We start from the raw sequence: 69,987 nt of genomic DNA on the forward strand, positions 1-69,987 counted from the left end.
TTGAAGTGTAGTGACTGGTGTTATGTTGGAGATGGAGAGAGGCAGAAACAAAAAGACACAACAGTAAAGCCTGTAGCCATCATGTTCTATTCCAGTTGTTCAGTGGTGCATGACATGCTTGCAATTAAAATTATGATAAGATTCCCCAACCCTGAAACCCTGGGGAAATGCCGCAGAGATGACTTTGTAAAATAAAGGCACATAAAGAATGATGTACCTTTTTGTTAATCTGTCAGGTAGTGAGGTTTAAATGTTGTACCGCTGGATTGAGTCTCCGCTGATTAGCACACAACCGTAGCCAGTGTGACTAACAAGGTCAGAATTTACAGGACAGAAAATCAATGGAGCAAGCTGCAAATCTCCAGAGTTGCTGGAGAAGATCTTTAGCCGTTGTGACTCCAGCATCCTGACTGATACTTCACTCTGTCCTAGTTCACAGAATCATAGAACCTACGGCACGGAGGCAGGCCCTTCAGCCCAAACTGGTCCATGCCGACCAAAATGCCCATTTAAACTAACCCCATTTGCCTACATTTTGCCCATATCCCACTAAACCTTTCCTATCCATGTATCTGTCCAAATGCCTTTTAAATGTTATCAATGTCTCTGCCTCAACCACTCCCTCCGGCAGCTCATTCCACACACGTACCACCCGCTGTGTAAAAAAGTTGCTCCTCAGGTTCCCATTAATTCTTTCTCCTCTTAACTTAAACCTATGCCCTCTAGTTCTCGATTCCCCAACCCTGGGAAAAAGACTGAGTGCATTCACCCTATCCATGCCTCTCATGATCTTATGCACCTCTATCAGATCACCCTCAGTCTCCTACGCTCCAAAGAAAAAAGTCCTAGCCTGTCCAATCTCTCTCTATAACTCAGTCCCTTGAGTTCTGGCAACAAGATTGTAAATCTCTTTTGCACTCTCTCCAGTTTAATAATATCTTTCCTATAGCAAGGCAACCAAAACTGAATACAATACTCCAGGTGCAGCCTCACCAACGTCCTGTATAACTGCAACATAACTTCCCAAATTCTATACTTGTGATTATGTTCCCCCAAAGTTCCTATCTTCTTCTCCGCTACCAATGTACAACTCCACAAAATCACACTCCTGGTTGATTTTTCTCCATGTAGGAGCCAGTGAATGCATGGGTATAAAGTTCAAACCTGGTAGGCATCCTAACGGGCGGCACGGTAGCACAGTGGTTAGCACTGCTGCTTCACAGCTCCAGGGACCTGGGTTCAATTCCCGGCTTGGGTCACTGTCTGTGTGGAGTTTGCACATTCTCCTCGTGTCTGCGTGGGTTTCCTCCGGGTGCTCCGGTTTCCTCCCACAGTCCAAAGATGTGCGGGTCAGGTTGATTGGCCATGCTAAAATTGCCCTTAGTGTCCTGGGATGTGTAGATTAGAGGGATTAGTGGGTAAAATATGTAGGGATATGGGGGTAGGGTCTGGGTGGGATTGTGGTCGGTGCAGACTCGATGGGCTGAATGGCCTCTTTCTGTACTGTAGGGTTTCTATGATTTCTATGATAACTGAACTGGATCCTGCCATCAACCCAAGCTTCCATACATCTCCTCATTTGACAGTGACCAGGATCATAACTCTTCACTGGTTTCTTCCTTCCTCACCCTGGAGCTTAATTGTGTAGCCACATCATGCTTAATTGTGACCAGCCAGGCTGAATTTTGTAACAATTCTACAAGAAATATGTGATCTGTTGTATTTTCATTGTTTATAACCAATAATAGGCAGAGGTCTTGTGGTACAGTGGTGGCATCCTTATCTCTGGGCCAGAAAGTCTGGGTTTAAGACACAATTATGGAATTGATGGCCATGGAAGGTGTGCCCATAATGTGACCAAACTGGTTGAACATCAGCCCTCAAATCCTTCCTGTTGGCCTGATGGCAGGTGGTAAGAGCGGGAGAGTTTCCGGGTCGGTCATACTGCAGAATGCAATGGCAACACCACGGCAGTAATCATGGACCAATCCAATGGAAGTCCATGGTCACCAAGGCACTCTTAGGGCATGGTATCTGAAGGAGGATGATATTCAATATCAGGTATAGAATCATAGAATGATGCAGCACAGAGGAAGGCCATTCAGCCCATTGTACCTGGACCAGCCTTTTTAAGGAGCAAACCAATAGCCCCACTCCTCTGCTCATTCCCTGTTGCTCAATAATGTTTTTCACTTTCGGTATTTAGCAAATTCCCTTTGGAAAGTTACTATTGAATCTGTCTCCCGTTCCACCGGGTAGCGCATTCCAAATCATAACACTCACTCTGCAATGACAATAATCTCTCAATGTCAACAAAACGAAGGAGATTGTCATCGACTACAGGAAGCCTAATGGAGAACATGCCTCTGTCTATATCAACAGAGATGAAATGGAAAGGGTCGAGAGCTTCAAGTTTTTAGGTGTCCAGACCTCCAACAACCTGTCCTGGTCCCCCCATGCTGACACTATAGTTAAGAAAACCCACCAATGCCTCTACTTTCTCAGAAGACTTTTACAGATGCACCGTAGAAAGCATTCTTTCTGGTTGTATCACAGCTTGGTATGGCTCCTGCTCTGCCCAAGACCACAATAAACTACAAAAAGTCATGTAGACTAGGGGAGGGGCCATACTGGACCTGGTATTGGGGAATGAGCCCGGCCAGGTGGTTGATGTTTCAGTAGGGGAGCAGTTCGGGAACAGTGACCACAATTCAGTAAGCTTTAAGGTACTGATGGATAAAGATAAGTGTAGTCCTCAAGTTAAGGTGCTAAACTGGGGGAAGGCTAATTACAACAATATTAGGCAGGAACTGAAGAATGTAGATTGGGGGCAGATGTTTGAGGGCAAATCAACATCTGGCATGTGGGAGGCTTTCAAGTGTAAGTTGATAGGGATTCAGGACCGGCACATTCCTGTAAGGATGAAGGATAAGTATGGCAAGTTTTGGGAACCTTGGATAACAAGAGATATTGTGAGCCTAGTCAAAGAGAAAAAGGAAGCATTTATCAAAGCTAGGAGGCTGGGAACACACGAAGCAAGTGTGGAGTACAAGGAAGTAGAAAGGAACTTAAGCAAGGAGTAAGAAGGGCTAAAAGGGGTCATGAGAAAGCATTGGCCAGCAGGATTAAGGAAAATCCCAAGGCTTTTTATACATATATAAAAAGCAAGAGGGTAGCCAGGGAAAGGGTTGGCCCACTCAAGGACAAGGGAGGGAATCTATGCGTGGAGCCAGAGGAAATGGGCGAGGTATTAAATGAGTATTTTGCGTCAGTATTCACCAAAGAGAAGGACTTGGTGGATGATGAGTCTAGGAAAGGATGTGTAAATAGTTTGAGTCATGTTGAGATCAAAAAGGAGGAGGTATTGAGGTTCTTGAGAAACATTAAGGTAGACAAGTCCCCAGGGCCTGATGGGATATACCCCAGAATACTGAGAGAGGCAAGGGAGGAAATTGCTGGGGCCTTGAGAGAAATCTTTGTATCCTCACTGGCTACAGGGGAGGTCACAGTCAGAGTTTTAACAACACCAGGTTAAAGTCCAACAGGTTTATTTGGTAGCAAAAGCCATTAGCCTTCGGAGCGCCGTTCCTTTGTCACATGGAGTGGATATCTGCTCTCAAACCGTTTGCAGATTAAGGACCCCACGCACCCCTGACATACGCTCTTCCACTTTCTTCCATCGGGAAAAAGATACAAAAGTCTGAGGTCACATACCAACCGACTCAAGAACAGCTTCTTCCCTGCTGCCATCAGACTTTTGAATGGACCTACCTTGCACTAAGTTAATCTTTCTCTATACCCTAGCTATGACTGTAACACTACATTCTGCACTCTCATTTCCTTCTCTAAGAACGGTAAGCTTTGTATAAAGTACAAGAAACAATGGCCATGATTCTCCCAAAAGTGCTGAATTGGCGGGAAAACTGTCCTAAATCCCGACTATTTTGTCAGTTCAGCTTTTCACCTGAATCTCCGCACTCTGTGCACTGCAGAGGTCATGATGTGGAGATGCCGGCGTTGGACTGGGGTAAACACAGTAAGAAGTTTAACAACACCAGGTTAAAGTCCAACAGGTTTATTTGGTAGCAAAAGCCACACAAGCTTTCAGAGCTCTAAGCCCGTTCTTCAGGTGAGAAGGGGCTTAGAGCTCCGAAAGCTTGTGTGGCTTTTGCTACCAAATAAACCTGTTGGACTTTAACCTGCTGTTGTTAAACTTCTTACTGCAGAGGTCCCAGTCATGAATATCATGAAAAGCCCGGGCGGTGGGGCCTATTCGTGGCAGAGTCTGACAGTTCTGAATCTATGTGCATGCACAGTGGTCCCGATCTGTCAGACTCCCGTTTGCTAGCCGGCCCAATCGCTGGCCAGCCTGAGACCCCCGCAAAGCTGCCCCTCCAGCCCCCCTCACGGCCCAATCACAGCCCCCACAACAATTCCCAGGCCAGCCCTGACCTCACCCGTCCCGGAGCACCCCAATGTACAGCCCAACCCCCCAGCAGTGGTGAGTGTCCCCCCCCACCGACCCCCCCGCCCCCCCCACCCGGGGAGGCAGCCCCCTACCCCCGGCAGATCCCCCCCCCACCCCCCCCCCCCGCCCCCCCCCCAAGCCCGCCCCAATCGCTGCCCTCCCTCCCTCCATCCCGGACCGATCCTGTCTGCAGAGTGGCAGCGGGACCCCCCACCCCTGGGCCCCACCCACAGTAGGCCCCACCCCTTGACACTGCCCGATACCTGATGAGCAGTGCGAAGGTGCCCCCTGGGCATGGGCACTTTGCCCCTTGGGCAGTGCCAGGGGACACAGGCTGGCACTGCCAGGGTGCCCATGCCCAGGGGGCACCAACCCCCCGCCACCCAACCCCCTGGGGGCGCCACGATTGCCCCCCCCCCTTCATTCCGGCGGGGTCTCCCGCTAGTTCTCCGAACGTGGGGAGCTAGTTTGAACCCTGCCGGAATGAAGTACTCCTGGCGGGGTGGGAGATTCAACCGGGACCTGAAAGTTCCCAATAATGACCTGCTAAACATATTTAAAATATATTTAAAACAGATTCAAATTACTTACCTGCCTTCCCGTCGGTTTCCAGCGTGATCTGGCCTGCGACTGTTCTCTGGCTCTGGGAGATATGCATGCGTTCCCGGCGCATGAGCAAATCCCTGTACAAGGCCGGCGACGCTCATCTCCCACCTCGACCCGCCAAAAAAGGTGCGGATCGCGATGGGAGGATCGCGGCCAATGCTTTTCACTGTATACTAATACAATGTGACAATAATAAATCAAATCAAATCAAATCAGAATGAGTTAAGGATGATTTAGAAAATAGGAACAACAGTAGACCATTCAGCCCTTCAAGATTAATATATATGGGCTTTATATATGGAATAATGGATACTTGAAAAGGATTTCATGGTTGGAATCTAAGTGAGGAATTTGGGTGAAACATAATGGATACCTGGAAGAGGGTTGAAGGCTGAGATCAAACTGAAGGATTCAGGTGGTTTATTTATAGAATAATGGATAACTGGGCCTGCATTACAGGCTATGATTCAATAGACAAGTTCAGATGGTTTAAATATAGAATAATTAATACATAGTAATGAGTTACAGACTGGAATCTAATCAAAGGGTTCAAATGGTTTATATATAGAATAATGTATAATTCACAGCTGTTTTATCCTGGTGGGAGTTCCTTGTTGCAAGCAGGATAGATAGGATAAACATTAGAACAAACCATCACAAAGGAGGTTAAACGCTGTCCCCAAATATAAAATTAAAAATAGTCTTTAATTTTGTCTGAATGTTTCCTCTGAATCAAGCATTTTGTTTCTGTGGAGACCGGTGATGTGCCTGAAAGATACAGTAGTCACTGTCTGCCGCCTGCTGGACATGAAGATTATCACAAGAGCCTAAACATCACATTGAAATACACAATGCTAAGTCTCCAGTGAGGACATTAGATGTAGATGGCATAGTTTGGCTTTTTTAGGGGCTGTTTCTTTATTACTCCCATCATTGTGTCCTCAAATGCACATAAGCATTTTCTGGGACCACTCTGCATAATATAGGCTTTCTGTGGAATCTCTTCAAATTGCACCCCATTCCAATGGTGAACCAATGCCAATTGATCTGATTATGTGGTCCTGTCTGGAAAATAATGGAGAGCATGATCCTGGTTGGAAGAGTGTTGTCAGCAGAACCTGGAATTAGAAGTCTAATAATAACCATGAAACCATTGTTGATTGTCGTAAAACCCATCTGGTTCACTAATGTCCTTTCGGGAAGGAAATCTGGCGTCCTTACCCGGTCTGGCCTACATGTGACTCCAGAGCCAAAGCAATGTGGTTGACTCTTAAATGGCCTCAGGGATGGGCAGATGGGCAATAAGTGCTGGCCCAGCCAGAGACACCCACATCCCGTGAACGAATAAAATATGACAACCGTTTGCATAAACTTGGTCTGTATTCCCTTGTGCATTGAGGTTGATAGTCATCTAATTACAGTACATAACAGGGTTTCTAACTGGGTCAGAGAGCTACACTGGAACATTATATGACCCATGAAAATCTTGATAGGAAGGTGGCCAGAACCCTGGCACAATCAAAGTCCAAAGATGTGTGGGTTAGGTTGATTGGCCATGCTAAATTAACCCTAGCATCAGGGGGATTAGCAGGGTAAATATGAGGGTTTACGGGAATAGGGCCTGGGTGGGATTGTGGTCGATGCAGACTCGATGGGCCGAATGGCCTCCTCCTGCACTGTAGGGATTCCATGATTCTATGAATCAAGTCCCATCTAAAACTTCACTCCCATCTCCCAGCACTGCCATCCCAATGTTGCACTGGAAGAATTTCCACATACTGGGCACAGGAGTTACTGAGTAAATGTGAGGGGTTGGATTAACACCAGCAAAAACAGTCAGCAGCGCATAGTTCAGGGAAGCGGGCTTAGTGAGTGACAGTGTGAAGGAACTGGGTTAACAACAGAGCAGAGATTCAAAGGCCGGAATTGTCTGGCCATTCGTGCCCCGCCGTTGCAAGCGAGGACGGAGAATTTAGCGCTCAACCAAATCTCCGTTCACTGCAGCGATACGAGAGAATCCCACAGCGCGAATGGCCGGAGAATTGCCCCCCAAAGTATCAGTGTGAGGGAGCTGGATTAACCTCAGTGGGGATACTGTAGCACTGGGCATGAGGGAAGGGGTTGATGAGTGGCAGAGTGAGGGCTGGAGATGTAATACAGTCGGTAATGCAGAAAGCTGGGGTTGGGGGGAGGAAGGAATCACTGAGTTATTTTTTAAATTCATTTTTACGGGATATGGCCATTGGTGGCTAGAACAGCACGATGGCACAATGATTAGCACTGCTATCTCACAGCGCCAGGGACCCTTGGGTCACTGCCTTGTGGAGTTTGCACGTTCTCCCCGTCTGCGTGGGTTTCCTCCGGGTGCTCTGGTTTCCTCCCACAGTCCAAAGATGTGCAAGATAGGTAGATTGGCTATGCAAAATTGCCCCTTAGTGTCAGGAGGACTAGCTAGAGTAAATGCATGGTGTTATGGGGATAGGGCCTGGGCGGGATTGTTGTCGGTGCAGACTCTATGGGTCGAATGGGCTCTTTCTGCACTGCAGGATCTATAATTCTATAACAGCATTTATTGCCCATCCCTTACTGCCCTTGAGAAGGTGGTGGTTGTTCTTAAACCGTTGCAGTCCCTATGGTGTAGGTACACCCACAGTGCTGTTAGGGAGGGAGTTCCAGGATTTTGACCCAGCGACGGTGAAGGAACAGCGATATATTTTCAAGTCAGGATGGTGAGTGAATTGGAGACGAACTTCCAGATGGTGGTGTTTCCAGGTATCTGCTGCTCTTGTCCGAGATGGTAGTGCTCTTTTGATTTGATTTGATTTAATTTATTGTTGTCACATGTATTAACATACAGTGAAAAGTATTGTTTCTTGTGTGCTATACACGCAAAATATACTGTTCATAGAGAAGGAAACAAGAGAGTGCAGAATGTAGTGTTACAGTCATAGCTAGGGTGTAGAGAAAGATCAACTTAATGCAAGGTAAGTCCATTCAAAAGTCTGACAGCAGCAGGGAAGAAGCTGTTCTTGAGGCGGTTGGTACGTGACCTCAGACTTTTGTATCTTTTTCCTGATGGAAGAAGGTGGAAGAGAGAATGTTCAGGTGCGTGGGGTCCTTAATTATGCTGGCTGCTTTGCCGAAGCAGTGGGAAGTGTAGACAGAGTCAATGGATGGGAGGCTGGTTTGCGTGATGGATTGGGCTACATTCATGACCTTTTGTAGTTCCTTGCAGTCTTGGGCAGAGCAGGAAACATACCAAGCTGTGATACAACCAGAAAGAATGCTTTCTATGGTGCATTAAAAAGTTGGTGAGAATTGTAGCTGACATGCCAAATTTCCTTCGTCTTCTGAGAAAGTAGAGGCGTTGGTGGCTTTCGTAACTATAGTGTCGGCATGGGGGGACAGGACAGGTTGTTGGTGATCTAGACACCTAAAAACTTGAAGCTCTCGACCCTTTCTACTTCGTCCCTATTGATGTAGACAGGGGCATGTTCTCCTGTACGCTTCCTGAAATCGATGACAATCTCCTTTGTTTTGTTGACATTGAGGGAGGTCATGGGTTTGAAAGGTGCTGCCTCAGGAGCTTTGGTGAGTTCTTGCATGAGGGAAATGGATTAACATCAATAGAGATACAGACAGTAGAATAGGGCAAGTTTAATGCACATCAGGGAGCTTACCTGTTGTAATTCAACCCTTGATTTGATTAATTTGATTTGTGATTTGATTTATTATTATCACATGTATTAGTATACAGTGAAAAGTATTGTTTCTTGCATGCTATACAGACAAAGTGTACTGTTCATAGAGAAGGAAATGAGAAAGTGCAGAATGTAGTGTTACAGTCATAGCTAGGGTGTAGAGAAATATCAACTTAATGCAAGGTAGGTCCATTCAAAAGTCTGATGGCAGCAGGGAAGATGCTGTTCTTGAATTGGTTAGTACGTGACCTCAGACTTTTGTATCTTTATCCTGACGGAATAAGATGGAAGAGAGAATGTCCGAGGCGCATGGGATCGGTACTGTCCATAATTCACATAAAACAGACATTTAATATTGATTATAATTTATTGTAACAGGATCAGATGATTCAGACAATAAGACTCACAGTTTAAATCGAATCCAGCTTAACAGTTACCTATGATACCACTTAGAGGAATAGCTATAATTGGTTGGGTTACTCATCTTTTCCTTACTATTGGTCTAGATGATTGGCTAGAAGTCTCAAGAAAATGGGACAGGACCCAATACAATGCAGATTGCAGATTTTGCTGTCAAATGTCTAATTTTAAACAGAAGTTTCTGGAGAGTCTAAAGCCAATTTTCATATATTGCTTTGCTGTAACAAATTTTACAAGGCATTCCCATTACCGGGGTATTTGTGTTAAGCAAGTAACTTCTGACAGAACTGCCTTGGCAGTTCATTCTGCTCTCTTTGCTGCCGGCCAGTATCGCTCTTCCAAAACTCCTCACTCAATCCTGCTGCAAGGGCAAAAGCAAAACACGGAAATTAAACACAGCAGTTGCAAATCCTGACCACCCCCTCCGCCCCTCCCCCACCGCGCCCCAAGGGAACAAGAACTCAATCCTGATCTAACTGCTGTTCTCTTTGACCTTGCTGATCTTAACGCTGCTGCCTCACAGAGCCAGGGATCCCTGTTCGATTCCAGCCTCAGGCAACTGTCTGTGTGGAGCTTTCATGTTCTCCTCGTGTCTGTGTGGGTTTCCTCCGGTTGCTCTGGTTTCCTCCCACACTCCAAAGATGTGCAGGTTTGGTGAATTGGCCATGCTGAATTGTCCCTTAATGCCAAGGGGATTAGCAGGGTAAATACGTTGGATTACAGGGGTAGGGCATGGGTGGCATTGTTGTCAGCGCAGGCACGATGGGCCAAATGGCCTCCTTCTGTACTGTAGGGATTCTATGATTCTATGATCTCTACATCAATTTTGTTTCTTCACATTTGTTTCACATTCCTTGATACTCTTACCCCAACAAAAATCTACCCCAGTTTTAAAAGCTTTAAGTTACCAAGCATTCTCAGCCTTTTGGGGGAGAGAGTTCCAGTCCCTTTGCTTCCCAATTTTATCCTGAGGTAATCTAGCTCTAATTTTAAGATTCGGCCTCTTTGGCCTGACTTAATTCTCCCACCATAGAAAGTTATTTCTGTTTATTCCCTACCATATTGAACCCTTTTAACATTTTAAACATCTTGAATAGATTACTCCTCAACCCTCTGTACTCAAGGGAATGTAAGTCGGATTCATACAATCTGTCCTCATAATTTGACCCTTGAAGCCCTGATAACATTTCCGGTATGATTTACCCCCTGAAGTTCAATATGTCTTTCCCGAAGTGGGGCATTGGAAAGAGAGTGTTCCAGGTAACCACTGCACTCCAGGTAGGGTCAGACTAAGGCTCCATACAACTGGGCATAACTTCTTTCCCTTTATACTCTAGTGTCCCTGGATGGCATGGTGGTACAGTGGTTAGCACTGCTGACTCACAACTCCAGGGACCCGGGTTCTATTCCAGCCTTGGGTGACTGTCTGTGTGGAGTTTGCACATTCTCCCCATGTCTGCGTGGGTTTCCTCCGGGTGCTCCGGTTTCCTCCCACAGTCCAAAAGACATGCATTGGCCATGCTAAATTGCCCCTTAGCGTCAGGGGGATTACCAGGGTAAAATACGTGGGGTAAATACAGGGAAAAGGCCTGGGTGGGATTGTTGTCGGTGCAGGCTCGATGGGCCAAATGGCCTCCTTCTGCACTGTAGGGATTCTGTGATTCTAAAGACCATTTGCCTTTCTGATTGCTCTTTGTATCTGTCTAACTGGCTCCGAGTTACTTGTGTAGCCTACCCTCCGTGCTTTCTTTGTTTCTGCATGAGTTCCTGATTTATTTACCAATTAAAATATTTGCACAAAGCGTGAGAATGCCCACTCACCTACCCACAGGCAAAATACACTCTGTACTCTCATTAATTGGCTCCTATAATTATAGAATCTCTTAAGCAGTATGGGGGTGCTGTCACAAATCTGTGACTTCCACCAAGTTCCTCTGAGTCGCAAATAAAGGTGGTTTCAGAATAAGTTGCTGTTTCTTCATTGTCACTCTGTCAAATTCTTGGGATTCTTCACGCAACGGCACCCTGGCAGCACCTTCTTCACTTCATGGACTCAGATACCCGGGCCAAAGACCCACCAACATCCTCTCAGGGACAATAAGGGGTGTTGAATAAGTGCTGCCCTGCCAGTGCCACCCACCTTCCAATTCACCAGCTATCCTCGATGATATGTGTTATGCAGGTTTAGGCGTTGCTGCCAAAAGCAAACCTTAAAGACTTTGGGAGATATTCACACTGCCACCATGGTGTAGGAGGCAGTCCACATTTGTTTTTTCTTTATTCTTTCATGGGATGTGGGTGTCACTGGCAAGGCCAGCATTTGTTGCCCATCTCTAATTGCCCTCAAACTGAGTGGCAGTTAAGAGTCAACCACATCGCTGTGGGTCTGGAGTCACATGTAGGCCAGACCAGGTAAGGATGGCAGATTTCCTTCCCTAAAGGGCATTAGTGAACCAGATGGGTTTTTACAACAATCAACAATGGTTTCACGGTCACCATTCGACTTTCAGTTCCAGATTTTTATTGAATTTAAGTTTCACCATCTGTCACGGTGGAATTCGAACCCAGGTTCCCAGAGCATCACCCTGGGTCTCTGGATTGCTAGTCCAGTAACAATACCACTACGCTACCACCGCCCCTTATCTCTCAGTTGGTGAATGAGGTGCAGGTCAAGCAGACTGATTTGTCCTGGATGCTATCAAACTGCAAATGTCACTGCAACTGCACTCATCCAGACAAGTAGAGAGATTCCATCACACTCTTGTCTTGTACATTATAGAAGATAAAACATGAGGCATCAAGAAATGGGTCACTCATGACAGGATACCCAGGCTCTGACCTGTTCTAATAGACATAGCTTCTATATGGCTGGTCCCATTGAGTTTCTCATCAATGGTGGAGAGTTTCTCTCATTGTAATGCCATTGACTATCAAAGGAGGTAGTTTGGCAATCTCTTGTTGGAGATGGTCATTACTTGATAATAATGATACCAATCTATTCACTATCCCTCTATTTGGAGTAATTACCAAAAAGGAAAGAAAGCTTACCAGTGAGCAGCTGACTGTGGTTTTTGTTGGTACAGGGACATTGTAGCTAATTGTAATGACTGAGTTACAAGTCAATATGGTCTGTTGGGAAAATGGAACAAATAGACATGTTTCACAGTTTTGGAAGATATTCACAGTTCAAAACAAGCATAATATAGGTTTGGATTCCAAAAGTTCTCCTACCCACTTGACTCCTTCGAAGAAATCCAACCCCATAGTCTCCCCAGAATGCACAAACATCAGAATTAGAAGTAGGGGTAAACAGTACAGTCCACCAACCTGCCCTGCCATTCCAAAAAATCACGGCCGATCTTGGGCTTCAATTCTACTTTTCTGCATGCTCCCCATATCCCTAATTGCCCAAGCGAACAAAACTCTGACTATCACAGCCCTAAATTTTTTAATGATATGGAGATGCCGGCATTGGACTGGGCTGGGCATAGTAAGAAGTCTCATAACACCAGGTTAAAGTCTAACTAGTCTCAGGTGACTCACCCGATGAAGGAGCAGCGCTCCGAAAGCTCGTGATACCAAATAAACCTGTTGGACTTGAACCTGATGTTGTGAGATTTCTTACTAAATTTTGTACACAGAGGGTGGTGTGAACCTGGAACTCACTGCCAGGAGAGGTAGTGGGAGCAGATACAACAGTGACTTTTAAGGGGCGTCTGGACAAATACATGAATAGAATGGGAATAGAGGGATATGGTCCCTGGAAAGGTAGGGGCTTTTAGTTCAGAGGGGCAGCATGGTCGGTGCAGGCTTGGGGGGCCGAAGGGCCTGTTTCTGTGCTGTAATTTTCTTTGAATACATTTAGAAAAAAGAACAATGATGGAGCATCCACAACACACCGGGGTAGAGAATTCTAAATATTCACAATCTTTGAGTGAAGTAATATTCCCTCATCTCAATCCTAAATAATTGATCTCTTATCCTGAGACTGTGCCCCCGTGTTTTAGATTCCCCCAACCAGCGGAAACAATCTCTCAGCATCCACTCTATCAAGCCCCTTCAAAATCTTGTATATTTCAATGAGATTGCCTCTGATTATTCTAATAGATCCAATTTGATCAGCCTTTCATCATAGAACAACCTTCTTCATCCCAATTTAATGAACTTCCCACTTATCACCTGCAATGCAAGTACATATTATTTGGTGGAGACCAAAATTGAATACAGTACTCCAGATGTGGTCTTACCAAAACTTTGTACAGTCCCTCTCCCCTCTCCCACCTGTGGTGCGACACGGTGGCACAGTGGTTAGCACTGCTGCCTCACAGCTCCAGGGACCCAGGTTCAATTATGGCCTAGAGTGACTGTCTGTGTGGAGTTTGCACGTTCTCCCGTGTCTGTGTGGGTTTCCTCCCACAGTCAAAGATGTGCAGGTTAGGTGGATTGGCCATGCTAAATTGCCCATTAGGGTCCAAAGATGTGTAGGTTAAGGGGATTAAGGGGGATAAATACATGGGGTTGTGGGGATAGGGCAGGGGTAAGATGCTCTGAAAAAAGTCGGTGCAGACTCAACGGGCCAAGTGGCCTCTTTCTGCACTGTTGTGATGCTATGATTACATCAGCTTAATTTTGTGTCCAGTGTCCTAGCACCAATCACACTTCCTAATAACTCATCCATTCTGGTGAATCTCAGCTCCTTCCTCCAAGGTCAGTTTATGCTGTCTGAGATCTGGTGCCCAGAACTGAGTGCAGTACTTCAGATGTGGTCTAACATCTGTGTATACAACTGTAGCATAATTTCCACCCTTGTGTAAGTTCCCCTGAGATGAAGACTAACATTCTAATCACCTGGAAAGTATTTTTTTCTACCTGTGCTCTGTCCTTCAGTGATATCAATATATTAACCCCTAAAACTCTCTCTGTTCCTGCACAGATTTCAGTTCCTGGCGAATGCAAGGAATAGGAGCAGACATTCAACAGAAAGAGTGCAGTTGAATAGAGAGAGTTGCAGGTTCTAGAACATCATTCCCTGGAGGTCTGAGTTAGATGAAACTATTAAAAAATCAAGAACATTCAGGGGTTTATAAATTGGGGGTGAACACAGGAATGAAGAAGCATTGATATATTTATACAAAGCATTTGTTTGATCACAATAAGATTTTAGTTACACAGTTATTGAAAGCACATTGAAGTAATAGATAATCTAAAGGATGATGCCAGCAATGGGAAACTATGTTTACAAGGACAGACATGAGACACTAGGACTATTTTAATTGGAGCAGATGATTAAGAAGAGATGAGTACAAGAGTTTTGATAAGGGAATATTTCCTTTGGTTTGACAGTCAGTGACAAGGGATCATTAATTTAGAATTACCACTAAAAAAGTTAAGAGGGGGTGTCAGGATTGAACAACATCTTCACAAAATGCCTGGAGTACGTCCAAGACTGAGACCTTCGCATCTTTTAGGGGAAAATTGGATAAATACTTGAAGTGAAGGAATATTCGGGGATATGGGGAGAGATTGGGGCAGCAGGATTAGTTTTGAATTGCTGGCACAGACCTTGGAAAAGAGCTGGCACAGACCAGATGGGCCGAATTGCCTCCTTCTGCACTGCAAACTTTAAAAAGATGTGGAGTAAGTTGTATTGGGAAGGACACTGACACAAAGATGGATCAATGTACTAGGACAGGGATCTTACGGTTTAGGGAGTCTCCATCTTTGTCCCACCCGCTCCCACCCATCATTTACCGTTAAGTGGAGGACAAACCATTGGTACAATGCAGACTTGGCACAACCCTGTCTCTGCCGAGTTCAGAAGTTACTTTCGCGTTCCCACTGGATTTATAGTTCAAGGTTGATGGGTCTGATGGCGACTCAAGGCCAATAACTGTAGCTCAGTGAAGGATGGCAGCTAAGCCCACGATCAGCTCTACTGACTATCTGGCATTCTTTGATGAAATGGGCACCTACCAATTTCCACACTGGGTCTCTTACTGGTCCCCAGCTCACTCAGAAAGAAGACGCGGTTGTACTCACTCCATTATCCATGTATTCACAATCTTGTATTACATCCTCCATTCCCTTAGTGCACACTGTCTGCTTGAGGGAAAACCCAATCTCATATTCTTTACCTTGTGGCATTTGCTGTAAAAAAGAGAGGTGATTAAGCCTTTGCACAATGTGAACAGCGCATTACAGGGAACCAGGTCCGATGACATTCACAGGCCTTTGCTTTCTTCTCACAAGTTGAGAGATTTCATCCCTGAGGCACCAAATACACTTCACATATTTAGATGCCAATGTTAGCAACAAGGACTCCTGCATCAGGTATAGTGTGTGCTTGATGAAGGGGAAAGCTCCATCCATGCTGTCTTATCAAACATCCCTGAACATGGAGATGGAATAAAGTTCTTCCTACACCGAACCATCAAATACACTGATGGCAGGTGCAGCAGCTGTAGCGACCTCTTATCAACCCCTTTAATCACATTTTGGTTTAATATTTTAAGTTTCATTTATGCTTTTAATTTTGTTTTGGCCGGTCCCCTCCTTTAAGGGACTGTCCTCCTTGCTTTGTCCCTCAGTTTGTTTAATTTAGTTTAATTAGTTTAGTCAAAAAGAATGGCACTCAATTTATTCACAGCAAGCTCACACAAACAACAGATGGAATGAAGGCCCAGTTAACCTGTTTTTCAGTGGTGTTGGCTGAGGGTGGAATGTTGATCAGGGTAACTGCAGAACTCGCCTACCCCTCTTTGAATGCAATGGGATCTTTTGCATTTACCTGAATAGGAAAACAAGGCTTTGATTTAACATCTCAACATAAAGACAGCACCTCCAACAGTGCAGTAGTCCATCAGTGCTGTTCCATTACTAAGTAATTTCAGATAAAAGGTGGGTAGAAGGGCTACCAGCACAAGGATCCGCAGAGTTTAGAGCACATACGACAGTGCGAGTGAATGCCTCCCCAACTCTGGCATCATCATCATCATCCAGTTCAATCCAGGAACTAATGCTGTCAGTAACAGGACCTAAGGGTTCCACATAATGCCACCAATGTCCAGGAAAGTCATTGGATGGGATTTTCCAACCGCACTCACCCCAGAACCAGAAAATCACGCCCGAGGTCAATGAATCTTGACGAGGTCCGCTCCCGCCCACTACGATCCCCGTGGCAGGTGGGACGGGAAAATTCCCCCCACTGACTTCCTTTCTCACACAGCAAAGAAAGGTGAATACCATCAAAACCAACCTCCCATCCATTGACTCTGTCTACACTTCCCGCTGCCTCGGCAAAGCAGCCAGCATCATTAAGGACCCCACGCACCCCAGACATTCTCTCTTCCACCTTCTTCCATCGGGAAAAAGATACAAAAGTCTAAGGTCACATACCAACTGATTCAAGAACAGCTTCAAGAAACAATACTTTTCACTGTATGCTAATACATGTGACAACAATAAATCAAATCAAAAACATCAAGGCAGCGGTTAACTGAGAACGGCACTAATGATCCCAACAAAGTTCAGGTCACCGCTAGTCAAGTCAACAGGGAACATGCTCCCGTGCCTGAAGACGTATAAAGGAAGATGCTTGTGATTGTCTAAGAGGTCAATCATCTCAGCTGCAGGATATTGCTGCAGGAATTTCTCAGGAAAGCATCTTTATTCTAACGATATTCAGATTCTTCATCAATGACTTTCCCTCCATTAGAAATGAAGCAGGATGCTCACAGGATTCCACAACGCTCACCTTCAACCGGTCTTCTCTGATAATGAAACGGCTTATGTCAGCCTACAGCAGGACTTGAACATCTTCCAGAGTAGGGCTGGCAAAGTGGCAGATAACATTCACACCAAGCAAGTACCATGGTGGGAGCCCCATTGCCACAAAGACTGCAGTGGCCAAAGGAGGAGGCCCAAGACCACATTCTCTGGGCAACAAATCAATAAATGCAGCTTTGCCAATGTGGCCCATATCCCAAGGATAAAGATGAAAAAGATGCAGTGAATGACAAACAGCTGCACAGAAATCTAATAGTTTGCAATGTACCTTTAATGAAAAAAAGCCCGACTAAAGATAAGGGATATCATGCATTTTCTATTTTCTGGGAATCTCTTTAACTTACATATAAATCAGACAGAGCCTTAAAAAAACTAGCTTCCTTCTCAGTTTTCCTGATAGCACCCTCCCCCTCCCTCACTGCCATTCCTCACTGACCGGAGGTCACTGTTAGTGTTGTACCAGTCCAATCTGCAGCAATGCTTCACAAAGTGAGTTAGCTCTCATCCTCTGTTGCAATGAGGCTCAAGGCCCAATAGGGATTGTATTATAGATCATAGAATCCCTACAGTGCAGAAAGACGCCATTTGGCCCATCAAGTTTGCACCAACCACAATCACACCCAGGCCCTATCCCCATAACCCCATGCGTTTACCCCAGGTAATCCCCCTGACACTAAGGGGCAATTTAGCATGGCCAATCCACCTAACCCACACATCTTTGGACTGTGGGAGGAAACGGGAGCACCCGGAGGAAACCCACGCAGACGCAGGGAGAGCGTGCAAACTCCACACAGACAGTGACCCAAGCCAGGAATCGAACCCGGGCCCCTGGCGCTGTGAGGCAGCAGTGCTATCCACTGTGCCACCGTGCCACCCACATTCATCATCATTATCCAGTTCAATCCAAGAGCTAATGCTGACAGTAACAGGATCTAAGGATTTCACATAATGCCACCAATGTCTCGGAAAGTCATTGGGTGAGATTTTCCAGCCACGCTCGTCCCAAAACTGGAAAATTCTGCCCGAGGTGAATGGACCTTGGATGATTTGGGTGTATTCTATACCCAAAAACGGACTTCCGAATTTCTAGGCCAGGTAATTACAAAGTTGTTGAATTTTCCAGGGTTAGTGATTGAAGGAAAAAAATCATGTCAACATTCATATTAGATTAAAATAGTGAATGGAGAAAAAAGGGCTGAAGGGATACAGAAAGAGGGCAGGTAAGTGTGATCAGAGCTGTCAGATCAGTGGAGGGTAAACATCCAAATGCTCAGGTTGTGCTGAATGGCCTGTTTTGGTGTATTAACTCCGATATATTTCCGTGAATGTATGGTCAGGTTGAGATTTGGACAGTCAGAGAGCCGCAGATGCACAGAAGTGAAGTTTGGCACCAGTGCTTTACAGATATGGTGGCACAGGCTGCACGATTCCAAGATCAGTAGGCGCTAAACCATATTTAATCCCTGCCAATGCTGAGGACAGCTGACTCATGGCCAACAGCAAATAAGTTGCAGATCTGGCCATTTTTAACAAGGATACTTGCATTTCCAGCCAACACTGCCAGTAATTGGCTGCAACCCAATGCTGACTTGCTCATCTTGAGGAACTGGAATTGAATACAAGTCAGACCAAATATGGGTGGCAGTCTGGTCAACCCAGTTGAGGTTTTACAACTGAGTTGACATCTCTTATCCAGCACTCCATACACTCACCATTGGTAGATCTTACCACTCTGAACTCTAACTTACAGATATTCCCCCTCACCCACCGTCCACTGATCCCAGCCTCACCCCAATGACATGACGTTAGTTGTGGCTCAGTTAGCAGCATGCTTACCACTGACTCAGAAGCTGGTGTATTCAAGTCCCATATTCCAGTGACATGGACACAAAAAATTGATATTCCAGTGCAGTACTGAGGGGGTACTGTTGTATGCCGGATGAGACATTGAAGTGAGATCCGCATGTGCTTTCCTGAGTGGACATAAAAGATCCCATTGCATTATTTTGGAGAGGAGCAGGGGATAGTTCCCCTGTGTTCTGGCAATGATTCATCCCTCAATCAAAATCAGAAAGGCAGATTATCTGATCATTACCACATTTCTGTTTGTGGGAGCTTGCTGTGCACAAACTGGATACCACGTTTCCCACATTACAATTGCGATTATATTTCAGAATAAATTCATTGCCCATAAAGCACTTTGGAATGTCTGGTTGTGAAAGGTGCTATATAAATGCAAGTCTTTCTTTCTTTACCTCTACCTGCCTCCACATACATTTAGCTATTCAACTATGGCAGGTGTATCACTCAAATACAGTGCATTCTTCCCTCTGTCTTGCAGGACAACATTGGCCATAATAGAAGGGGGCAGTAGAGAACCAGCGGTGTCTAAGCATACCTGGAACCATTGAGGCTGAGAACAGTCTAAGACACATACCCAGGCAGTGCAAATCAGCCCACTAGAAAGTTACACTATCCAGCCAATTAAAGTGTATGCAGGTATGTCAGTACTTCCACAGGGTTCCAATGTGCCAAATGCAGACTTCAGCAGAGATTTAGGGGCTCTGAACAATGGAAGATTTGGGCTTTTGTTTTATTCATTCATGGTGCAGGGGTGTCGCTGGCTGGCCAGCATTTATTGCCCATCCCCAGTTGTCTGAGGACAGTTGAGAGTCAACCACATTGCTGTGGCTCTGGAGTCAAATGTAGGCCAGACCAGGTAAGGACGGTAGATTTCCTTCCCTAGGGGATATTAGTGAACCAGATGGGTTTTTCCAACAATCAACAATGGTTTCATGGTCATCAGTAGATTCTTAATTCCAGATATTTTCAAATTCCACCATCTGCTGCGGCAGGATTTGAACCCAGGTCCCCAGAACACTAGCTGAGTTTCTGGATTAATAGTCCAGTGATAACACCACTAGGCCATCGCCTCCACATGTGCAGTCGATAGAGTGGTACACCATTGTTAATCCTGATACCTGAGCAAAGCCAATGCCTCCGGATTCTGCTTCTGCTAGCTCCCCTGGCGTAGATTACATCATCAGGATGAGTGCATCCATGTGCTTGGATATGTTAGAAATGTTGGAAAGATCCGGACCCATAAAAGTTAAATCCTGCTTTATGGCCACTGAGAGCAGGGCTGGCATAAGAGTATTTGCCGCCCTTGGCAAAACTCCAGCCTGCCCTTACTCCCCTTCCCCCCCCCTCAACTCCCCTCCCGTCACCCCCACTGACTTTTGGAAAATAATTACTCATGGGTAAATGTTATCGGCGGCTTGCCTCCCACTGTTGTGCAGTACCATGTTCCCATGGCACTGCTCACTGGATTCCCATGCTCCCAAACCTCTCACAACACCTGCATGTCCACAAGATCACCCAGGGGCTTTCTGCTTGGTTGAAAACATGGAACCAGCTTTTTTGATTAACCAGCGTCATCCATTTCCCATGCACACTGAACAGACAAACAACTTCTAAACAATAAAAAAAACCTTTTTTACATTAACTTGGTTTTCCATTCATATTACACAATGTTCTAAATACCAGGAATTTGGAATTTGGGAGATACACTAAGCAATGGTGAGATTCATAATTTATATAATGCATTTTGGAACTTCAAGTGACAAACACCGGTATTATCACTGAACAGATCAAATTATAGCTGAAATCATAAAAAAATGTCTGGTCGTTTACAACCGTTTTGTTTTGAGACATTACTTTAATTGCTCCAGCAACAATTTCTCGTGCATCATCATCTTCTCCTTTGCAGAGCTAAAGAACTCATGTTGCTAAAGTATCGATCCTCCAAGGTGTCCCAAACATTGCTGTTAAACAGACAGATAGCTATTACATCTATCATATCGGGAAGTACCCAGACGGTGATGGGAATCTGGAACTCACTGCCCGAAAGGGTGTTGGAGGCAGGAACACTCGCATCATTTAAGACTCACAACGTTTCAGAAGCATTTAGAAGAGCACTTGAGATGCCCTCGCATACAAAGTTACGGACCAAGTGCCGGGAAATGGGATTAGAATAGATAGGTCCTTGCTGGCCAGTGCAGACATGACGAACCTTTTCCCCTATGCTGCAATGACTATGTTCACTTTTGCTTTTTCTTTACTGCAGCCTCATTGTACAGAACATTATCTGAATGCGTACTGTCATTCCAAAATATTTGCACAACCCTAAAAATCGATTTTCTTTTTACTGTGATGAATTCTAAGTTATAATTCGAAGCTATTGATTTTTATGGCTTCAAACGCAAACAATTCTCTGTCTCCCTTATTCCTAGCAAAAAATTCCAGGCTGTTTCGCCTTTTTATTTTGATATCTTAACCTCAGAAAGAGGACATTGTCTCGGGATTCCCAAAGTCCCCTTTGTGATCATATGAAAAAAAAGATCCAAATGAGACATCGACAATTATGTTAGTACAAATAATAAGTTTTAAAAATAGTCCCAAAATATTCACAAATTTCCAAGTACTTCCCCCTGACTGGTATTCGTGCAAAAATTGTGATAATAGAGTCTTGAAACCGGAATGTCCATCAAGAAAAATGTTACACTGCATCAGCATCCAGCGAATTAATATATACTGACAGCTATGCAAATTTTAATATAGCGTCATGCCAATAAGACATGAAAAGAAATCAAAACTGTATTCCGTTTTTCACTATTTTAAAATGGGCTTTTGCTGAATGAAAAGATGGCTGCTACAGGTCACATGATTCACAAAATTGTGCATCTGTTGTGGAAGCTGCCAAAATAGAATCCAAGACTGAGAGAGTTCCACTCTCATCCTTGTGAAATCTCACACGTCATTGTAAAGCCACATTCTAATTGTAAAACTAGAAATATTGTGGTTCAGTTGTATCCTTACCAAAGACTTAACTTAAAATGTTGGCATTTCATTTCTGTTTGTGTTACTAAATCCAGTAGCTTTGCTTCTATTGTGCTAATTTGTCCCAACTCTCTTATATTAATTTTTCAAACACAAAGGGCAGAGTTTTCCTGTCCTGTCTGCCACAGGAATTGTAGTGAGTGGGACACGTACCATGCAAAGGTTCACTGACCTTGGGTGGGAAGTTCTGGCCTTGGACAAGCGCGGCCGGAAAATCCTGCCCAAACACTCAATTGAGTTTAACAACAGAGACACGTAAAAAGCCAATTCAGGATAGTTGAATTATCCTGTAAAGACGAATGCAAGCTAAGTGAGGGGCAGGTAAATTGTGGTGTTACATGGATTATACACCTGAGGACAGTGCTGTATTGAAGATGCCCGCGCTTCTACTCAACAAGGTGAAGCTGTGTCTCAACATATCGGACTCAGCCAGGGTCCAAGAGGTGGTCGGTGCACTCACACATTGTCACAATGACCATGCTTGGTGACCCACAACTTATTTTAAAAAGCAAATAAAACATGCATGCCATTCAGTACAAGAGTGAATAGGACATAGTACAAATAGCATTAAATAGAAATGAGGTATTTCATATAAAGTATATAGAGAAATTGTCCATCAATAAAGCGTAGCAGTGATATTAGTTTGATACAAATTTCTCGTGCTATTTTCTATTCAGTGATCAGGATAAAATGTTACCACTATTTCTAAAAAGGAAAACACAGCTGGAGTAGTAGACACAATCCCTTCCTTTCAGTGTGAATAATCTGCTATTTGCCCATCGAAATAAATCCAGTTGCTTTCAGTTCCCATTTAAAAAAAAGAAATGTCATTTTTTTTGCTTCCCCCACAATTTGCTTCCTTAGTGACCCCCTGGGTTTGGTAGTCGTTGCATCTGCCCAGACTGAGAGTGCTTCCTGTCCCTGATGTGAGATCCCCAGTCGGGCTGAAGGAGATGGCTCAGTTTGTCGAACATATCTTGTTTAAACCGCGTCACCTCAGGAATTGCCCCTGGATCAAGTGGAGGTAGAAGTACTCTCGAGAAAACATTCTGTGGAGAGCCCTCCTTCTCCTTGTTTGCAAAGCTTCCCCTCTCTGTAACCTTCACCCCATTTGCTAGTCATCCTGCAGACCAAGAGACAATGCAACCATAACCCTCATATCTCCTGCAAAATTGAGGCACCGAATCCTGTAACCTCCCTAAATGTATGCAGCAGCTCTCAAAACATCTTCAAACACAATTCCCAGTCCTGCCGCTAACCTTGCCTAAGCAGAAGTAAGTCAAGAACAACTCATCTGCAAGCTGGTGGCTCACCCTTTACTATGCAGGACACAAGCGAAGACTGAGTGGAATGACTTCAATCAGGCTATTGCGGTTGGTCTGTTGGAGTATGAGCTCCCTGATTAAGGATCCAATTGATGGGCCAGAGAGTCTTTGCCTTGTACTTAACCAGGAGTAGCAGTTCCTCTGACACCCTGGAGGTAGACTGCTGACTGACAGCACTCCGTGTACTGCCGTTAGAGTTTGTAAATAAAGGGATTTTGGTGAAGGGACTTCTGCTTCCGAAGACTTATTACACTGAGTTACACTGAGCCACTATCACAATGACAGGACCTCCCTTGCATACCCAGAAATCCAGTGCTAGCCCCCTTTCCAGCAAGGGGCACCTCAGGGCCATGCCAGGAGTCCCCCAAAGCAAGCACAGCACCATTTTAGGCCTACAGGGCTTCTGTAGCGCTAGTACTCATGTTGCTATTGAGACCAACTTTGCAGCATATGTAATGCTATCCTATTCAATAAAACTGTGATCATGTCCAATGCCTTCATCCTCAAATTTAGCAATAATAAAAATAATCTACATTTTAAACTGGGCTTCATCACTGGTATGATAGACAGCAACAAATTCGCAAGCAGCGGACATCATTCGACTGAAAAAATAGCTGCTGTCAAATAATAGCTATGAATGCTTATAGATTGAATCTCCTCTATTGTCACAGTGAGTCACACAGATATGGTGGCCCCAGCCTATGTTCATTAAAATACACTCCTTTATTGAGAGGAAGGTGAAGCTGTGAGGGAGGAGATTATGAATGCTTCAATTGAGAGGAGGCTATTCAAACCATCTCGATAAATGCTGCTATCACTAACCAGTAACAGAGCATTCATGTGAAGGATCAGACTTAGTTATGACGCTTCTCAAGGTCAAATAGCCTGCCCAATGGGCACCTGGACACAGCTCATGCCTGGGCTGTTACCAGAAGGATATTTATTGGGGATGGTTGGGGGGGGGAACGCATGAGGAAGCGGACCTCTGGGATCCACAGAAGCAATTTGATGCTTACCTTTTGCGGGTGAGGACTGGTTGAAAACTGCATGGCACTGGCTCTGACTCAAGTTGGCAATTTATCAGTCTATTTACATCATGGGATCCGGATTCCCATGTGAAAACTGACACACATTGGTTTTGGACACCCAGCAGTAGACCCTTTGCAGAATTGTGCTCTTGTCACTGATGATAATGGGGATGTAAGGCGACTGACCCCATTTTATACTGGTTCCTGATCCGTTTACGCCAGCTGAAGGCGTTGAAAATACACGCCATTATTGTTTTCTCTGTTTGGGTTCCTAAAACCACACTTCCCCTCTCAGCCTCTCAGCCGCCCCCTCCTCCTGATTCTGAAGCAATCAAAGCAAGCCCTGTGCAGGCCTAATCCACTACAAATCCACTTTCCTAATTTCAGCGCTTCAATGACGTCTTTATACCTTGATGGCAATGCAGGAGGCTCCCATGAGTTTAAAGAGGTTCAACTGGCCAGACCCCGCATTGTACTTGTAGATGGCAGCATACAGAGCATCTTTGGCTGTTGGTGTCCGTTGAACCGGGGCTCCGTTCCCCACGGCAACAGCCCCGACGCACACAAGTGCAGTCAACCAGGATCTCATCCTGTCAGGCAGAGTCTCTTGTGCAAAACTCCAGTCAAAACTGCTGCGACGCACCAGCAAAAACCTGTTTACCCACAAGTTAGCTATTGGTTCCTGAGGTTAATTATTATCACTGGCCTTGAGTAACTGTTTGATGGTTATGGCTGGCTTTGCTTTTTTATGGGTAGATAGTGCTTCACTCATGCACGGTTGTCAACTAATACAAACACTTGTGGCATCTGACCAAATAAACACCCAGCTTTCGGTTTTAAAAACTTTTTTTTTACTTTGTGAATTTAAATTTATGTTTTAAAACTTTGAGGTGAAAAAGGAGCAAAGTGCGTCCAGCAACTGATGTCAACTGGCCAACCAATTATCGGGTGGTTACCACATTGCCCTTTCACCTCTGCAAGGCCTAAATTGTAATCCAGCCAGACCTATGAGATGAAAGTGTCCTCACTCCTCGCTCTGCTGATTAGTTCAAGTCAGTTTTGATCAAGTACTGTGCAAAATATTTGTTGTGAACTACAACTTAACCTCACAATACCTGAGGAAGCAGTCCGCTCTGTTTCTGGCCCTACGTCCAAAATCAAGGCAAGCCAATGTAGTGTTTAATTGTCTCTCAACACTATAATTACATTCAGTTCTGGGCACCACATCTATGGAAGAATTTATTGGCCTTGGAAAGGCTGTAGCACAGATTTAAAGGGCAAATATTTTACATTATGAGGAGAGGTTGAATAAACTAGACGAGTTCTTTTTAATTTAAATGATTGAGGGGTTTATTTAATGCATTTTATGGGATATGGGCATCACTGGCTTGGTCAGCATTTATTTCCCATCCCTAATTGCCCTTCAGAAGGTGGTAGTGAGCTGCCTTCTTGAACCGCTGCAGTCCCTGTGATGTAGGTACACCCACAGTGCTGCTAGGGAGAAAATTCCAAAATTTTGACACAGCGATGAGTGAATGAACCGCAAGATATTTCCAAGTCAGGATGATGATTGACCAGGTGGTGGTGTTCCCAGGTATCCAAAGATCCAAAGATGTGCGGGTTAGGTTGATTGGCTATGCTAAAAATTGCCCCTTAGTGTCCTGAGATGCGTAGGTTAGAGGGATTAGCGGGTCAATATGTAGGGATATGGGGGTAGGGCCTGGGTGGGATTGTGGTCGGTGCAGACTCGATGGGCCAAATGGCCTCTTTCTGCACTGTAGGGTTTCTATGATTCTATGATCTACTGCATTTGTCCTTCTAGTGGTCATAATTTTGGAAGGTGTTGCCTGAGGACCTGCAAGTTTCTGCAGTGCATCTTGTAGAAGGTACACTGTACCACTGTGCACCAGTGGTGAAGTGGGTGGATGTTTGTTGAAGGGATACAAATGAAGCGAGCTGCTTTGTCCTGGATGATGTCGAGCTTCTTCAGCGACCACTCCCCTGAATCCGGCAAGTATAAAGAGGCTGAACGTTTCTTCTGTCACATGAAAGGCTATTTAAGACATCGGTGCAAAAGCAAGTCAAGTCTACCAAGTAGACAAACAAGTAGAATGTCACAAGTACGTGTGGAAGGAGCTAGCACCAACAATTTAGATGGTCATTCCCTATTGAATGTGAAAGAGGGGAGGTAGCCCCTATTACTATAATGCCTCTGGTAAATGGAAAGCCTCTTAAGATGGAAGCAGACACCAGTGCATCTGGTACTGTGAGAGGCCAACATACATTTTGGTACTTGAGAGAAGGAGCTCAGCCATTGAATTTAAAGAGTACTCCAGCAAAGTTAACAACTTACACGGGGGAAGCCATAAAATAATGGGCATGACAACAGTACCTGTAAGTTTGGGGCAACAGTCTGCCCAGCTCCCACTAATAATAGTATCAGGCGAAGGACAAAGCCTTCTTGGCCACAATGGCTTAAGGAAATCAAGTTAAATTGAACTGAGATTTTCCAAGTGCGGGAAGGAGGACTGCTTGAACTGATGAAGGAATATGAGAGTGTCTTCAGTGACGAGTTAGGCAAGAGAAAAAGCCTTCAGGCGAAGATCTGCGTGAATCCACAAGTGACCTTCGATTATTTAGGGTAAGACCAATACCGTATGCCTCACAAGAAAAAGTGGATTCTGATTTGAAGAACTGGGCATATCCAGCCAGTTCAGTTTGCAGAATGGGCAGCACCCATAGTCCCCGTGTTGAAGCCAGACAAGGCCGACTGCATTTGTGGGGACGACAAGTTAACAGTTAATTGGGCTGCCAAGTTGGGCAAATATCCAAACCCGAAGATTGAAGACCTGCATGCAAAACTAGCTGGAGTTCAATCTTATACAAAACTGATGTGAGCCACACATATCAGCAACTTGAATTAGACTACGCTTGCCAAGGTTATGTTACGATAAACATACACAAAGGTTTGTTCCAGTATACGTGCCTGTCCTTTGGTAAGTTGTCAGCATGTGCTATTTTCCAGAGGACAATGCAAAGTCTGTTTCAAGGGCTGCCACGAGTTATAGTATACCTTGATAATGTTATTATAACTGGATTGACAGAAGCTGAGCACCCAGCTAACTTAGAGGAGATGCTGAAGAGACTTTAGGAGCCGAGGTTCACCAGAAAAAGGAGAAATGTACTTTTCAAGCCACTGAGGTAGCCTACCTGGGGTACTGCGTAAATGCACAAGGATTGCACCTCATGGAAGACAAGGTCAGAGCCAGAAAGGAGGCACCAGCCCCCAAAAACACATCTGAGCTCCAGCCATTTTGAGGGACGGTGAATTACTGCGGGCGATTTATACTGAATTTGTCAACATTATTGACCCCTTGTATAATGCTGCTAAAGAAACACCAGCGTTGGTTTTGGAAGATGCTCCAGAAAGAAGGATTTAACAGAGTAAAGCAATTGCTGCATTCTTCAAACTTGTTAGTACATTTTGACCCATCTAGGAAATTGATGTTAACCTGTGATCCCTCACCATATGATATTAATGTGGTGTTGTCCCATGAGATGGACAATAAATCTGAAACGCCAAGAGGGTATATCTCAAGAACTCTCAGAAACAGAAAATGGTTGCTTGTAAATGATTATCAGAGTCTGGTGTCAAGAAATTCCACAGTATTTGTACTGTGGACACATTACCATTTTTTCTGATCACAACCCCCTTTTGGGTCTTTTTAAAGAAAACAACATTATTCTTCCAATCACATCAACAAGAATTCAGCATTGGGCATTAATCCTCTCTGCCTGCGAATATACCTTCAAGCACTGGTCTGGAACACACACAGCAAATGTGGATGCAGTTAGTCACAGATCTTTGCAAGAGAATGTTGCACCTCCCCCAGTACTGCAGGAAATTGTTATGGTGTTGAATTTCTTGGACGTGTTGCCATATCTTGGTGAACAGATCAAGTGCAGGATCAGTCGGGATCCATTGCTGTCCAAAGTGAGGCACAGGATACTAATGAGCCAGTTTCTGAAGAGATGATACAAAAAGATGAATTGAGCTGCCAAGATGGCATCATACTCTGGGGAGCAAGAGTAGTCATCCCTGTACCAGGAAGAGTTGCTCGTCACTGAATTATACAATTCACATCCAGGTATGTTTAAGATGAAGATGTTCACCAAGAGTTATATCCTGTGGCCTGGCATTTATGCCAACATTGAGAGCCAAGCACTGTGAACAATGCCAATTGCAACAAAGGTTGCCTGTTGCAGCCCCACAGCACCCTTCGGAGTGGCCTGGCTGGCCATGGGAACAGGTCCATATTGATTATGTTCATCTATTCGTGGGCACGTTTCTGCTCCTTTTCGATGCATTTTCAAAGTGGATGGAAGCGTTTGAGGTGAAGTCTCCGACATTACACACTATAGTTGAGAAATTATGCCAATGTTTTTCCACCCAAGGAATATCTGAAGTCATAGAAAAAATCTCATAAAATTCTGCCCCAAATGTCCAGCTAGCGTGAAAACGGGAGAGCTTCTGATCCATTTTTTGGCTGAGTTTTCATGCCCTATCTTATGCGCTCAGTCTTTGAAATTTTGGGCTAGACTGTTTCTAGCTGCAAGAGGCAGTGGGCGGGGCCTATTTCACCGGACAGCCTGCAGCTCAATCGGAGCCACAAACTGTGCATGCACAGGAAATTAAATGTCAAAGGACAATGGTTAGATTCGCTCTTGTTGAAGATGGTCATTGCCTGGCATTTTTGTGGCAAAAATTTTACTTGCCACTTGTCAGCCCAAGCCAGGATATTGTCCAGGTCTTGTTGCATTTGGACATGGGTGCCGGAATTTTACCGCCTCGCCTGCCCGAGGCTCGTAAGATCCCACCCAAGGCCAATGGAGAACACCGTTCTGCGAGCCTTGCCCACCCCAATTCCAGGGCGGGCATGCTGGTAAAATTCCGGCAGGGCTGTTCCAGTATGAGAAATCATAAACGGTGCTGAACATTGTGCAATCATCAGCAAACATCTCCACTTCTGACCTTACGATGGACGGAAGCGCACTGAGTGTCGGAGGAACGTGGTATGGCACACATTGAAAAGACCGCCTTGAATCACCCCTGTTTTCTCATTGTTATGGCACTTAGAAATTTTTTAGGATAATTGTTTTGAGTCCAATATGACTCTTCTTCAGATAAGTCTTGATTCCGAAGAGGAGTTATATTGGACTTGAAATGTTAACCCTGTTTCTCTCTCTCTCTCTCCACAGCTGAGTTTTTCCAGCATTTTTTGTTTTTATTTCGGATCTCCAGCATCTGCAGTATTTTGCTTTTAATTTCTGGTGGATTAAACGATGGGATCCTTGCATTCAACCAGTGACTTTCAGTGTTGTTCATGGAGTCTGAGATATGACCAGTCACCATGGGGATCGTAACAATTATGGTCATTGCCTGGCATTTGTGAATGTTACTTGCCACTTAGCATCCCAAGCCTGAATGTTGACTACATCTTGCTTCATGTGGGCACAGACTGCTTCATTACTGGAAGAATTGCGAATGGAACAGAATATTGTGCAATCGTCAATGAATATCCCCACCTCTGACCTAATGATGGAAGGAAGGTCATTGATGAAGCAGCTGAAGATAGTTGGGCCTCGTACACTAACCTGATGAACTCCTGCAATGATGTCCAGGGACTGAAGCGATTGATCTCCACACACAATTATCTTTCATGTACGACTTCAATCCATGGAGATTTTTCCAAATTCCCATTGACTTCAGTTTTGTTAGGGCTGCTTGATGCTATACTCGGTCAAGTGCTATCCTGAAGTCAAGGGCAGTCACCCTCACCTCTGGAGTTCAGCTCTTTTACCAGAACTGTTCATAGATAGAAACCCTAAAGTGCAGAAGGAGGCCATTCGGCCCATCGAGTCTGCACCGACCACATCCCGCCCAGGCCCTATTCCCGCTGCAATGAGATCAGGAGCTGAGCGACCCCTGATGGGAAATTTATAATGATAAAATGATTCAATCAGGGGAGGCAATGGCCCAGTGGTATTATTGCTAGACTATGAATCCAGAAACTCAATTAATGTTCAGGGGATCCGGGTTCAAATCCCACCACGGCAGATGGTGGAATTTGAATTCAATAAAAAAATAGCTGGAATTAAGAATCAACTGATGACCATGAAACCATTGTTGATTGTTGGAAAAACCCATCTGATTCACTGATGTCCTTTAGGGAAGGAAATCTGTCGTCCATACCTTGTGTGGCCTACACGTGACTCCAGAGCCACAGCAATGTGGTTGACTCTTAACTGCCCTCTGAAATGGCCGAGCAAGACACTCAGTTCAGGGGCAACTAGGGATGGGCAATAAATGCTGGCCAGCCAGTGACGCCCCTGTGCCATGAATGAATTTTTAAAAAAGAAAAATCAGATACCACACATGCAGAAAAACTATTTCTTCTGATATGGAAATCAGAGTGAAGTGGCACTCTCTTAAAATAAGACACTGACCAATTCAAGAGTGATATTAGGAAGTGTTGTATATTTTCTATCCCAGGTCTGTGTTTTTGTGCGTTGTGGGGGAATGTATATTATTTTAAGTTGATCTGGGTGATTTCTGAGCAGGGGGCTCGAGCTCCCAGCATGCCTGGCGCTCCAGCACAAACAGAGAGCAGCAGGGAGACAGGCCGTGCATGTTCAAGAATGCTCTAGAAGCCCAGCCACAGGACTTGGAGAGATGGCACGAAAAGTTCGCTCACATGACCCGGTGTGCCGTGTGAAAACACGACCACAAGACTGGGTGTGCAGCATGAAGAGAGAGAGAGACACAGAGAGGCCACATAAAAAGATTACACTGCGGCAGAAGAAGCAGGAGGTTAGCAACACGAGTCTCAGAGCAGCTGCAGGAGGACAAAGTCTGGGCAGATGTTTGTTCAGTGCCGTTAGGGCACCGGGGCATGACAGATAGCCCTCGAGGAGCAGTTGTCAGCTAAGTGAAGCTGACACGCTTGTCTGTTTAGTACAGCTGGGAGCCCAGGCAGAGCAGAAGGTCCACGGGGAAACGACTGCTCCGTGAAGCTGAGAGAGTTAGGACACGTAAGAGCCCGTGAGCAGCAGTTGTCTGCTTGGTGTAGCTTGGGAGCTGGGATCATGTCAGTGATTAGATGCTGGGGTGCAGCCTTGTAAACTCAGCGGGACACTGACTCAAAAGAGATTGAGCAGCTTGGAGGTGAGCTGCCGTTGTTGGGACATCGAGTTTGAGGCCTGTTACCTGACAACCCATTGCTGGCAAAAGCAAGGGGAGGGCCTCCAGGCTGAGTGGAGCTGCTGTTAAAGAGAAACCAGAGGCTGTATCCTCAACAGAGAGAGGTAAAATCCCAGGTGAGGAAAACAAAATTTGAATGATTATTTGGACTCTCAGTGAATACTGAAGTCTGGGTGGGTGGCTGAGAAAATTTATGGTATCTGTCTTGGTATTTAGTGTGAAGTTTGTGCTTTGTGTTTGACCAGTTTGCCTGTTAATTCATATTTACCTTGTGTTCATTCTGGATGATGTGGAGATGCCAGCGTTGGACTGGGGCAGGCACTGTAAGAAGTTTCACAACACTAGGTTAAAGTCCAACAGGTTTATTTGGAATCATGAGCTTTCGGAGTGCTGCCCCTTCATCAGGTGAGTGGAGGTTAGTTCACCTGAACTAACAGGCGGGGATCCTGTGATTTCAAAGCCTTCTGCAGGTGAAGGACATATCCGACCCACCCAGCAAATCCTGCACTCCAAATCCCATTACCTCATGTGCCCAAACATCTGTGGGTCGACAAGCAACCGGTTCAGTTACTTGAAGACCCATTGCAGAATCGTGCAGCCCTGAGTCAACATCACCCTCAAATTGAGAATCAGTCGATGACAATGGTCCACACAGCCTATGTAACTGTGTGCAAGGGTCCCAAAATTAACTTCAAAATTAAACTTCCCTCACCTCACCCCCCACAAAATATAGCTGCTTCTGTTAAAAGAAATTTGATATCTCGAGACCCAACCTGGTACAGATACTATCAACTACGGGATGCACATTGTCTATGCGGGTATACCCACACTAAATATACTCCAGGTCTCTCTGAAGGCCCAAAGCATAGGAATTCCCTACAGCTGTTCTCTTCACTCTGAGACAATGGTTTTGTAAAGGGGTGAGCAGAGGCTGTGTGCCCAAAAGATTTGCCACCAGGCGTGACCAAGTCTAGTCTAAATTAGTTCTGCAGCCCATTCTGCTGCAATCTTGCTGGAGTCAAGATGAGAGGGCGCACTAACTAGATTTTCAGGACCAATAGATTACATCGAGATGGTTGGAATAACGAACCAGTGTATTACTTGTTTCTGGCAACCTTCAAGCAGGCTACCTCTAACCCACTTGCTACCATTCAATACAGCAGTGTGGCCTGGCAGATTCTCAGGCACATTTGGCACTACTAGGCTCCATTCTTAATTCAGTCACGGGATTTGGGAGTCACTGAGTGGGTTTGCTCATCCCTAATTGCCCTTGAACCGAGTGACCTGCGAGGTCATTTAAGAGTCAACCACATTGCTGTGGATCTGGAGTCACATGTCGGCCAGACTGGGTAACAACTGCAGAGTTCCTTCCCTAAAAGGACATTAGTGAACCAGATGGATTTTTACGACAATTGACAATGGTTTCATGGTCATCCTGAGACTTTTAATTCCAGATTTTTATTATCTCCCCAGAACATTACCCTGGATCGCTGGATTATTAATCCAGCGACAATACCACTACATCACTGCCTCCCCTTGTTCAGAAGCAACGTGATGTCCATCGTCCGAGAGTCCTGGTTCAGCTCATAACCCGATCCAGCTGCCATTCAACCTGCTCCTCTTTCAAAAGGATAACAACCCCACAGTACACCATCTTATGTCTTTCCACTGCCATCTTGCTGGCTTTGGTTAAGGTTGTGTACTGGAAGGCTCAACCTAGCAGGACGGACACACACACAGTATATGCATTAATAACCTTAGAGTTGACTCAAGGGGCATGATGGGATACTTGTCATTCTTGGCTGACTCAGGAGTTTCTCCTAGGCATGCTTGAATAAAGATTTTTACTTATTGGATCTCACAGACTCCAGAGTGGCTGTTTTTCTCCACAACAATTAATTTTCATGACAGCTGTGGGGAAACTGTGTCTGCCTTTAATAATGAACCTATTTCTGAAACCTGGACACATAGCCATAATGCCAACTGTGTTTTTGGGTCATTTTTCCTGCCCCTTTCCTGAAAAGATTAATCTATGTCAGGTGAAACTGTTTTGCCTCCTGGGTGTGGAGTTGCTGGGAGTATGTGTGAGGTATGTTACATCTCAGCGTTTTTAACTTACATGCATGACCTGGATCCAGCAACTCAAAAAAAGGTAAAAATGACGCTTTGCTAACTCACAGCTCAAAAAGTACAGACTGAGTTGGACAAGGTACACAAATCCGCAGAACAATACCAGATGAAATTTAATAACGATACCTTATCTACATTCGCCTTTCCCACTGGTGGTGTTTTTATTGCCAAGGTGACACTAATCAGCTGGCCTGATTTGATACATGCTTGTAAATATAACCATCATTTAAGAGGGTGGAGGGTTATCACATAGTAATTGCTACAGAGTTACAATTTGAGCTTGCTCCTTTTAGACAAAATTTGATCAAATTAACATTTCAGTCTCTGATAGACTTTTTATTGCATTAAGTGGAAGGAATCGAGAAGCCATCAGCCCAGGGGCAGTGTGGTAAAGTCAAAGGTGGAGCTGAAGGAGTCCCAGGAGGCTAAGGAGACTCAAAGTTGAACAGCCCAACCACTGTAAAGCCGATAAGTTAATAAAAGTTCAAAAATGGAAGGAACTCATAGCCAAGGTCCACCAGGCTCTACTTTGAATACTGAGTCTAGCAATGGTCAAGAAAGTAAGATCAGTGCAAAGAGGTGCCCGATGCTGACCCACCAGCATCAGAGCTCTGTGTTATAAAGAAAGACTCAGAAGATTTTCTTCCTTAACAGAGGACATCTGAGAGGTTTGTTGGATTATGAACAGTTGACCCAGTAAATTGCTTTAAAAGCAGAACTAGTTGACGCAAGTTCCAACAAGTAAATGGTGGCTTCAGGATTGAATAAGTAATTCTCCATGCAGTGTGATCAAGAATAGAATTCCCAAGAAATCCCAGAATAATTTCAAAAACAATTGCATAGCATAATGACAGGAGGAGATGTTTGAAACTCTCTGGATAGAGGATAACACTGCACTGTGTCCATCATTGTGACAATCTGGAAGGCAGTGCATTTGGCCAGGGATAAACCTGGTCATTAAAGGCCAATTTAATGTGAGTCATAGGAAGCTGGTAGTCCCATTGCCAAGAACAAAATGAATTCTCACTTGGAGCATCATGAGATAGTCAGCAGCAGCAGCCAAATCAAGTTTAAAGACAAATAAAGTATGGCAAATCTGATTCAGTCTTTTGGTGATTTAACAGAGCGGTTCGATGAAGATAGTATAGTAGGCATTGTGTATATGGACTTTTAAAGAGTATTTGTGGAAAATAGAAACACGGCATTAAAGAGATCTTGGTAACTTGAGTATGAAATTAGTGAAAGAATATATGAGGCAGAGAGTAATGATGACTGGATGTTTTTCTGACTAGAGAGGATTTTGCAGAGGGATTCTCCAGGGGTCCATATTAGGACCATTGTTTTGCATAAATGACCTTGACTTTTGTGTAGGAAGGACAAATGCGAAGCTCACAGATGATACTACTTAATACATTGCCAAGTTTTGTAAACCGTATAATAGCAGATTTATAAACTGGTGAAGTAAGCAGGCAGGTGCCATTTAATGCAGGAACATGTGAAGCAATGTAACATGGAGGTAAAGTACAATTTAACAGGGTATTACTTTGAGAGACGTACATGAAAATTTGGAACTGGGGAGTAAAAATATTTTGACTCTGGCATAGCAACTCAATAAAGGCACTTGGGAAAAGATATGGGATGCTTGACTTTTCTTTTTTTTAAATGAATGAGCACACACTGAAAAAGTCTCTGAATCGGCCTTACATGGAAGATTGTGTACAATTTCAGAGGCCACATTTCAGGAAATGTGTCAACTTCCCGGAGAGGGAAAGAAGATGTTTACCAGGATTATGTCGGACCTGAGGGAGTCTACTTCTGTGGAGAGATTGGAGCTGGAATTGTGAAGACTAAGGGGAGACCTACAGAATTAGAAAGGGGGTCTTAGCAGGTCAAGTCAGGCGTGCCCTTTCCTCGGTAAATTTGGTTGGTAATCAGAGGTCATAGGTTTAGCAAAAAGAATTAAAATGGAAATAAGTAGAAATTTCTTCACATTAGAGGGTTAAGATTGAGGATACACGACCTGAAAGTGTGATGTGATTAGATTCTGTAGAAAGCTGTAAGAGGTAACTGAGAATGTGCTTGAAAAGGAATTATTTGGAGAGTTGTGGGGAAAAATACTGAGGCATTGAACTAAATTGGACAGCTCTTTCAAAGAGCTAGCACAGGCATTATGGGCTGAATGACCTCTTTCCGTGCTGCAAGATCCCATGATCCTTTGCGATTGTCACATATCGTTCCTTGGGGTCTTGGGAAAGTCTGGTCAACTGATATAATTGCAGGTACTCGGGACTAGGGTTGTTCAAGCAAAGTAAAGCATTAACCATCTGTCTGTTACAGCTAGGAACAGTCAACAATGTTTGTAAAAATCACCAGAAGTAGATGGAACAAGGCCAAGGCATAGAAATTCAGAACTGGAACCAGGATTAATGTTATGTCATTTATGGTTAATAATATCATTAAACTTGTTTTGAATATGCTCTCCCTATTTTAACCGTAACCTTGCCACATCACTTCAAAAGCATTTGCGATGGACTATGGAGGGCCCTGACTCCTCATACTCCGGCTTGGAGATCCACATTTGCTGGAAGGTGGAGAGTGAAGCCAAGATGGAGCCACCAATCCACACTGAATACTTCCTTTCAGGTGGCGCAATGATCTTAATCTTCATTGTGTTTGGAGCCAAGGCCGTGATTTCTTTCTGTATTCGATCGACAATGCCTGGAAACATGGTCGATCCACCAGCCAGAACAACATTTGCATAGAGATCACTTCTGATGCAGCTTTCACATGCCTTGATGCTGTCATTGGCAGTCTCATGGATGCCAGCAGAGGGCATTCCCAAGAAGGAAGGTTGGAATAGAGCTTCTGGACATTGGAAACACTCATTTTTGATGGCGAGAATTTGACCATCAGGAAGTTCATAGCTTTTGTCCTGAGAGGAAGCAGCAGCAGACGTTACCATCTCCTGGTCGTAATCAAGAGCCACATAGCAAAGCTTCTCCTTGATGTTTTCTGCAACCACTCTCTCAGCAGGCGTGCTGAAGTGGCACCCACGGTGAATCAAACTCTCCAACAAGTAGTCCGTTAGCTCCCTGCCACCAAAGTTTAGACGTCTAATGCTATTGGAGACCATATAGCCATCACTGACTGACATTGCATGGGTCACACCGTCACCACTTCCCAACACGAGGCCTCCGATACGGCCACTTGCATATACGGAGAGTACACCCGGAAGAGCAACGTAGAACCCCGGTGGGCCAAAATGCTCAAACATCACCTGCGTCATCTTCTCTCGGTTTGATTTGGGGTTCAGAGGAACCTCGGTGAGGAAAATTGGATATTCTGCTGGGTCAACTCGCAGCTCAGTGTCGAAGGTGTGCTGCCAAACCTTCTCCACATCATCCCAGTTTGTTACAATCCCATGTTTGATCGGGTACTTGGGGATCCAAATGTCTGGTCTGTCCCTGGCTTCATAACCAACAGAGTGGTCATTTACACCTGTTCTGACCATGGCATCCTACAGTAAAAAAAGAAACCATTATTGTTTATTCTCCCATATTCATCATCTCCTTTTACAAGCCTATTATTTACCCCTTCGTTTTCTATTGTTTATCCTCCTACTTGGCCTATTCTATTTATAATTCTCCACTCTTTTTTAATCCTTCTCATTCCTAGGTTTTGAATCAGTGCATGACAAAGTTACACTGAGCCTGTAAAATCCTGTCCACTGACATCTTTAAGCAGGTGCCAAAGTTGGGACAGCTGTCCCATATACCAATCAAGCAATAGTCTGCGTTAGGAAAATATTTAACGTTAAGTTTCATTTATATTTGTATGTTAAGAAAGGTGGAACATGGTTTGTGTATGATTTAGGTTTTTTTTGTGCTTTTGCTGCCAGGAAGTCTGGCGGCCCTGCTTGTATAATCTGCATTTTTACTGAGGTTTTACAACCCTTGAAGTGAACAGATGGATTACAAAGGGGCTAGTGGTTTAGTGATTTTTTTTAAAGTAGGAAAAGCTGTGCAACAAGGGTTCAGGGACATAGAAAGAAACAAAAGGGCAGTTCAGTGTCTCTCACCTCTATCCTCCCTTTCTCACCTCTATCATCTATTTCACCAACAGCCAGAAGGATATTTAAGATTTTTCTCTTAGGTATATCAGTTATGAGCACCTGGGGTTGAGGCATCCCCACAACAGAAGGAAACACAACTCTCGGAGCATCGTCCCCCGAAAACCCAGCCTTGATCATTCCAGTTCCATTATCCACAACCACGGCCATGTCTTGGAAGCTGTGTGAAAAAACATGGATATGGGTTATGTATGGGAGAAAGAAGGCAGTGTGAAATACATTGGCCTTGTATCTAGGTACATATGCTAATTAGCCATCCTTGGCCTCAACTCCCTTTCATCTTAGAAATAGATGGATAGTTAGCAACACTGTTTACAACCAGATATCAACAACATCTTTCTGGGATTGTGGGAGACTCAATGTCCACTCATTGTAAAGTCACAAACTGCTACCTCGGTCTCCAATTAAATATCCTGCACATTCTTCCAAGTAAAATAATCTAAGCCTTCCTTTGATAGAGATGTGTTAGGAAAATTGAAGAAATGGTCACATGACCCCCTTCATATACCCTAAATCTACAGTCCCAAAATAACAATCCTATAAACCTCAATTCTCATTGTTCCAAATTATAAAATATATTTTCAAAATGTCCCCTATTACTTGTCTACTGTCAGGCTGTTCGGCTGGAATTTTCCAATCCACCGCAGGGGATTTTACACCCCTACCCCCCGCCCTGTGCCGCCAACCCCATCCCCCAGTCCACCACAGGGAACTATACAACTACCCCACCCCCCCCCCCCCCCCCCCGCAACAATCGTGTTTTCCAGTGGATCTTCCAGTCCTGCCGATGTGCACCACCCCCCCTCCCCACCCACCCCAGCATGTTTTCCAGTGGATCTTCCAGTCCCGCCAATGTCGGAGTTTTGCGTGACTCAGCCAATCTGCCACCGCAACAGGAAGGGCCAGAAAATTTCCGCCCTTTGTTTCTCCCTTTCACACTCTGCTCTTCTTTACACATATCACTGCACTACTCAATGGCATTGGCTTTTCCCTTGAGATTTATACATTTCCCTTTGCCTGAACCCTCCCACATCTGCCCACCCCCAAACATTTTAGTTTCTAACCCCATCTACAACTCTAGTTATCCAATTTTCGATGACATTGAGTCCCATTCTGGTTTAAGTGAAGCCTGCCCCAAATGAACAGCTCCCTTTCTCTTCAGGACTGGTGCCAATGACCCCTGAATCAAAGCCCCTGCCTGCCACACCACTCAGCCATGCCATTAAATTCATCCCATACAATTTGCGTGTAGTAGTCTAGAAATTACAGTCCTCGCTGAAAGCTATAGTTGCATTGCCGAAAAGTGCAACTTTTGGTGAAAGTACTTCAAGCAAATCAGATTTTCCATTTAAACTAATGTAAAAGTTGTAGTTAGGGTCTGAAGGACCATTCTCATCAAGAAAGAAAACATCAAAATATACCCTTTGAAAATAAAAATTAAATTAATTAAATATCTAACAGAAATACAATAATTTTCTATTTACTGCTCCCCACTGCCAATCCTGTTTCTCAAAGCTCCTGATCACCACACATCCCATTCCCTGATCCTCCTTTTCACTATAGAAACATAGAAAATAGGAGCAGGAATAGGCAATTCAGCCCTTCAAGCCTGCCCTGCTATCCAATTTGATCATGGTTCAGTTTGCAGCCGCTGCCACTCTCTCTAGCCCTCCCTCTCTGCTGACCCTCCAGGCATGTGGCCGCTGTGCCCTAACTGACTCTCTGGCTCCCAGTATCTGACCCTCTGCCTCACCAATCCTCAACTCTCCCGAACCACCGCTGTGAGTCAGGGCTCTGGAGAGGTGTGGAGAGAGGTCGGAGGAGCAGTTTCAACTTGTAGAACTTGCCTCTTACAAGTCAAAGCTGTTCCCTTTATCTCTCACTGCTGACTTCTCGAACCCTGGCTCACAGCAAGATTTCAGGAGGGGGAAGCAACAAGTGGAAGAGTCAGGAAGTGGGACGATCGGTGAGAGGGAGGCTCAGTATCAAGGGGTTCGGTCAGGAGAGTGAGAAATCATGAGCCTGGAGGGTCAGCATCAAGGGGATGGGTCAGGGAGAGGCAGTAAGCTCACTGGCCGCCAATGAGAGGGTGGATAATGGAGCCGGAGGGCAGTGACAGAGAGTGGATTAGGGAGTCGGATAGGTCCTTAACTGAAGGGTCAGCAGCAAGGGAAAAAGGGTCAGAAAGTGTGAAAAGCCACTCCAAAATGGATCACTCAGCCCTACAAATTTAAAACAAAACTTACAACACTAAACAAGAATGCAGTCCACATTAAATACTGACATTAAAGTAAAACAATATAAAGCATGGCAATGTAAAACAGGGAAAACTGTGTTACTTTTAAAATTCTCCTTGTTAATTTGGACCTGAGCTCCTCAAACTTCCTGAGAAGAATTTAATTTCTCCATTCGACCCAGGTCATTGGTCACAACATGGATCAGTCCAAAGTCTTGTCCTTAACCCTGGCACAGGCAAAATGACTTTCCAGAATCCCAGTTGCAGAAGAACTTTACCCCTGACTATACATTTTCTTAACCATGACCGCATTTCCTTTCACTCCTCCCACTTAAATTACCTCCTGTAATGTCAGTTTGCTCATCCATTTTGCAGACTTTGCCCTCATCCAAACAGGTTGCAAGAACCACATACTTTTGAATAAGAACACCTGGAGTTTCCTTACCTGCCTCAATCAGTCATACTTCCCTGTCTATGAAGACTAAAGTAAGGAGTCTAACAACACCAGATTAAAGTCCAACAGGTTTATTTGGTAGCAAACCTGTAATAAACCTGTTGGACTTTAACCTGGTGCTGTCAGACTCCTTACTGTGTTTACCCCAGTAGAACGCCGGCATTTCCACATTATGAAGACTAAAACCAGACCCCATAACACTTCCTAATCCAAGTAGTATGACTATCTCCTGTATCAACTTCCCTCCTTCCTGATACCTCACAGTATCTTAACTCAGACTCCAGTTCAACAACTCTGCAGTTCCTTCGAATCTCACTGTGGATGTGTCATCTGAGATTGTAACATTCTCCACCAACTCCCACTGTAATGGAACACCACCCACACTAACCTAGCTTTAATTAACAAACTTTTAAAACAGTTTTCATCAAAGTATGTGCGCAGAATCAACTCAGCTTATCTTTTAAGCTTTTTTGAACTAATTACTTGATCTAGTTTAAGATACAATTAGATTAAATTAACCACATACCTAGAACATGGAGCATAGAAGGCAAAAGGTAGCACCTTCTGCATTGAACGCTCATTCATACCAAATTTCCAATTTTAACACTTGATTTACGATACTCCATTTACAACCACTCTGCAATCAGCTGATAACTGTTTACTTTTATGCACCTTTTTTGAGCCAAATGCTCACTTAACTTCCCACTCACAGTAATTACCCACTATTCAGGCAATCACACGCAGCTGATTGACGGTGAACTTTCAACTCCCGCTGACAGCAGTCTCTGTTGTATGTTTACTAATGCCCAGTTTCTTTTGCCATTTTTTAAAAGTTCGAAATTAAATTCAAAAACTGAAGTTCCGTTTGACACTACTCACCCAATACTTAGACGATTCTTCTCCCACAAATTGCCAACTTTTGGCCTCTATTAATCTTTTGCAATCAGACTGTGCACCCCCAAATAACTGTACCCACACACACAAGTGCTCTCTCGGTTACTAGCTCACTTTATTGGGTGGACATCGGTGTAAACTTGAGGTTATCCAAAACTCTGCTGCCTGTGTTTTCAGTTGCAGCACTTCCCATTTCCTTGCCACCAGTGTTTGCTGGCACCCGGTCGAGCAACATCCTGATTTAAAAATTCTCATCCTTGTTTTCAAATCTCTCCGTGGCCTTTCCCCCCCTCCCTCCCTCCCTCCCTTTTCTCCAGAATCTCCTCTGACTCCACACCCTCTATCATATCTGTGTTCCTCTAAATCTGGCCACTTGTGCATCCCTCATCATTATTGCTCCACCATCTGCGACCGTGGCCAGAATTCTCCCATCCTGCCCGGTGCTGGAATTTTAGCGGATGGGTTGCAGACAACGTGAAACCCCCATTGACAGTCAGGCAGGAATTTTTATCTTTTAGACAAGCGTGGCTGGAAAATTCCACCCCGTGTCTTTAGCTGTTTAGGATTTACGCTCTGGAATTCCCTCTCTAAACCTCTGTGTTTCGCTTTCATCTTTTCAGACACTACTTAAAACCTTCCTCTTTGACCAAGTTTTTGGTCATCAGGCCTAATGGGTGGGATTGTCTGCTCTTATCCGTTCCTGCCCTGCTGCCAGTGAGAATGAAGAATTTGACACTCAACCAAAACTCCATTCACTGCAGCCACACTGGAGAATTTCAGCCACGGACAAGGTTGGAGGCATATCACCTTATGTGGCTCAGTGTCATACTTTGTTTTATAATGCTCCTGCGAAGCACCTTGGGATGTTTCATTATTTTAAAGGTGCTATATTAATGTAAGCTGTTGTAATTATACTGGAGCAGCTTGGCTAGGGCTGCTGCTAGTTCTGGAGCACGAGTTTACACCAAAGTCTTCTCCAAGATGTTGGGGCCCATAGCCCTTGCTGTATCCAGTCCTCCAACTCCCATGGGTACCATGCCTAAGTGGGTGTTGGCAACCATGAACTTCCATTGGTCTGGTGCATGATTATGCTTGATTGCAATGGTTTGCATTGTTTTCTGCAGTTTAGCTGATCAGGAAACTCTCCTACTCTTTTAACACCTTCCACCATGCATATTGCAAGGATTTACAGGCTGTTAATCAACCTGTTTAGCTACATTAAGCATGTACCTTCTACAGTCATCTGAAACCGTGCTTGAACCTAAAGCTTCTGGCCCAGACATAGGGATGAAACCACAAGACCTCCCCCTACTGGATGCAATATACTCAGCTATTTATTGATATCACATGGAATCAATTAAATTGGTTGAAGACTGCTATCTATGATGTTGGTGTTAACTGATCCAAGCCAACTGGTGAAGTCACAATCAAGACACAGATCTTTTCTTTATCAGGAGAGTTTGTTGACCTTTTTCATAACTTTCCTCTCTGCCCCGGTGCCCCAGCTGTCCCCTATTTATAATTTTTTTTACTCCATCCTTAAAGTTACAAAGCCAATGTTCAGAATGGACCAGGCAAACCCCAATGCATTCCTCGCTTGCTTCAAAAACCAAATTCAAATTTCAATTGAATTCAATTCAAGGTCCCCATAAGAGAGACAAACAAGATCATATTCAAAGTATTAAACAATGTATCTTAACAATATAACTAAAATATAATGGAGGGGGAACCAAGATGTACAATTCACTTGATACCTCAGGCTGAAGATGTTTGCAAAAGCTCCATCATTATTGAGGATGGGGATATTCATGGAGCTTCCTCCATGTTGTTTAATTGTCCACCAACATTCCTGATTGGATGTGGCAAGTCTATAAAGCTTTGACCTGATCTGTTGGTTATCAGTTTGCTTACCCTTACTGTCTGCTACTTTCAATGTTCAGCTTGCATGTAGTCCTGTGCTGTAGCTTCATTTTGCAACTCATTTTTAGGTATGTCCAAAAAAGCTTCTGCTATGTTCTTCTACACTCCTCATTTGAAGCAGAGTTGATTCTCTGATTTGATGGTGATATTAGAGTCATGGATTTGCCATGTAGTGAGGTTACAGTTTGTGTTTGAAACAATTCCATTGATGGCCTGCAGTGCCTCACAATGTTCAGCTGCTAGATCTATTCTGAATCTATCCCATTTAGCACAATGATGGTGTTACCCAACACATGAAGGATGCCCTCAGTCTGAAGACAGGACTTTGTTTCCTCAAGAACTGCCCAATGGTCATTCCTACCAAGACTGCCATGGACATGGATGAGGTCCTGAAGTGTGAATATAGAGAGTTAGACAGAAGGCTAAAGTGCAGGACCTCAAAGGTAGTAATTTCTGGACGGCTACCAGTGCTACGTGCGAGTGAGAGTAGGAATAGGAAGATTAAGCAGATGAATGCCTGGCTTGAGAGCTGGTGCAGGGGACAGGGATTTAGATTTTCTGGAGAAGGGGTGACCTGTTCAAGAGGGACAGGTTACACCTGAACTGGAGGGGGACTAACATCCTGACGGGGAGATTTTAAACCACTCGAGAGGGTTTAAACTAGTTTGGCAGGGGGGGTGGGACCTAAAGCAGTAGGGAGACAGAAGAGAAGGTTGAGGACAGCACAGAAGTTAAAGAGAACACATTAAGTAGTAAAGGCAGTGTCAGTAATCCTAGTACCAGACAGATCAGGCAAAAGCAAGACGGAGAACAAGGGAAGTCCAGATTAAACTGCATTTATTTCAATGCAAGAGGCATGACGGGCAAGGCAGATGAACTCAGGGCATGGATGAGTACGTGGGACTAGGATGTTATAGTAATTACTGAAACATAGCTAAGGGAGGGACAGGACTGGCAGCTCAATGTTCCAGGGTACAGGTGCTATGATAGAACAGGAGGTAAGAGAGGAAGGGGAGTTGCACTTTTGATTAGGGAAAACATCACGGCCGTACTGAGAGGGGATATATCTGAGGGTTCAGCCACTGAGTCTATATGGGTAGAACTGAGAAATAAGAAGGGGGAAATCACTTTGATAGGGTTGTACTATAGGCCCCCAAATAGTCAGTGGGAAATTGAGGAGCAAATATGTAAGGAGATTACAGATAGCTCCAAGAAAAATAGGGTGGTAATAGTAGGGGATTTTAACTTTCCCAACATTGACTGGGACAGCCATAGTATTAAAGGCTTGGATGGAGAGAAAATTGTTGAGTCTATTCAGGATGAATTTCTCATTCAGTATGTGGATGGCCCGACTAGAGAGGGGGCAAAACTTGATCTCCTCTTGGGAAATAAGGAAGGGCAGGTGACAAAAGTGTTAGTGAGGGATCACTTTGGGACCAGTGACCATAATTCTATTAGTTTTAAGATAACTATGGAGAATGATAGGCCCAAAAGTTAAAATTCTAAATTGGGACAAGGCCAATTTTGATGGTTTCAGGCAGGAACGTTCAAAAGTTAATTGGGGGAGTCTGTGGGAAGGCAAAAGGATGTCTGGTCAGTAGGAGGCTTTCAAAAGTGTGTCAACCAGGGTTCAAAGTAAGCACATTCCTCTTAGAGTGAAGGGCAAGGCTGGCAGAAGTCGGGAACCCTGGATGACTTGGGATATTGAGGCCCTGGTCAAGAAAAAGAAGGAGGCACATGACATGCATAGGCAATTGGGATCAAGTGAATCCCTTGAAGAGTATAGGGGGTACAGGAGTACAGTTAAGAGAGAAATCAGGAGGGCAAAAAGGGGACACGAGATTGTTTTGGCAGATAAGGCAAAGGAGAATCCAAAGAGCTTCTACAAATACATAAAGGGCAAAAGAATAACAAGGAAGAGAGTAGGGCCTCTTAAGGATCAACAAGGTCATCTATGTGCGGATCCACAAGAGATGGGTGAGATCCTAAATGAATATTTCTCATCAGTATTTACTGTTGAGAAAAGCATGGATGTTAGGGAACTTGGGGAAATAAATAGTGATGTCTTGAGGAGTGTACATATTACAGAGAAGGAGGTGCTAGAAGTCTTAAAGTGCATCAAGGTAGATAAATCCCCGGGACTTGATGAAGTGTATCCCAGGACATTGTGGGAGGCTAGGGAGGAAATAGCGGGTCCCCTAGCAGAGATATTTGAATCATCGATAGTCACAGGTGAGGTACTTGAAGATTGGAGGGTGGCAAATGTTGTGGCTTTGTTTAAAAAGGGCTGCAGGGAAAAGCCTGGGAACTACAGGCCAGTGAGCCTCACTCTGTGGTGGGTAAGTTGTTTGAAGGTATTTTGAGAGACAGAATCTACAGACATTTAGAGACGCAAGGACTGATTAGGGACAGTCAGCATGGCTTTGTGAGTGGAAAATCATATCTCACAAATTTGATTGAGTTGTTTGAAAGGGTAACCAAGAAGATAGATGAGGGCAGTGCAGTTGATGTTGTCCACATGGACTTCAGCAAGGCCTTTGACAAGGTACTGCATGGTAGGTTGTTGCATAAGGTTAAATCTCACGGGATCCAGGGTGAGGTAGTTAAATGGATACAAAATTGGCTTGATGACAGAAGCCAGAGGGTGGTTGTAGAGGGTTATTTTTCAAACTGGAGGCCTGTGACCAGTGGTGTGCCTCAGGGATCGGTGCTGGGTCCGCTGTTATTTGTCATTTATATTAATCCATTTATATTAGTCCAAAGATGTGCGGGTTAGGTTGATTGGCCAGGTTAAAAATTGCCCTTTAGAGTCCTGAGATGTGTAGGTTAGAGGGATTAGCGGGTAAATATGTGGGGGTAGGGCCTGGGTGGGATTGTGGTCGATGCAGACTCGATGGGCCGAATAGCCTCCTTCTGTACTGTAGGGATTCTATGATTCTATGATTCTAATGATTTGGATGAGAATATCGGAGGCATTGTTAGTAAGTTTGCAGATGACACCAAGATTGGTGGCATAGTGGACAGTGAAGAATGTTATCTCCGATTGCAACGGGACCTTGATCAATTGGGCCAGTGGGCTGATGAATGGCAGATGGAGTTTAATTTAGATAAATGAAAGGTGATGCATTTTGGTAGATTGAACCAGGGCAGGACTTACTCAGTTAATGATAGGGCATTGGGGAGAGTTACAGAACAAAGAGATCGAGTGGTACATGTTCATAGCTCTTTGAAAGTGGAGTCACAGATGGACAGAGTTGTGAAGAAGGCATTCAGCATGCTTGGTTTCATTGGTCAGAACATCGAATACAGGAGTTGGGACATCTTGTTGAAGTTGTACAAGACATTGGTAAGGCCACACTTGGAATACTGTGTACTGTTCTGGTCACCCTATTATAGAAAGGATATTATTAAACTAGAAAGAGTGCAGAAAAAGTTTACTAGGATGCTATCAGGACTTGATGGTTTGAGTTATAAGGAGAGGCTGGATCGACTGGGACTTTTTTCTCTGGAAGGTGGAAGGCTGAGGGGTGATCTTATAGAGGTTGCTAAAATAGTGAGAGGCATAGATCATCTAGATAGTCAATATCTTTTCCCAAAGGTAGGGGAGTCTAAAACTAGAGGGTATAGATTTAAGGTGAGAGGGGAGAGATACAAAAGTGTCCAGAAGGGCAATGTTTTCACACAAAAGGTGGTGAGTGTCTGGAACAAGCTGCCAGAGGTAGTAGTAGAGGCGAGTACAATTCTGTCTTTTAAAAAGCATTTAGACAGTTATATGGGTAAGATGGGAATAGAAGGATATGGGCCAAATGCGGGCAATTGAGACTAGCTTTGGGGTTTTAAAAAAACCAGCAGCATGGACAAGTTGGGCCGAAGGGCCTGTTTCCATGCTGTAAACCTCTATGACTCTATGACTATGACTCTATGACATCTACTTCAGGTAGATTTGTGGGAAAAAGGCCAAGGTTGTTTTTCCCTCCTGTTAGTTCCCTCACCACTTGCCACAGGTCTGTTCAGCTTGGCTGTGGTGGCAGAGCCACTTTTGGTGATGTAGCCATTGAAATCCCCTAACCAAAGTACATTCTGTGCCCTTGCTACCCTCAATGTTTCTTCCAAATGCTGCTCAACATAGAAGAATACAGATTCACCAGCAGAGGAGAGTGATAGCTGACAATTAGAATCATAGAATTCCTACAGTGCAGAAGGAGGCCATTTGGCCCATCGAGTCTGCACCCGACCACAATCCCACCCAGGCCCTATTCCCATAATCCCACATATTTACCCTGCTAATCCCCCTGACACTAGAGTCAATTTAACATGGCCACTCAACCTAACCTGCACATCTTTGGACTGTGGGAGAAACCAGAGCACCTGGAGGAAAGCCATGCAGACACAGGGAGAATCTACAAACTCCACACAGATAGTGATCCTAGGCCGGAATTGAACCCAGGTCCCTGGCACTGTGAGGCTGCAGTACTAACCACTGTGCCACCGTGCCGCCCTAGCTGGAGGTTCCCTTGCCCCATATTTGGCCTAATGTAATGAGACGTCGGGGGTCTGGAGTCAAAGATATAGACTCCTTCCTGACTATGCTGCCACCTCCATTGGGTCTGTCCTGCCAGTGGGGCGAGACATACCTGGAGGCAATGTTGGAGGAATCTGGGATATTGACAGAACCTAGGATTGCATGGTATAGATGGCACAGAAACAGGCCATTCAGCCCAACTACTCAACTGGTTGAGTAGAAGGTGGTGAATTTGTGGAACTCACTGTCCCATTGCATGGTGGAGTCTGAATCATTAAACGGTTTCAAGAAGGAGATAGATATATTTCTAATAAAATAAAGGGATAAGGGGATATGGGAACAGGTGGGGAGGTGGGTTTGAGACCAGGGAGAGATCAACCATGATCTGATTGAATGGTGGAGCAAGCTCAAAGGGCTGGATATGCCTAGTCCTGCTCCTAATTCCTACGTCCCTGTGTTCCTCTGATCCTATGCTAGTGTTTATGCTTTACTCGAGCCTCCATCCACCTTTCTCCATCTAAACCTACCATCCTAACTATCTCTTCCCATCTCCCACAAATGCTGATCCTGTTTCCCTTAAATACTTCTATTCACTTCAACCAATCCATGTGACAGTGATTTCCACATTCCCACCAGTCCCTGGGTGAACCATTTCTCCTGAATTCATTATTGGATGTCTTGGCGCCTATCTGAAATTGGTGGCCTCTGGTTATACTCTTTCCCACAAGAGAAAGGATTCCCTCTGTATCCATTCTATCAAAAGCATATTTTTAAAGGCCTCTAATTAGGCCATTCTTAGCCCTCTTTTTTCAAGATTAAAGTGACCCAGCCTATCAAACTCTTTCCTGATATGCATACCCAGACATTTCTGGCATCATACACATAAATCTCTGCCAGTGTCCCCAGATCCTTTTTACAATATGGTGACCAGAACGGTCTGCACTATTCAAGGTTCAATTCAGGGTCAGCATAACTTTCTGACCCTTCAATTCTATTCCTCTAGAAATGAAGGCCAGGATTTTCCTGGCCTGGCTATAGTGGGAATTGTCACAGATGAAGTGGAGAATTTGATGAACCAGCCGAAGATCCGTTGACTTTGGGTGGGAATTACTGATCACATGGTGGGCGGAACTGGAAAATCCCAGCCAAAACCTGGTGCTTGTTTTGCTTTTCTCAATAGTCTTCCTAACCTGTGGCACAGCTTTTAGTAATTGATGTTTATATATTCCAAGATTCCATTATTCCTCTACCCCATCAAGACTTGCACCTTTAATTACTTGCCTTTTCCACGTACCAAAATGTATTACCTCACACTTATATATGTTGAATTTTGTCCATTATTTGCAAGTTTATAAATTCCCTCCTGTAATTTGTTAAGACTTCCCTAGCATTGATATTTCTGCCCAGCTTGATATCATCCGCAAATTTAGAAATGTTTTCAATTCCAGAGTCCAAATTGTTAATGTAAGTTGGGAAGAAAAATGGGCCCAGCAGTGATCCTTTGGAACACCACTTCTCACTCTCTGCCACTCTAAATAACTACCCTTCTTTCCCATCCTCTGCTTCCTGCCTCAAAGTCAGCTAGCAATCCATCCTGCCACTATCCTCGGACTCCACAGTATAATTTGGTGAGTATGACAATGTCAGGCTGTTGCTTGACTATGTTCATTTGCAGTAAGAATCCTCCAGTAGCAAGCAATAATAAGCTTAAAAAAATACTTCACAAAGTAAAGGTTAAATAAAGACGCTTCATTACACAGCCACCTGAGCTCCAGATGCTCCCCACAATCCCCACCTGCTTCCTATTTCTACCTAGTCAGCTGACTACCACATCATGTTGCCATTAGTTACATTGTAACGGACTAGTTTGTGGGACAGCTCTCCCAATTTTGGCACATGGCTGCAGGACCTGCACTCCATGGCACAGGCATATGCTGGGATCCATCGAAGCCAACTCAAGAGGCACTACCACTCACTCTCCCACAAACATCTTCATCTCCCCTGTGGGTCATGTCTTCATCACCTCATTAGTCCCACTCACCATCCACACATACATGCCAGGCATCCTTATCATCTGCCCTGGCATGCATGCTGCTTAAACTGCCTCCCATCTGTTTCCATGCAGGAGAAGCTGGCACATAACAAGAGGGAAAGATCCCAGATAGGCGATGCAATGCAAGAACTCAAGGCCCCATGGGCTTCGAGAACAGAGCCACTCAGCTGGTCGAGGAGGAGATCGACCGCCCCTGTGCTGATGGTGAGGTTGGCGACGATAAACCAAGTGAGGATCCAGCACTGCATCATCCATCAGACAACAATGCTGTGAGTCATGTCTCCTGTTTCTAAAGGTCTCTGTCATGCGCTAATGACCTCACCTTTCTGTCACAGGCATATCTGGGAAGCTGTTCAGGGAGTCCACCAGCCAGGTCCTCGACTCCAGCCCTGACAGCAACACAGAGGAAGGATTCACAGACCCGATATCAAAGAACCATCACAGCGCTCACCCACACCCCGCATCAGCACGGACACACACACCTCGGTGGGACTTAGTTCTAGAGTAGCCTCAGGGTCACAATCTGGTGAGCACATCACACCCTCAGTGCCACAGCAGGAAGAGGCAGGGGTGCTTAATTGTGCTGGCACTTGGAGGATTGCTGGAGGCCAGAAATCTGCTGAGTCCTATTCAGAAGAAGAATCTCTGAAAGGCTGCATGGAGGAGTCCATTGGTCTTATGTCTGAGGTGATTGCGCCAACACTCCAACGCAACAAAGTTAACACAGCTAGGGTGGCGGCCGCAGTGGTGACCTTGATGCAAATCTTTTGTCCTGCACTGCTGCAGGACACTTACTTCATTGTGCGGGCACTTGCTGGGATCCATCGGTGCCAATGCCGGAGGATGGCGACGCTTCTCAAGCTCACTCCTACTGCCCCTCTATCTCAAGGTGGAAGCCAGGGGCCTTTGGGCACCCATAGGGAGGACGATCAGCTGGTGCATACCCAGGTGACTCCAGGAGTGTCCTATCCAGCTGAATCCCCTCTTCCTGTGAGTGCATCAGCTCCAGTTCTGCAGGCTGAGGAGGCACTGCCATGCTGCAAGGGTCCAAAAGCAGGCTGGGGCCCCCCAAGTCTCGGCCCTCCAGAGGAAGCCTGCCAAGGTCAGCACAAACTACAGGATGTGACAGACAGTAAGTAGGCTGCCTCCACCTCTGCTGTCGTTGTTTTGGGGTGGCACCAAGACACAGCGGCAGGGTTAGGAAGGTCAAGAAGCTTTAATTCCACAACGCGGACACAGGTGTTAAGCATTTGTAGTTAACATTCACCTCGACAAATAAACTCTCACTAATTGCACACTTTCTATGGCTCCTTGTTCTGATGAGCTGTGTTCCTGTAATTCTGACCTGAAACTGGATTCCTGCACCAAAGAAAGGCAGGGTGCTCAGTCCAGGACTTCCTCCATAGAAATCATAGAAATCATAGAAACCATACAGTGCAGAAGGAGGCCATTCGGCCCATCGAGTCTGCACCGACCACAATCCCACCCAGGCCCTACCCCCACATATTTACCCACTAATCCCTCTAACCTACACATCCCAGGACTCTAAGGGGCAATTTTTTTTTTTAACCTGGCCAATCAACCTAACCCGCACAGCTTTGGAGTGTGGGAGGAAACCGGAGCACCCGGAGGAAACCCACGCAGACACGAGGAGAATGTGCAAACTCCACACAGACAGTGACCCGAGCCGGGAATCGAACCCAGGACCCTGGAGCTGTGAAGCAGCAGTGCTAACCACTGTGCTACCGTGCTTTGTGAAAAGTTGCCAGCACACTGGTGGCATCCCTTTCACAGTGACTGAACGTGGGGTTTCAGGCCCTGCACAACGCTTGCTATTCACTATTTACCCCAAGTATAGAGTTACTCCCTTCAGTGCTGCTCCCACTCAACTTGTTGCTACTGCTGCTGCCCTCAGCTCTGCAAGAAATGCTGAGTCCCTCGTACACATATCCACCACCCCCACCCCCCTTCCCAAGTTTCCTTTTCCCTCAACTTGAGGTCTAAACCTGCTGATGCTACATGGGTTGGGAGCCTCTCTGCATTCAAATCGGTTGATTGTGCAAATTGGATAGGGAAGCTGCTGAGGTTTGAAATTGAAAGGTGTAGTTCTCCCAAGCCATGAGAAGCAGTGGGCGCGAGATCATGTCCCAGGAAATGCCCAGGTAATTCCAGTACCAGGGAGCTTTGCCGTCAATCCTAAAGGAATATGGGGCCTCGGGTTAATCTTTAATCAGAAGGACGGCATCTCTGACAGTGCAGCATTCCTTTGGCCTAAATTATTTAACCAAGTCTCAGAGTAGGACTTGAGGTGCAATTAAACCTTTAGTCAATAGCAGGTTGAACTATCACCCAGTGAATATATGGAGTGTTAGGGAGTTACACCAGGCCTATGAGGAAGCACTCCAGTTTTACTCCTTGGCTATTCCAGCACTAACTTTACAAGTTTTTTTGTACCCTGAAAGAGTCAAACCAATGGCTCTACTCATCACACTTCCATATTTACCAATTTAATATCTCCCCATCTATGGGAATAATACAATAGTTTCTAATCTTACCTTTCAAAGGCCGAGAACAAAGAGGTCTGATTGAAAACGAAGGTTTGATTTAATTACCTGAACATTCCAACTCTAGAATCAAGTGGGAGGAGCCCAGCAACTTCGACTGCAATTTGTAAACATTTGTTTACCAGTGACTCATCACTCAACTAACAGGAATCCACGTTAAGGTGCTTTCGCTTTCACTCAGTTATGGAGCTTAACCCTATAACTGTCAGTGAGAACAATCACCTTGTTCAGGGAAATTAATGTTCACAAGATTCATCATCAACATAATCAAATAACAAAATGAAAGGTATCCATCTTAGTGACAGAGGATGAAGACTTGTGGCGCAGAGGGTAGCATTCTTGCCTCTCAGCCAAAAGGCCCGGGTTCGACTTGCACCCCAGGACTTGATGGCCAAGGAAGATGCTGGCAGCATCGGAGCGGCACGGTGGCACAGTGGTTAGCACTGCTGCCTCACAGAGAGCAAGAAGAACAAAGAACAATACAGCACAGGAACAGGCCCTTCGGCCCTCCAAGCCTGCACCGATCATGTGTTCCTAACTAGACCATTCGTTTGTATCCCTCTATTCCCAGTCTGCTCATGTGGCTATCTAGATAAGTCTTAAATGGTCCTAGCGTGTCTGCCTCAATCACCTTGCTTGATAGTGCATTCCAGGCCCCCACCACCTTCTGTGTAAAATACGTCCCCCGCATATCTGTATTGAACCTTGCCCCCGCCTTACCTTGAACCTGTGACCCCTTGTGTTTGTCATTTCCGACCTGAGAAAAAGATTCCAACTGTTCACCCTATCTATGCCCTTCATAATTTTATAAACTTCTATTAGGTCGCCCCTCAATTTCCATCTTTCCAAGGAGAACAACCCTAGTTTACTCAATCTCACCTCATAGCTAATACCCTCCATACCAAGCAACATCCTGGTAAACCTTCTCTGTACTCTCTCCAAAGCCTCCTCGTCCTTCTGGTAGTGTGGCGACCAGAACTGGATGCAGTATTCCAAACGTGGCCTAACCAACGTTCTATATAACTGCAACATCATATGCCAACTTTTATACTCTATGCCCTGTCCAATAAAGGCAAGCATGCCAGGGCTTCCAGCCTCGGGTGACTGTCTGTGTGGAGTTTGTACATTCTCTTCGTGTCTGCGTGGGTTTCCTCTGGGTGCTCCGGTTTCCTCCCACAGTCCAAAGTCGCATGGGTTAGGTGGATTGGCCATGCTAAGGTGCCCCTTAGTGTCAAGGGAATTAGCAGGATAAATACGTGGGATTATGGGGATTGGGCCTGGGTGGGATTGTTATCAATGCAGGCTCGATAGGCTGAATGGCCTCCTTCTGCACTGTAGGGATTCTATTCTATTCACAACATGGTCAAAGAGGTTGACCAGAACTGCACACAATATTCCCATTGTGACCTCATTAGTGCTTTATACAATTCCAACATTATATCCTTATTTTGATATTCTGTACCTCTGCCAATGAAGGAGAGAATTCCATATGCCTTCTTTACAACCTTGTCTACTTGAACTGCTGCCTTTATGGACCCGTGTACTTGTATGCCAAAATCAAGTGGAGAATGTGGGCACCAATCCCACTACCTCTCACATGCAAAGCAAGCACTCAACCATTTGAGCGAATTCCTCCAACTTAACCCTTATCTTGCCTGGTCTACATGTGACTCCAGCCCTTTGGCAATGTGGTTGACTCTTAAATGCCCCTGAAAGCAAGACACTCAGTTCAGGGGGAATTTAGGGATGGGCAACCAATGCTGCCTTTGCCAGTGGCACCCACATCCCACGGAAGAATAAAAAGAAATTCAGTTAAGAGTCAGCATAGTTATGGAAAAGGACAAAGTTAGACCAAGAGTAAAAGTTTAAGTTGGGAATAGGCCAATTTTACAAAGCCGTGATTAATGTGATTTGGCAAAGATGGATTGGAAGCAGCTGCTCAAAGGTAAATCTGTGTTAGAGCAGTGAGAGGCATTCATGGAGGAGATAGTGTATTCAGAACAAACATTTTTCCAAAGCGGTAAAAAAAGGGGTTCCCAATTCTAGACTTCATGGATGTCAAACTGCATAGAGTAGTATAGGGTAAAAAATACATTTTTGTCAATTACCATTTATAGTCTAGATGGATTCCAGCAAGACTTTTGATTTGATTTGATTTATTATTGTCACATGTATTAGCATACAGTGAAAAGTATTGTTTTTTCCGTGCAATAAAGACAAAGCATGCCGTACATAGAAAAGGAAAGGAGAGGAAGGTCAGGAAGGGTGGTGTCTCCAAGATGGCCGACCTGAAGCAACACAAGGGCCTGAGGTTCCTGGCTCAGCCCCCAGCCCCAGGCCCTCGGCCCACTGCACTGCTCCTCTCCCAGATCAAACCCATCATGAAGTACTGTCCCAACATCTCCAACATCAACCAGGGCATGATCCTTTTGACCAGCAAGGCCAAGGAATTATTTGTGTAGCATCTTGCCACGCATGCATACAAAAGCAGCAGTTCAAAAAAAAACTAATCTACAATAACCTGGCTGACTGTGTGGAGAACTCTGAAAGATTCTAATTTCAGGCTGATACCTTGCCAAAAAAGATCTTGGCAAGCGAATACCTCAAGATGCTTGAGGAGGAGAAAGAAGGAGGAGGTGGTGATGGGGAAGGTGATGATGATGAAAATGACAGGATGATGATGAGGAGGATGATGAGAAGGATGAAGAAGAAAACAAGCCCAAAAGGAAGTTAGAAAGTGTTTTTAACTGTGCCAGCATCTTGCTAATGACTGACAAAGGCTGCAGCAGACAGCAAGAGGAAAACACAAAGCCCGAGACTATGGTCTATTTGGGATAAGTCAACACAAACATACAAATGCACAACTTGTAAATTCCATAATATAAATAACTGTGAAAAACTGAACAATGATCAAATAGGAAGGCTGGAGTTAGTGTTAATAATTCCTTCAGTTCAAGGATAGGAAACTGCTGTATTTCTTTGATGAGTTCGTATTTTTTCCTTCCTGGTTGTGTTATTGATAAATGGCACAATAAATGTGATATATTATTGTGAACTATACTTCTTTCTGTTTGGAAAAATAAAGAGAAAAGTAAGAGCCCATGGAATCTAAGACATGTGACAAATTGGATCCAAAATGAGTTCAGAGGCAGGAAGCGATTTGATTTGATTTGATTTATTATTGTCACATGTATTGGTATAAAGTGAAAAATATTGTTTCTTACATGCAATACAGACAAAGCATACCATACATTTCAAAGGAAAGGAGAGAGTGCAGAATGTCGTGTTACAGTCATAAGTAGGGTGTAGAGAAAGATCAATTTATTGCAAGGTAGGTCCATTCAAAATTTTGATGGCAGCAGGGAAGAAGCTGTTTTTGAGTCAGTTGGTGCGTGATCTCAGACTTTTGTATCTTTTTCCCGACGGAAGAAGGTGGAAGTGAGTATGTCCGGTGTGCGTGGGGTCCTTGATTATGCTGGCTGCTTTTCCGAGGCAGCGGGAAGTTTAGACAGTTTCAATGGGTGGGAGGCTGGTTTGATTGGTGGACTGGGCTTCATTCATGACCCTTTGTAGTTTATTGTGGTCTTGGACAGAGCAGGAGCCATACCAAGCTGTGAGAAAACCGGAAAGAATGCTTTCTGTGGTGCATCTGTAGAAGTTGGTGTTGTACCTGTTAATTCTCAGATACTTTCAACCAGTTTACTTACTCCAAGGTTTTACCCCGGTGCCCTTATTTGCAAGGTGGACAAACACAAGTAAAGATTCAACAAGTTTATTAAATAACACAATTAACCCTTAAATTACTCACATAAAACAAGAGGATACCCCAGATTCAAGTCTACTACCCGTAAAGATGGTTTGGTTAAACTGCAGGCCCGATTCTCTGAGTCCCTCTGGTCTGTCGTCACGAAGGTGAGTCTCGATGGCCGCTTCTTCCTTCCTTCCTTCCTTCTCTGGTCAGTCTTCCGAATGGTCACGGCTATCTCCCCTGTCGAGTCTTCGCTCCAGTGTGCCTCTGAGTGTGTCCCTTTATCCCCAGCCTGCTTGCCTTTCCAGAAACTTCTCTGGCTTCCGGCCAATGAGGTCCCAGGAGGGGGTTCCAATACCCAGTGGGTTTCTTGATGTCTGCCTGACAGGACACCAGGGTCCGCCCCCCAGGTGTCCATCTCCATGTTGTTGAACTTGTTATCAGGATCTCTTGGTGACAGAAAGTCTGGCCCGATCTGGGCTTCTAACAATAGACCGATGCATTTCAATGAGGTGCCATGATCTCCTGCTAAGTCTCAAGTAGAGTGTAACGACCTTTGATGGGTGGTTGATGGGTCAGGCCCAGACACATTTGTGTATTGTACAATTGGCCTGCCTGAGGTGTGACTGTGTTTGATTTCAAAATGCTCAATTCTTTAGGATATCCAATTTTATCAGCCTTAAAACTAGGCCCTGTTTATATCACCACATTGGTGATAGTTGTAGCTGACATGCCAAATTTCCTTAGTCTCCTGAGAAAGTAGAGGCGTAGGTGGGCTTTCTTAAGTATAGCATTGGCCTGGGGGGACCTGGACAGGTTGTTGGTGATCTGGACACCTAAAAACTTGAAGCTCTCAACCATTTCTACTTCATCCTCATTGATGTAGACAGGGGCATGCCCTCCACTATGCTTCCTGAAATTGATGACTGTCTCCTTCATTTTGTTGACATTGAGGGAGAAATTATTGTCGTCACACCAGTTTACCAAATCCTCTCTCTCAAAGTGTAATGATTGTTGGGTTTCTCTGACAGGATGGCTGTTTCCAATGCGCTTCCACATGGCTCAGTACTGGATCCCTTGTTTTATTTTCCAGTACATATCAATGATTTAAAATTAACTGTAGGGGACATCATTCAGAAGCTTGAAGATATGAAAATTGGGCATATAGTTGATAGTAAGCAAGCTGTAAACTGCAGTAAGATATCTGAACAGAAAAGAGGCAAATACAATTCAACCCAGAGAAGAATGAAGTAGTGCATTTGAGGAGAAGAAACAAGGCAAAGAAATATACAATAAATGGTAGGGTTTTGAGAAGTGACAGAGGGACCTTGAGGTGCATGTCTACAGATCTGATTTTAAAGTTATATCTCCTTGTCCTAGACTTCTCCACTAGTATGAAGTATTTCTTTCAAATCCACCCTATTAAGCAACATAAGATCATTTCAGAATAATTTGCCTATGCTGACTCATTGGTAGAGCTTGCAATTAGTTTAATTCCCCTGCTCTCTCCTCAGAGTTGTGTTAATCATTCCCTTTTGATGTATTTATTCAATTCTCCTTTCAATGTTCCTCTTAAATCTGCTTCCACTGCCGTTTCAGTCAGTGCCTTCCACATCACAATTATTCACTGTGTAAAAAATATTGCCTCATGTCGCCTCAGGTTCTTTCTCTATCACCTTAAATCTGCTTTTTAGTGAAGGCACCTCTTCTGCATCCTCTCTAAGACTTTGAAATCCTTCCTAGAATTCCCAGTGGTGCCCAGAGTTTGCTACAATATTCCAGCTGGAGTCCTTTAATAGAAGGTCGAGCAGATCTCCTTTGTTTGTTTCTCTATGAATGAAACCAAGGATCCCATTGCTTTTTTAACAACCTTCTCTACTTGTCTTTCCTGAAACCTTCAAAGATTTGTGTACATATACCCAAGTCCCTCTGCTCCTGCTCCTCCTTTTAATCTGTACCATTTGGTTCCTATTGCCTCTCCTCATTCTGCCAACCAAAATCACACTTCTCCAGGTACAATTTCCTCTGCTGTGTCTGCTTATTTGTCTGACTCGGCCAATGTTGTCTACCTGATACGCTGCAGGAAAGGATGTCCCAAGGCATGGTACATTGGGGAGACCATGCAGACGCTACAACAATAGATGAATGGACACCGCTCAACAATCACCAGGCAGGAGTGTTCCCTTCCACTCGGGGAACACTTCAGCAGTCATGGGCAGTCAGCCTCTGATCTTCAGATAAGCATTCTCTAAGGCGGTCTTCACGACACACGACAACGCAGAATCGCTGAGCAGAAACTGATAGTCAAGTTGCGCACACATGAGGACGGGATCTTGGGTTCATATCACGCTATCTGTAACCCCCACGACTTGCCTGGGCTTGCAAAATCTCACCAACTGTCCTGGCTGGAGACAATTTACACCTCTTTAACCTATGCTTGGCCCTCTCTCCACTTGCATTGTCTGTACCTTTAAGACTTGATTACCTGTAAAGACTCGCATTCCAACCATTATCTTATAAATTTGTGTCTGTATATGCCGTGTGAACAGAACTCTTCACTCACCTGAAGAAGAAGCCTGAGACTCCGAAAGCTTGTGCTGCTAAATAAACCTGTTGGACTTTAACCTGGTGTTGTGAGACTTCTTATTGTGCTTACCACAGTCCAACGCCGGCATCTCCATATCTGCTCATTTCACCCGCTCTCTATGTCCTCCTGAAGTGTGTTACTGCCCTTCTCACTCTTTATTACATTGCTGAGTTTTGTGTTATCCACAGACATTGCAATCATTCCTTGAGTAGCTCAGCCCAGCTGTACATCAGAAAAAGCAGTGACCCTAATACCACCACCTGGGGAGGCGATGGGCTCGTGGTATTATCGCTCGACTATTAATTCAGGTTCTGGGAACCTGGGTTTGAATCCCGCCACGGCAGATGGTGGAAAATGAATTCAATAAAAAAATCCTGGAATTAAGAATCTACTGATGACCATGAAACCATTGTCAATTGTCAGAAAAATCCATCTGGTTCACTAATGTCCTTTACGGAAGGAAATCTTGCCTGGCCTAGTCTGGCCTACATGTGACTCCAGAGTCAGAGCAATGTGGTTGACTCTTAACTGCCCTCGGGCAACTAGGGATGGGTAATAAATGCTGGTGACACCCATATCCCATGAATGAATAAAGAAAATTGTACCTTCAGCCTGACAAACAATTGCTTTCTGCTCATTAGCCAATTTTTATTCATACTGCTGGTGTCCATTTAATCCAATGGGCTTCAATTTTGTGAACTGCTTTATGCGGTTAATGATACCAAGTTGGGTGGGAGGGTGAACTGTGATGAGGATGCAGAGATCCTTCAGCGTGATCTGGACAGGTTGGGTGAGTGAGCAAATCAATGGCAGATTTGGATAAACATAAGGTTATTCATTTTGGAAGCAAAAACAAGAAGGCAGAATCACTGTAAATTGGGAGAGGGGAGTGTGCAGCGGGACCTGGGTGTCCTTGTGCACCAGTCGCTGAAGGTAAGTATGCAGGTGCAGCAGGTGGTAAAGAAGGCAAATGGTGATTTGGCCTTCATTGCGAGAGGTTTTGAGTACAGGAGCAGGGATGTGTCATTGCAATTATACAGGGCCTTCGTGAGGCCACACCTAGAATATTATGTGCAGTTTTGGTCTCCCTTTTCTGAGGAAGGATGTTCTTGCTCTCGAGGGAGTGCAGCAAACGTTTATCAGGCTGATGTATGAGGAGAGATTGATTAGGTTAGGATTGTTTTCACTGGAGTTCAGACGAATGAGGGGGGAATCTCATAGAAATTTATAAAATTCTAACAGGACTAGACAGGGTAATGCAGGGAGGATATTCCCAATGGTGGGAGAGTCCAGAACCAGGGGCCACAGTCTGAGGATTCGTGGCAGACCATTTAGGATGGAGGTGAGAGTGACGGTACAAGATGAAGGCGTGTAAAATCACCGGCTCCAACGCTCCCCTCCCTGATGAGGTCAATGCATTCTTCGCCCATTTTGAGCAAAAGGTCAGCGAGAGCATGCCCTACACCAGATCACCAACAACCTGTCCTGGTCCCGCCATGCTGACACTATAGTTAAGAAAGCCCACCAACACCCCTACTTTCTCAGGAGACTAAGGAAATTTGTCATGTCAGCTACGACTCTCACCAACTTTTCCAAATGCATCATAGAAAGCATTCTTTCTGGCTGTATCATAGCTTGGTATGGCTCCTGCTCTGCCCAAGACTACAAGAAGCTACAAAAGGTTGTGAATGTAGCCCAATCCATCACGCAAACCAGCCTCCCATCCATTGACTCTGTCTTTACTTCCTGCTGCCTCGGCAAAGCAGCCAGCATAATTAAGGACCCCACGCACCCCAGACATTCTCTCTTCCGCCTTCTTCTGTTGGGAAAAAGATACAAAAGTCTGAGGTCACCAACCGACTCAAGAACAGTTTCTTCCCTGCTGCTGTCAGACTTTTGAATGGACCTACCTTGTATTAAGTTGATTTTTCTCTACACACTAGCTATGACTGTAACACTACATTCTGCACTCTCTCATTTCCTTCTCTATGAACGTATGCTCTGTCTGTGTAGCGTGCAAGAAACAATACTTTTCACCGTATGCTAATACATGTGACAATAATAAACCAAATCAAATCAAATCAAATGAGACATTTCTTCACCCAAAGAGTGATGAGCCTGTGGAATTCATTACCACAGGAAGTAGTTGCTGCCAAAATATTGAATATATTCAAAAGACAGCTGGATATCGCACTTGAGGCGAATGGGATCAAAGATTATGGGGAGAAAACAGGATTGGGCTATTGATTTGGATGATCAGCCATGATGAAGATGAACAGTGGTGCAGGCTCGACGGGCCAAATGGCCTCCTCCTGCTCCTATCTTCTATACTTCTATGCCATGATCCTTTGTCACATGTCTCTAAAAGTGCACACGCACAAGAGCAAATAATTTCCATTACTTCAACAAAGAATTGAAGAAAGTTAGTCAAACATGTCTTGCCTTTACCAAGTCTGTCCTCGCTTTCATTTCTCATCTCAAACTTTTCCAAATTCGATTAATTTTATCCATTATCTCTAAAACATTCCCCATCACTGACAGAAGTCAGGCTGACCTACAGTCGCTGAATTTATCCCTTTCCCCATTTTTAAAAAGGACACAAAATTTGCCATCATCAGGACATTTATAAGAAGATTGTGGACAGAGCTTCAGCAATTTCTACCCTGACTCCCCTGAATAATCTAGGATGCATTCCATCTGGACCAAGTACAACCAATGTTTTAAGTTCCTCCTCTTTTTACATATTTTCATTCTAGCCAATATCTTCCTTTATTGCAACATTGGCCACATCCTCCTCTCTAGTGAAAACAGATGAAAAGTTTTGTTTAAAAGTGCTAAGGAGGAGGTACTGGATAGAGTATCTATACTTAAAGTTGGTAAGGTGTCAGGATCAGATGAGGTACAGCCGAGGATACTGAGGGAAGTGAGAGAGGCATTTTCAAACACTGGCCATAATTGTCCAGTCTTCATTAGACTCAGTGGTGATGCCTGAGGACTGGAGAATTGCAAATGTTACATCCCATTTCAAAACATTGTTCAAAGACAAGCCTAGCAGTTACATGCCAGTCAGTTTAACTTCAGTTATGGGGAAACTTTTAGAAATGATAATGGATGGACAGCACGGTGGCACAGTGGTTAGCACTCATAGTGCCAGAGTGTTCGATTCCTGGCTTGGGTCACTGTCTGTGCGGAGTCTGCACATTCTCCCCGTGTCTGTGTGGGTTTCCTCTGGGTGCTCCGTTTTCCTCCCACAGTCCAAAAGACGCACTGGTTAGGTGCATTGGCCATGCTAAATTCTCCCTCAGTGTACCCGAACAAATGCCAGCGTGTGGCAACTAGGGGATTTTCACAGTAACTTCATTGCAGTGTTAATGTAAGCCAACTTGTGACACTAATGAATAAACTTAAAACTTTGAATAGTTACTTGGGCAAATACAAGTTAATTAAGGAAGATCAGCATTGGATTTGTTAAGGGAAAATCTGCTTGAGTTTTTTGATAAGGTTACAGAAAGGGTTGATAAGAGCAATGCAGCTGATGTGATGTAAATAGACTTACAAAAGGCATTTGATAAAGTGCCACAGAACACATTTGTGAGCACAATACAGGTGATGGAATAAAAGGGACAGTAATAACTGGGATACAAAATTGGCTGAGTGACAGGAAAGAGAGAGTAGTGGTTAAAGGATGTTTTTCGGACTGGAACTTGCTTCCCCAAAAGGCAGTGAAAGCAGAGTTTTGGATAGTCTTAAGGCAGAGGTAGATTAATTCTTGATACGCAAGGGGGTGAAAGGAGTAAGCGGGAATGTGGAGTTGAAGTACAATCAAATCAGCCATGATTTTATTGAATGGTGAAGCAGGCTCAAGGGGCCAAGTAGCCCTAATTCTAATTCATCTGTTCATATGGAGCAAGGAGGAGTTCCCCAAAGGTCAGTGTTAGGAATCCCACTCTTCCTGATATAGAAATGACCTAGACCTCAGTGTAAAGGGCACAATTTCAAAATTTGCGGTCAATACTGAACTTGGAAGAATTGTGAACCGTAAGGAGAATAGTGTAGAACTTCAAAAGGACATAGGTTGGTAGAATGGACAGACAAATAGCAGATAACATGTAATGCAGAGATGTAAGAAATTATTCATTCTGGTAGGAAGAACGTGGAGAGACTATTCTAAGGGTACAATTCCTAAGTGGTTACAGGAGGGAGCTGGATTAATATTTGTATGAATCATTGAAGGTGGCAGGATAGATAGAAAGAGTGGTTAATGAAGTATACAGCCTCCTGGACTTTATTAACAGGAACAACTTTATTAACAAGCAAGGAAGTTTGTTAAACTTATATAAAACACTGGTTTTCTTCCAACTGGAATATTACACACAGTTCTGTGTGCCACAATTTAGGAAGGATATGAAGACATTAGAGAGGGTGCAGAAAAGATTCATGTAAATAGGCGCAGGGTTGAGAAACTTCAGTTACATAAAATGTAGAAGTTAGCACTGTTTTCCTTGGAGAAAGGAAGGTTGAGGAGAGATTTGTTGGGGTGTGGAATGGACTGCCTGCAGTGATAGTGGAGGCAGACACTTTAGGAACATTTAAGCGGTTATTGGATAGGCACATGGAGCACACCAGGATGATAGGGAGTGGGATAGCTTGATCTTGGTTTCAGATAAAGCTCGGCACAACATCATGGGCCAATGGGCCTGTTCTGTGCTGTACTGTTCTATGTTCTAGGTAATCAAAAGTATGAGAAGTTTGACAGAGTAGCTAGGGGGAAACTGTACCCGTTGCCAGAGCAATCAAGAACCAGAGGGCAGAGATTTAGGGTAATTGACAAAAGAAGTAATGGCGACATGAGAAAAACCTATTAATGCAGCATGGACAAGTTGGGCTGAAGGGCCTGTTTCCAGGCTGTAACCTCTAAGACTCTAAATGGTTAGGATCTGGAATGCATGGCCTGAGATTGTGGTGGAGGCAAGTTCAAACAAGGCAATCAAGGAATTGGATTATTATTTGCAAAGGAAGAATGTACAGAGCTAGGGGAGAAGGTAGGGGAATGGCACTTGGTGAATTGCTCCTTTAGAGAGCAAGCATGGGCATAAGGGACTGAATGGCCTCCTGTGCTGGAACCATTCTGTGATTCTTTGATCGTGTCTCAGCCAAACATTCTGCTTTCAAAAATGATTTTGTTGCTGAGCAGGATCGCACTTCTTTTTCAATGCTGTTATAAAATTGTTGACTTTATAAAAGACTTCTGATTTACATAAGGCACTAATCTTGCCTCACACTCTTTCCTTGCCATAGCTTGTACTCCATTCTTTAATCTTCCCTGTGCTTTCTAAATTGCTTTAAAAATCTTGAAACCTGAGTCATCGGACAACCTTCTGTATTCCTGGAAAGACAAGGGTAGTTTTTTTTTAATGATACAAACCGAAACTGCTGGGAAAAACTCAGCAGCATCTGGGAGCATCAGGAGGGGGATGGGGTGTTTGCACTGTCAGTGAGGAAAGGTTGAGCAGTGTTGAGGAAGGCAGCCCCATTTAAAATCGAACAATGTAAGGCCATGAACTGAAGACAGACTTTAGATAGGAGACATTGGAAGGTTCAAACACTCCAGCATAAAGCAGTAAGTGGACGGATTAAACTGCAGTAAGAGTCGGACACACCATTTTCAGGGGTGGCACAGTGGTTAGCACTGCTGCCTCACAGCGCCAGGGACCCAGGTTCGAATCCCGGCTTGGGTGGAGTTTGGACATTCTCCACGTGTCTGTGTGGGTTTCCTCCAGGTGCTCCAATTTCCTCCCACAGTTCAAAAATGTGCGAGTTAGGTTGATTGGTCATGCTAAATTGCTCCTTAGTCAGGAGAATTAGTAAGGTAAATATGTGGGGTTACAGGGATAGGACCTGGGTGGGACTGTTGTCGGTGCAGGCATGATGGACCGAATGGCCTCCTTCTGCATTGTAGGGATTCTATGATTCAATCTGGAAAATCTGGGCCTGTGATTGAAGAGAACACACATTGCAGGCACTTGTAAAAATTAGAAATCAAGATAACCAATTGGCTTTTAATTTTATAGTTTAGCATGGAAAGGAGCCTCTGACAACAGGTAGACCCCAAGCATGCAGATTAGAAGACTCACCATCCAGCACAAAATCTCTTTCAACATTCAATATCACTTAAAGAAGGGAAGATAAGCTTAGTGAAGTTATATAGGGATTATTTTGCTTGCAACAATGCCCTGACCAAGTTCAAGTCCACTTAAGGAATCTGATCAGAAGCATTTGCGATGAACTATGGAGGGTCCTGACTCATCATATCGCTGCTTGATGATCCACATTTGCTGGAAGGTGGAGAGTGAAGCCAAGATGGAACCACCAATCCACACTGAATACTTCCTCTCAAGTGGCACAATGATCTTAATCTTCATTGTGCTTGGAGCCAGGGCTATGATTTCCTTTTGCATTCGATCAGCAATACCTGGGTACATGGTGGATCCACCAGACAAGACAATACTGGTGTACAGATCCTTCCTGATGTCTATGTCGCATTTTGTGATGCTGTCAGTGGTGGCCTCATGGATCCCAGTTGTTTCCATGCCGAGGAGGGAAGGTTGGAAGAGCGCCTCTGGACATCGGAAACGCTCATTGCCAATCATGATGACTTTTCCATCTGGTAGCTCATAGCTTTTCTCCAGGGTTGAAGAGGTGGCAGCCATATCCATCTCTGTGTCAAAATCAAGAGCTATGTAGCATAGATTCTCCTTGATGTCATGGACAATCTCCCTCTCAGCTGTGGTGGTGAATGAGTACCCGCGTTCAGTCAGAATCTTTGTCAGGTAGTCAGTAAGGTCCCTGCCAGCTAGATCTAGCTGCAGAATGGCATGGGGTAAGGCATAACCTTCATAAATGGGCACAGTGTGAGTGACACCATCACCAGAGTCCATGACAACACCTGTGGTGCGGCCAGAGGCATACAAGGACAGTACAGCTTGAATAGAGATATACATGGCTGGTGTGTTAAAGGTCTCAAACATGATCTGAGTCATCTTCTCCCGATTGGCTTTGGGATTGAGAGGGGCCTCTGTGAGGAGGACAGGATGTTCCTCTGGGGCAACTTGAAGCTCATTGTAGAAGGTGTGATGCCAGATCTTCTCCATGTCATTCCAGTTGGTCACAATCCCATGTTCAATTGGGTACTTCAGGGTCAGAATCCCTCTCTTGCTCTGTGCTTCATCACCGACGTAACACTCTTTCTGACCCATTCCCACCATCACACCCTGGAATTAGGAAAAAAGATATGCTTAAGAAACAAGGGACAGTAGTGATAGAAAGTATATATCAGCTCTTAGTTAGCCAGTAAAAAAAATAAAGCACAAACCGATTTGTATACACAGTCTATAAACTTGTGATCAGGAGCATATTAATGTTCGGTGGCTCAATGGCATTGGATTGTCCTGAAGCTCCTTGGGGAAATGAGGTGGGTGGAGGCACTTAGTTGTGTGGGAGGCTAAAGATCAGTGATGGGATGAAACTATGGAATTAAGTTGGTGGCACATTGATGGCAGTCAAGCTTTCTGATGGCAGGCAACCTCTTCTTAAAACATGTGCATGACATTCATCCAGGGGTGTCAGTATTTAGGAAGGACAAACAAAAAGGAAAAGGTGGTAGGGTTGCATTGCCAATTAAAGAGAAAATTAACGCACTAGTGAGGAATTAAATTATCTCCAATGAAATAGAATCTGCATGGGTAGAGCTAAGAAACACAAAGGAGCAAAACATGTTAGTGGGGGTTGTATGTAGACACCCAAACTGTCATGGTGATTTTCAGGATGGCATTAAGCAGGAAATTAGTGATGTATGAGATTAAGGAAAATCTGTAATTATGAGTGACTTTAATCTGCATATAGATGGGATAAACAATACCGCAGAGGAGGAATTCCTGGAGTTTGTGCAGGGTGGTTTTCTGCACCAATACATTGAGGAACCAATTAGAGAATAGGCCATCCTAGACTGGGTATTGTGTATTGAGAAAGGAATAATTGGCAAGCTAGTTGTGCAAGGCCAACTGGGGATAAGTAGCCATATTATAATAGAATAGATAGAGAATGATGTAGTTGGTTCTGAGACTAGGGTCCTGAATCTTAATAAAGGAAACTATGATGGTATGAGATGTGAATTGGCTACGATGGATTGGAGAATGTTACTTAAAGCGATAACAGTGGATAGGCAATAGGAAACATTCAAGGAGTGCATGGGTGAACTGCAACAACTGTTCATTCCCGTCTGGCACAAAAATAAAATGGTAAGGTGGCCAAACTATGGCTTGTAAAGGAAATTAGTATTAGGTCCAAGGAAGAGGCAAACAAATTGGCCAGAAACAACAGCAGACCTGAGGGCTGGGAGCAGTTTAGAATTCAGCAAAGCAGAACAAAGGGATTGATTAAGGAGGAGAAAATAGAGTATGAAAGTAAGCTTGTGGGGAACATAAAAACTGACTGTAATAGTTTCTATAAGTATGTGAAAAGAAAAAGATTGGTGAAGATAAATGTAGATCCCTGACAGTCAGAAACAGGGGAATTTATAATGGGGAACAAAGAAATCTGTCTTTATAAAGGAGGACAGAAATAACCAGAAATGTTGGGGAGCACATGAGAGGGAGGAACAGAAGGAAATCAGTATTAGTAGGAAATGGTGTTGGGAAATTTCTTTTATTCAATCGTGGGACATGGGTGTCGCTGGCTGACCAACATTTGTTGCCCATCCCTAGTTGCCCTTGGGAAGGTGGTGATGAGCTGCCTACTTGAATCGCAGCAGTCCACGTGCTGTGGGTTGACCACCCACAATTGGGAGGGAATTCCTGGATTTTGCAACAGCGACTGTGAAGAAACGGCGATATATTTCCAAGTCAGGATGGCGAATGGCTTGGCGGGGAACTTGCAGGTGGTGGTGTTCCCATGTATCTGCTGCCCTTGTCCTTCTAGATGGAAGTGGTTGTGGATTTGGAAGGTGCTTTCTAAGGATCTTTGGTGAATTTCTGCAGTGTATTTTGTAGATGGTACACACTGCTGCTACTGAGCTCCGCTGGTGGAGGGAGTGCATGTTTGTGGATGTGGTGCCAGTCAAGTGGGCTGCTTTGTGCTGGGTGGTGTCAAACGTCTTGAGTGTTTTGAGCTGCACTCATCCAGGCAAGTGGGGAATATTCCATCACACTCCTAACTTATGCCTTGTAGATGGTGGACAGGCTTTGGAGAGTCAGGAGGTGAGTTACTCACTGCAGTATTCCTAGCCTCTGCTCTTGGAGCCAGTGTGTTTATGTGGTGAGTCCAGTTGAGTTTCTGGTCAGTGGTAACCCCATTGGTGGCATGGTGGCACAATGGTTAGCACTGCTGCCTCACCGTGCTAGGGATCTGGGTTCGATTCCTGGCTTGGGTCACTGTACGGAGTTTGTATGTTATCCCCGTGTCTACATGGATTTCCTCTGGGTGCTCTGGTTTCCTCCCATGGTCCAAAAGATGAGCTGGTTAGGTAAATTGGCCATGCTAAATCCTCCCTCAGTCTACCCGAACAGGCACCGGGGTTTGGGACTAGGGGATTTTCACAGTAACTTCACTGCAGTGTTAATGTAAGCCTAATTGTGACTAATAAATAAACTTTAACTTTTCAAGGATGTTGACAGTGGAGGATTCAGTGATGGTCACACCATTGAATGTCTGGGGAGGGGGGTGGTTAGATTATCTCTTATTGGTATAATAAGATTCAGGACATATGTGCCTCAGGGTAGTGTCCTAGGTTCAACTATCTTCAGCTGCTTCATCAATGATGGTCCCGCCATCATAAGGTCAGAAGTGGGGATGTTCACCGATGATTGTAACATTTGCACCACGCATTGCCAGGCAATGACCTGCCAATGTGTGGCGCAAATGTTACTTGCCATTTGTCAGCTCAAGCATGGATATTGTCCAGATCTTGTTGAATTTGAACATGGACTGCTTCAGTATCTGAGGAGTCGCGAATGATACTGAACATTGTGCAATCGTCGGCGAACATCCCCTCTTCTGACCTTATGATAGAGGGAAGGTCATTGATGAAGCAGCTGAAGATAGTTGGGCCCAGGACACTACCCTGAGGAACTCCTGCAGAGATGTCCTGGAGCTGAGATGACTGGCCCTCCACAACCACAACCATCTTCCTATGTGCCAGGTATGACTCCGGCCAGTGGAGGGTTTGCCCCCTGACACCCATTGATTGCAGTTTTGCTAGGACGCCTGATGCTACACTCAGTCAAATGAGGCCTTAATGTCAAGGGCTGTCACTCCCACCTCACCTCTAGAATTCAGCTCTTCTATCCATGTATGAACCAAGGCTGTAATGGGGTCAGGAGCTGAGTGATGGGATTGAAGGCCAATAAATCCCCAGGGCTTGATAATCTACATCTCAGAGCACTTAAGGAAGTGGCCCCAGAAATAGTGAATGTATCTTCCAAGATTTTATAGACTCTGGAACAGTTTCTATAGATTGGAGGGTAGCTAATGTCATCCCACTATTTAAAAAGTGAGGTGAAGAGAAAACAGAATTATAGACCAGTCAGCCTGACATCGGTAGTGGGGAAGCTGCTCGAGTCCACTATAAAAGATTTAATAGCAGAGCACTTGGATAACAGTAGCAAGATCGGACAGAATCAGCATGGATTTACAAAAGGGAAATCATGTTTGACAAATCTACTGGAATTCTTTGAGGAATAGTAGAGTAATGAGGGGAGCCAGTGAAAGTCGTTTATTTGGACTTTGAAAAGGTTTTCGACAAAGTCCCACATAAGAGATTAGCTGTAAAATTAAAGTACGTGGGATTGGGGTGGTGTATTGAAAAGGATAGAAAACTATTTTTCAGACAGATAACAATTTCCAAATGGCAAGCAATGACTAGTGGGATATCACAGGGATCATTGCTAGGACAGCAGCAACTCAAATGTATATTAATGATTTAGATGAGGGAACTAAATGTAATTTATCCAAATTTCTAGATAACACAAAGCTGAGTGGGAGAGTGAGCTGTGAGGAGGATTAGGAGATGCTTCAGTATGATTTGGACAAGTTGAGTGAGTGGTCAAATGTATAACAGATGCAGTATAATGTGGATAAATGTGAGGTTATCTACTTTGGTACCAAAAACAGGAAGACAGATTATTATCTAAATGGCTATAGATTGAGAGAGGAGAATGTGCAACGAGACCTGGGTATCCTCATACACCAGTCACAGAAAGTA

General features: G+C 44.5%; 3 protein-coding genes across 6 annotated transcripts in view; all 3 read right to left on the bottom strand.

Moving 5' to 3' along the window:
* Positions 1–9,115: 9,115 nt before the first annotated feature.
* On the bottom strand, positions 9,116–24,867 carry LOC144495646 (cathelicidin-related peptide Oh-Cath-like). Its single transcript, XM_078215901.1, has 4 exons — positions 24,642–24,867; positions 15,235–15,342; positions 12,244–12,324; positions 9,116–9,556 (listed from the first exon to the last, which is right to left on the bottom strand). The coding sequence occupies exons 1-4, from the start codon at positions 24,819–24,821 to the stop codon at positions 9,548–9,550; spliced, it is 378 nt and encodes a 125-aa protein (XP_078072027.1). The 5' UTR covers positions 24,822–24,867; the 3' UTR covers positions 9,116–9,547.
* An 8,894-nt stretch (positions 24,868–33,761) lies between these two features.
* Positions 33,762–52,473, bottom strand: LOC144495638 (actin-2-like). 2 transcript variants are annotated; one of them, XM_078215882.1, is made up of 3 exons: positions 41,322–41,503; positions 37,795–37,912; positions 33,762–37,140 (listed from the first exon to the last, which is right to left on the bottom strand). In XM_078215882.1, the coding sequence occupies exons 2-3, from the start codon at positions 37,900–37,902 to the stop codon at positions 36,136–36,138; spliced, it is 1,113 nt and encodes a 370-aa protein (XP_078072008.1). In that variant the 5' UTR covers positions 37,903–37,912; positions 41,322–41,503; the 3' UTR covers positions 33,762–36,135. The 2 variants fall into 2 exon arrangements, with proteins under 2 accessions (XP_078072008.1, XP_078072009.1); XM_078215883.1 differs by lacking the exon at positions 41,322–41,503 and adding an exon at positions 52,387–52,473 and having other exon boundaries at positions 33,763–37,140.
* A 12,523-nt stretch (positions 52,474–64,996) lies between these two features.
* The window catches only part of LOC144495639 (actin, cytoplasmic type 5-like), a 9,143-nt gene continuing 4,152 nt past the window's right edge, over positions 64,997–69,987 (bottom strand). Inside the window, exons 2-3 of one of the 3 annotated variants that reach the window (XM_078215886.1) lie at positions 65,517–66,001; positions 64,997–65,324 (exon numbers count right to left, since the gene is read on the bottom strand). In XM_078215886.1, the coding sequence (XP_078072012.1) occupies positions 64,997–65,324; positions 65,517–66,001 (813 nt within the window). Of the gene's footprint in view, positions 66,002–69,987 lie in introns of all 3 variants that reach the window. The other 2 variants (XM_078215885.1, XM_078215884.1) reach the window with 2 other exon arrangements.

This window comes from Mustelus asterias, chromosome 7 (genome assembly GCF_964213995.1).
Source record: "Mustelus asterias chromosome 7, sMusAst1.hap1.1, whole genome shotgun sequence".
Taxonomy (NCBI): domain Eukaryota; kingdom Metazoa; phylum Chordata; class Chondrichthyes; order Carcharhiniformes; family Triakidae; genus Mustelus; species Mustelus asterias.

Excerpts from the sequence above, each read along its gene's own strand:
- LOC144495646 (XM_078215901.1), bottom strand. The coding sequence starts at position 24,821 with ATGAGATCCTGGTTGACTGCACTTGTGTGCGTCGGGGCTGTTGCCGTG. Across the intron at positions 15,343-24,641 it reads CCTCCTGCATTGCCATCAAG|CAAATGCCACAAGGTAAAGA; the intron begins GTATAAAGACGT and ends TCTTTTTTACAG. Across the intron at positions 12,325-15,234 it reads GTGAATACATGGATAATGGA|ACCATATTGACTTGTAACTC; the intron begins GTGAGTACAACC and ends TTTTCCCAACAG.
- LOC144495638 (XM_078215882.1), bottom strand. The coding sequence starts at position 37,902 with ATGGCCGTGGTTGTGGATAATGGAACTGGAATGATCAAGGCTGGGTTT. Across the intron at positions 37,141-37,794 it reads TGGGGATGCCTCAACCCCAG|GATGCCATGGTCAGAACAGG; the intron begins GTGCTCATAACT and ends TTTTTACTGTAG.